Source organism: Enoplosus armatus, chromosome 16, assembly GCF_043641665.1.
Source record: "Enoplosus armatus isolate fEnoArm2 chromosome 16, fEnoArm2.hap1, whole genome shotgun sequence".
Taxonomy (NCBI): Eukaryota; Metazoa; Chordata; class Actinopteri; order Centrarchiformes; family Enoplosidae; genus Enoplosus; species Enoplosus armatus.
In genome coordinates, this window is record NC_092195.1 from 1939365 (window position 1) to 2000312 (window position 60948).

Below are 60948 nucleotides of genomic sequence, written 5' to 3' on the forward strand. Positions count from 1 at the left end.
TTGATTAAAATTCCTCTGAACGGAGCCTCCGGGGCTACTGGAAGTGCAGTCACCCCCTAAGCAGCTTTCAAAAGGTGATTCATCCTTTCATTCCCGTTGGGGTTTTAAGTGTGTGTGTGTGTGTGTGTGTGTGTGTGTGTGTCATGTGGAAGGGCGAATAAGTGATGCAGCTATTGTGGCAAACTGGATTCCTGCAGATGTCACATTGTGTGACTCATTCTTGTAGCATGTAAGAAAATGAAAACGGCCTCACAACCTTCGAACAAGAAATTGTATTTTGTGGTCGGTCTGATTTATATGTGTGTGTGTGTGTGTGTGTGTGTGTGTGTGTGTGTCCTGTGTACTGTGACTGTCTCTCCCACTCCAGCGAGACCCACGTGATTTAATTCCCCCACTGCTGCATTCATCCTACTGTTCTATAGATGTACTTGACATTCAGCTGCTAACAATAGCTGACTGAAGTTGACGGTGTGAAGTACGGATGACAATTGCATGTCGATTTGTTCAAACGCCTCTCACGCTGGAAGCAAACCCCCCCCCCCCCACACACACTCCCGGTGCTGATGGCCGAGCACAGCCACTTCACTTTGCACCACTTCACTCTTAACAAAAGTCACGGCTTGTGGGCGGATTTTTCGGGTGTTCGGAGAGCGTGGCGAGTTGTGAACCTGAATCTAAATCTGTGACTGTGCACTCGTTAGTCAGTGGAGGGATCGGTTGAAAAAGATTTTTTGCAGTATATGTAAATGTGTCCCTTCCACGTCCCTAGGACTAGTTTTTGCTGCCAGGGATCAGCAACCCCCGGAAGTGCACCGTTATGGCCCAGGCCTATACCACAGGGCAGTGGCTCCATATTATCTCTTCAGACTGACTGAACAGGTCTGGCCACCAGGTACTCGCTGGCGAGCTCCCCTCCCTGGCCTGGTTCCCTGCTCCAGACGAGAAATCTTCAAACCAATAAACCAGAACCGCAGAGGTTCTTGAATACGGTTACAGTAAGCTTAAAACAAACTTGGTTGACCTTGGAAATAGTGGTTGCCGAAAAAATGAAAAAAACCCATCTGAACCCAAGGTTTACTTACTAGTTTTTCCTGGAGCTTTCAACCACAAGTAATGGTCAGCAGATGATGACGCAAACTCCATCCATTGATGAAGACCATGACATACGATTAAAAGCTAATGGCACACACTTTTGGAAGGCATTCATGGTATTGCTTTCACACAAGTTAAAATCCTACCAAATGGTGCATTCTCACCTCCAGACACCGGGGCATGCTCAGTTCTGTAAATGGTAAATGGTAAATGATCTCACTTATATAGCGCCTTTCAACCTTCACGGTTCCCAAAGCGCTTTACAGCTAAGTCTCATTCACCCATTCACACACCATGGGATCGAACCCCCAACCCGCTCTAACCAGCTTTACCTCCCGTGCGACAGTGCTAACCACTGCGCCACCATGCCGCCCTCTGTAACATTACAAAAATTGTAATTGGGGTTCCAGACGCTGTTTGAAGTTTCGACAAGCACTTCATTTGAAGCATACCGAGGCCCTTAGCCTGGCCCCTCACCTGGGACCATTTTGCCTTGAGACTACTCTGAGGCCACGGGGACATGCAAACCACTTCTCCACAATTAAGTGTCAAATATAGAAGCGAAGAATTGCTGCAGCATTAGCAATAATGTGGGTGTTGTCCAAGGCTGTTGTGGTAAAGTGGGAGCCGAGCCTGAAGGCCAAGCTCAAAAAGCCCACCAAAATATTCTCCACCTGCACTGTGGAGAGTATATTATCAGGGAACATCACCCCCTGGCATGGCACACAGCAGGACCGCAAGGGTACCACTGGGGATGCTCTCCCGACCCTAGAAGACTTTCACACCAGGCGGTGCGGGACCAAGGCCGGTAGGATCTGTTGCGGTCAGGGAAGCAAGAACGGAGCCAGGGGGGAGGGCCAGAATGGAGAGGCTATAGAGGAGCTACTTCCCTCACGCCATCCAAATCCTGCATCCATCCGAGGACACCCTTTCTTGTTGTACATGATGCACAATGCAGAGATATGTTGAGCACGTGACAAATTAAATAAAAAAAACTTGAACTTGATTTACATTCCAGCCCTCGCCTGCAGTCATGAGCTCTGGGTACTGACTGATCGAATGAGAACGTGGATTCAAGTGGCAGAAATGAGTTTCCTTCACCTGTAGAGACAGGGTGAGGAGTTCAGACATTCAGAAGGAGCTCAAAGTAGAACTGCTCCTCCGTCACATTGCCTGATTAAGATGCCCCCCCCGACCACCCCCTGTCTGGATGAGGGATTATATATCCCATCTAGTCTGGGAACACCTCAGGATCCCTAGGAAGAGTGTGTCTCGACTACCTTACGTAGTCTGATGCCACCCACAAGTGGCGGAAAATGGATGGGACTTAGATGGGTTTACATTTATATGGAAATTTGTAAATGATGCTGTCGAATTGCAAGAAAGCTTCTCAACTCTCTCTGAACTGACGTTTGCTACACTCCCACAATCTACTACATGTGCAGAAGTGTGCAAAGACCCCCACGTAAGCATTTCCAGCAAGGCTGCATACTGTCCCGCAACAATTTCTACTGATTCTTTAGCTGACAAATGCTCACGGGCCACGGTTGGAATGAGGGCGTGCCACTCCTAGCAAGGTAGTCTTGTAATCTCATATCTTATCATACACTAGGAACGTGGTTATTTGTTTGTAATAGACAGTTAATGGAGGGAAGACAAAAAAAAAGGCTACCTGATACCTGTCCTGTGCAGCAAATTTAACATCCGTGTCTATGGTGAAGCTTGTTTCCTCCTTATCTCAGACGGTTATCAATATTCCTCTCACATCAGCCGCCCGCCCACAAGTGAGGATCCATTATCCAGATGGAGCCCAGGGGACCAACTCCATCGGAAGGTCACAGCATTGTTCACGCAACCAAACTCTCAGCATAGAAAGCAATTCAGCCACACAGCGAGCGAGTTCAAACTTGAGCCGAGCCTTTTTTTTTTTGTTGCTCAAAAGTACAACCAGAAACTTGCTGGAAATGTTCCAGCATTTTGGAACTGGTGCCACAGCATATGAAACACAATTAGTAGCATCATTATTGTTTAACAGAGTCTATTGTTATTGTTTGACTGTTGTCATGTAACATACACTGCAATTAGCACCTCTTGATGCAGATATTCTCTCAGCGAGAGAAAGTCCCTATCAGACAGATTTTGTGAGTAAATATTTAGAAAATGATGTATTGCAAAAGCACCTGAGATTATGACACCTAAACCCCAAAGTGTTCCTGGTGGTCAGGCTAGCACCTTCCATAGTAGCTCATTGCCATGAATGTGCAAGTGTGTGTGAACGCCCTTTGGCTAAAAGCGCTACATAAATGCAGTCCATTTATGATTTATTGTTGTTATATATAAAAACTTTTGTATACATATACATCTTATTGTGATATAAGAACAAACTAAGATGAAAAAACTATAGCCATGCTAGCTAAGGAGAGAACACCAACGCTGGTGCCATCTCCCTGGTGGGGTTTGTTGTCGACTGCATTTTGGATCGGGTCTAATTATCCTCTGGTCTTTCAGATCTGATCTCTTTTTGGTCTTTCGGGTCTCTTATGTACTTTGAGTTTGGGTCGATCAGATTGGGTCCAAGAGTTTTGACTTGTGAAGACCTCTTCTAGCTATCGCTAGCTTTTTCTTAAAATCAGTTTTACTTTTATTTTGTCTGCTTCTGCGATACTTCCACTCTGTGCTTTGTGGTTATTGCTAACATTAGCATATTGCTATGCCTCTATAGTCGTACTACATAGTGGTTAGCATGTTACTATGTTAAAATGCCCTCACACATTTGTTGGTACAGACTTTGTGGGGACCATGAACATAAGTTTCATGGCGGTCGGCCTACTATATTAGTAGTTACTAATGAACATGAAATAATCAGCTTTTGCAGCTTTTTTCGCATTTCATGGCAATCTGGCCAGATATCTGGACCAAAGTGTTGGAAAGACGGACCCGCAGATCGCCATCCTCTGGCTCCACCAGTAGCAGGGGCACAAATTTGATCAGTACAGCACAGTAAACCATTCACATTCTCACTGTGTGGGCCTAAACCAGGTCATATCTGGAAATTATCTGATTTTTGTGTTCCTTGGGATGTAATTCAATCAAACATCCAGGGAATTAAATAGTGGTGAGATTGAATTAGTCTTTTGCTGGGAGGCTTATTAATGGCCCCTGGTGACCCCTGGACCGCAGTGTGTGAACCACAGGAGTAAAACCAAGCCACTATTTGTTTTAATCAAAGTACTGAGTGGCCGCCAGCCGGAGAGACTGATTATACTGGGCAACACCAAAATACAAACACACATCGTTTTATGAATGTGAAATAAAGGAGAGGATGTTGGAACAGAGAATGTATGCTCAGCAAACCTATAAAAAAAAATATGTGACAGCGATGTTTTTGGGGCCTTCTGGAGCCAACGGGGGCTTTAAGCTAGTTTCCGTGAGCAATAAATCGAACTCAATTCAATAACACCGCCTTTCGAAGGATTGACCACAGCCGATATTTCAGAAGTGTTATTGGCCGCCGTGCTTGGATCTACTGTGCGGTGGTGTGGTGCTGAAATTGAAATGGATCGAATGGCAAAACGGCAAAAGTGCACCACCTTCATTGTGAGTGCAAGCGGTCAGCACGCTGACCTGCATGAATACACATGAGACTCTAATAAAGAGTGGGGCTACTTTATTCACACATAAACCATATTTCAGGCCCTTTAATTTCAGGATTTAATCAAAGTATCATTTTTCGGGTTTCCTGGAGTCTTTACAGGGCTCTTCAGAGAGGGTTGGATGGGGACAGACAAGATACATAATCTGAATATTCGTTGGGGGTTTGGGGCCACCGTGCTCCTCCAAAACTCACCTCGTTCTGTAGCAGTGATTTACAGGTATCGGCCCTGTCCTGGCTACGGTTAAATTACAGCAGAGATCAGTTTTCCCGTCAGTGAAACTCAAAAAGCAGCTGTGTAATGTCTCCTGTGGCACCGGGGTGGGCTTAGTCTGAGGAAAGCTTGGGCTGGAGGACTACAAGTGGTGCTTGAAAGAAGCGGGCATCTACCAGGAAGGGAGGGTCTCACGAAAGATGCTACCGAATTGTATCATTGTAGGATCCTGTGTTTTTTGGAGCTTAAACCATATATATATATATATATATCTCGGCTTCTGCTGCTTTTAATATCAACCTTTTTTTCGTCATTATTATTTTTTGGCATTTCTGCTTTATTATGACAAGGAAAGCTGGAGCGAGACAGGAAAGGCAGGGGCCAGGGAAAGGGGACGACATGCCGCAAAGGGCCCCTGGCTGGAATCAAACGTGGTAAGGACTCTTTAACGCCTTGATATGGTGCACGCTCTACCAGGTGAGCTACCGGGGCCGCCCCTTAAAGGGGACCTATTATGCTCATTTCCAGCTCTATATTTTCATTTTGTGATTCCACTAGAGCAGCTTAGGACGATTCACAGTTCAAAAAAGTCCTTATTTATCTTCTCCTGGCCCTTCATGCAGCCCCTCAGTTCACCCTCTGTCTGAAACAAGCTGTTTGAGTCTCTTTAACCCCGCCCCCGCCAAGAGCCCACTTTCTTCTGACTGGCCGGCCAAGTTCCGGAAGTCTTTGGAAGAATTTCCAAAGGCAAACTGTAAACCTAACGTTACTAAGCAACGTTGACGTAAACATAAACATCTGGTCTGTGCCTGGAGCAGAGACGCCATATAAGGACATCCGTGCCTCTCTGACATCAGATAGACCCGGCGGTCGAAAAAAACTGAAACGGAGCGTCGTGAGCTTTTTGGCTCGCAGGGATCACTTTCACATACGTTCACCTCATTATTTGGCAGCTTGGGAAACATTGAGCATGAATATCCGACATTGTGACATTCTATATATGACAGAAAATAAGGAAAAGCAGAATAGGTCCTCTTTAATCTGTCTCTTGAGGTGCAATACTAAGGAAGTGCCCCTTTAGTCCATCTGTCATTCAATGGTGTGGCCGTCAACCTCTGAGGTGCTACAAAACACAGCAAGTGGTCACATCTGGGTACGCGGTCTCAGATAAAAGCCACATTCAGGCGCTGGAAACCACCATTCCATTCTGTCACACAAGCCAAGGTAAAAGGCAAAAACGCCATGACAAAACAACCCGAGCGCCATGTCCCTGAGAGGGAGCGCTCTCGTTTCAGCCCATATCTGTCGCTTCCATCAGCCCCCCCCCGCTGGAAAATTAACTGCACGGAGCTCCTGCCGCCCGATGTCTGGTGAGCATCGTTCTACCCACGGAGAAAATTCACATTTGGCGGGCCCCCGTTTTAAAATTATCGCCACATCTTTAATTTGAGGAAGAGCAAAAAAACGCGAGGCACTTTGCGAGTTGGTTTGTGCCGCCAGGTCTCGTTGGGGTTGGTCGAGGTGCCGCATGTATGATTTAAAAGTCAATAAATGATTACCACATTAATTGCCAGACGGCGTGATTACAGTGAAATGAATTCACCTCCCTCCCTCATTTGACAACGTCTTCCATTACTTTACACACAAGGCAAAGTTACGCTGAAATACAGAAATGGGTTTGCATTCCCATGGAAGAGCAGAGGGAACCTTCTCGGCTGTTTTAATTGAATTAGAAATTGATGTTTGGCTGCAACTCAAGCCGCTCGTGTATTCACTATTGGCACCGCGTTGCTTTGACTCCGTCGCCTAAATGGCCTGCTTTGGATTCATCCCACGCTCAAAAGCAAGTTCTGCCCTGACGTTTTCATGCATCTCGGGGTCCCCGTTTTGCTGCTGGGGGGTGCCTCATCGAAGTCAAAAGGGAGTGTTCCGCAGTGACTGATGTAGTCTCTGTGGATTGATGCATGTCCTATTCGTCCACATCTCCCCCCACGCAATCTGCATATCTGTTTATCTCTGTGCACCGACTTTAATTTTTTTTTTTTTTTTTACCTCCTACCTCCTCTTACTCCTCAACCCCTCCTCCTCCTCCTCCTCCTCCTCCTCCGTGGTAACTCTCTCCCATGGTTCCAACAGCTCCATCACCTCTCTCTCTCTCTCTCTCTCTCCCCCCCTCCAGCTTTCTCTCCTCACCTCCCCCCTTCCGTCTGTTAATTGGATGAGCTGTCACAGTTGTGAGGATGATTAAATTCTCCAGTCCGGAGTGGAGACGGAGAGCCCCCTCTGGCCGAGATAAGTCATGAATATTGGTGTAAAATCTATCCGCAGTCAAGGAAGTTCAACGGCAACGCTTGGTCACTCCGTGTGACTTTTAGAAAAAGAGATATAATCATGATTAAGAACTCCATGCTCTTGGCCGTTAAGCTGCAGGACTAATAATAATAATAATAAGAAGAAAATATACAGGATATCAGGGTCAAACAGGGCCAGTCAATGCGAAAGCACTCGTGTAAATTGGCATTGCATCTTGGGTTAATTGAACGAATACATGAACAACGCTTGCCATAGAAGAGCGGACTGAGGTCCATTCCCACCACGGCGGGGGGGGGGGGGGGGGGCATTTGCATTTGCCAATAGCACATGGGTAAATAAAATTAACTGATTGTCAAAGGAATAAAAGACACTTGCACGAATCAAGCACTCCTTCAGGTGCGTGGACACTGAACTTGGTGCAGTCTCCCCCATCATTCATTTCCCAACGTCCTACTCCTGAAGAGAGAGAAAACACAGAGCTGCTTTTCTAATGGAAATCAGTGGCACCCTCGGGTCACACGCCCTTCTCCTTTCCATTCAGGCTTTGATACGAGAGGTTCTTATCAAACACAGTGTTGTCTTGGAGCTGGGGGGGGGGGGACAGGCTACATATGACAAAAGAAAATATAGTGCAGTTATAATGTATATTGACATATAGTACCAGAATATAGACGTGCAGACCTCGGTGCAGTTTAAGCCTAAAAGCTAGTGCGTCATCATGGACTGTTACGTCATTACGCGCGACTGGATACGGGCTGTCCGTCTGCTTTTAAGACGTCAGAGGAACTACGGAAAAGTAAGAAAAAGTGACTAAAAATCACTCCATGAATCCCCCCCCCCCCCTAAAAAAGATTAAAAAAAGATTGTTAGCAGTGGCGGGTTGTGTGTTTGTGGAGATTTAGCATACAGTGAGATCACGTTCAGACTCGGCGTAAGGTGGAGGGCGTCCTGTGACGCACATCATTTACAGGTCCACACGGTAACTGTAAGTAACGCAGTCGTGGCTGGGCGGAAGTAATCAGACTCCTTGGGGGGGGGGGGGGCGTTACTGAGCATCACTGCCCAGGCTGCTATATATATATGAGCGCGCGCAAGGACTCTCCGGACAAGGTGAGGACGCACGAGACCGAACAAGTTTGCTGCGGATGCTGAGCGCGGGAAGAGCGCCTATTTGACTCACGCACGCACGCACACACACACACACACGCGCGCTATGGACTACTGCTGAGCTCGAGGGGAAGAAGCACAGTGCGCGCTCAGTAACACAGCTGCTGCTCGTGCCTCAGAGCGGTCGAGTTTTGTTTTTGTTTTTGTTTTTGTTTTGTTTCTGTTGGTTTGGAAGTTAGCGGCGGCTCCTTCAACACGACAGTAGAGTACAGCCGAGTGTAACTGCGTCGAGAGAGGAAGAAGACGACACGTTCGGCGCCATGAAGTTGCTGCTTTTACCGGTTTTAATGGCATTCTTCGCCGCAGTCCCGGTTTTTGGCGAGGAAAACGACCCGAAGGAAGACGCCGACTACTGGACGAGCAGTAATCAAATTCAGGTAGTCTACAGCAGGGCTTCATTAATATATATATATATATATTATATATTAAAAAATATATATATATTTATGTCTATATATATGTATATCTCAATTTAATCATGCCTTACTGCTGATTTAAACCTGTACCTGCTACTGTAAGTTTGTTTAACCCAAATATGAAATGAAAGTCTGTGTGATGAAAGTAGATATATGTTTAGTTTTTAGTTTGTTTAACTCAAAAATCATCATACAACAGGCTATTTAAAACCCGCCTACACCTTTTCACTGCTGGGTATTTGTCTAAAAATAAAAAAAATAAAAAAAGGTACTGATGGATGATGGGATAATGTGGTATAAAGTATTAAAACGTCAGTCCGTCAGAGACACTGTGGTCCGGTGGAGTTTTGGCTCCTTCTTTAGCCGCAAATGTTGAATGGAACATGGATAGTGAGTGCGGACTAATTCAAGACTTAGACTACTAACACACGCACAGTGTCACACCGAGATGGATGGACGACCTGCAAGTGTCCTAAAAACTAGACCCTAGACCCAGCTCCGCCAGCGTGAGCTCCGTGAGTCGACTCCCCCCCCGAGCAGGTGCAGGGAGGCAGGGTTCAAGAAAATGCTCCTTCAGTGGGAGCTTCTCCCCCCCCGCAGGTTTGAGTGCGTGGAGACGGAGACTGTTGCAGTGCCTCAGAGCCTCCAGCCAATAGGAAATCGAATAAACCCCCTAAGTGCGCCGCGTAGCAGGAGCCGAAGCCAAGAGCACCCCCCCATTGGCATGAGGCGCACGTCCCGCGTTTTGACATTGCGAGTTGGACGCGTGCCAGGCGGCTGGGGGGGGGGGTAGATGAAACGAGCCTACAGTAAATCATTACAACTTAGTGTGCGAGACATTACACCCCCCCCCCCCCCCCCCCATCCCACCCCACCTCCACTTCTCAGTCAGACTAATGCGTACGGTGGAAAGACATCCTGAGATGGAAATAGAAACACTCAATGAAAGTTCAGAAATTCAAGCCCCGTGTGTGGCTTGTGCTTAGTGGGTGGAGAGGGGTGCAGTTGGGGGGGGGGGGGGGGGGGGGGGGGGGGGTGATAAGAAATGTCACAACAGTCCCCAAAGTATTGTGCCTTTATACAGAGACTTTTAGACACTGACAATACTTGTTGCCAGCCTTTGCCATTTTCTTTTACCCCCCCCCCCCCCCCTTCTCTCTCTCTCAGGACGGCTGGCTTTCCAACGACCCATTCAGAGAAATCCTCCTGAGGATGACGAGAAAGCCGCGGCCGCATCAGTTCATCGGCCTGATGGGGAAGCGCTCCATGGGTGAGAGCTCAGTCTCGACGCCATACCGCTTTTTGCCCCCGCCCCCCCCCCCCCCCATTTTTCTGTACCTGTTCTGTTGTTAACCTTTGTCTGTCTGTGTGTTTCCCTCTGACAGCAAACGCACAGATCACCCGCAAAAGTGAGTGCCACGTCATTCCTGTCCAGTTAAAGTATCCCCCCCCCCATACACCAATATATATTATAATATATTTTCATAAGAAGTCCTCCCTAGACTTTTTCATTTTGTTGTTGGCCTAACACCCTCTATGTGTGCGTTTCTAAATGTAGAATCTAACCCCCCCCCCCCCGCCAGCTGAAACACCACCCCCGCCCCGATTTTCTAGAAGAAGAAAAAAAAAAAAGTCGCCTTCGGCTCAAAACAAACCCCCTAAAAACCCACTGACAGCGACTGACGCTCAATCATGCTTTTGATCGACATTAATACTAGTTAAACCCCCCCCCCCCCCCCCCCCCCAGCAAAAACCAAAAACAGAACAGAACATTGCAGAAAAAAGCAAAACAAAAAAAAATCAAACAAACAAACAAAAAAAAAACCCGACAGAAGCAAGTCCTCTCACATGTCGCCCGCCTACTGAGTCGACTATGTGCGGTTCTTCTGGCCGGGGGGGGGGGGGTGTTTAATTAATCGGCAGCCGCAGCGGATTACCGCACCGTCTCCCGCGTTTGCCTTTTTTTTCCCTTTTCATTTTTCATTTTGTAATGTTTTCCGTTTGAACACTGGGCCACATTAATTTGTCTGGAAGGAAGGTGGTCCGGAGAGAAAGAGATAAAGGGGGGGGGGATTTTCCCTTTTTTCTTTTCCACTCTGTCTACATTAGTCACCCCGCTCTGTGATGCGACGCGCCGCACGTCTCATTTATCCCTCTTATGCGGGCGTGACTACAAGTCAGTCATCGTTAGGGAGAGAGAGGGGGCGGTGGGGCGGTGGGGGGGGGGCAAGGACATCCAGGAGTGAGTTCAATTGGGTTGTTAGCGCTCCTGACCGCAAGAAAGACAAAAAAAACAAAACACACGAAAGGATCGAGACGTTTCTCTCATCAGTCTAATGCAGATATTGACGTTTGTGATGTAAGAAATCCACTCAGGGCTCTCGGTAGTTTTATCACCCCCCCACACCCCCCCCCCCCCACACACTCCTCCTCCTCATGATCTTATTACAGTCCATTACCGTGATTGACAGAAGCCCTCCTCAGGCTGGTTTTGAGAGTTTACCTTCCAAATACTGCATGAAGATGGACAACATTTAGACCAACATGAAGTGGGGGGGGGGGGGGGTTACAGAAAATGTAATTGAGCAGTTAAATGAACAAATAAAAATAAAAGAATTTGACGAATAAAAGTTCGCAGACTTTCTCGCGGTAGCCCCCCACCCCCACCCCCCTAGAGGCAGAATTTGGCCTTTTGACCTCTAGCGTCTCTGAAGTTCCGTTTAGTCCCCCCTTGGCTGCGGCTCACTACATGACACTCGTGCAGAGAGCTCAGTCGCTTTCAGGCAAACTGGTGTAAGGGGGGGGGCTGTTTCAAACCAAACTATGCTCTCTTTGAAGGACACAAAGTCAACTCCTTCGTCGGGCTGATGGGGAGGAGGAGCCAGGAGGAGCCAGGTGAGTGGCAGCGGCTCAAAGTGACTTGCTCACTCTGTGGGAGAAGGACTGCGTGACTCTAACCAGCCCCCCCCCTCTCTCTCTCTGCAGAGTCGTTTGACTGGAGCACAATACAGACGTACGAGAGGCGCCGCTGAACGGTCCCCACCACCAACCCCCCCCACAACCAAGCTTCTCATCTGGCCATTCCTCATCCATGGGGAGGGGCGCCCCGACGCCGGTTTTGTTTCCTCCAAACTGTGTGTAGCTGTTAGTCGAATAAAGTCATTCTGTTTCCACATCGTAGTGACGTAGCCGTGCTGTACCTGTGCCAGTTTGTGTAGATCAGGGGCGAGAGGGAGGAGGGGGGAGGGGGGGGGCGTCATTATCAATGTTGCTGTTTTTTCCGTTTATTATTTCTTTTCCATCACCTGCCATGCTACCAAGACTCGATGTTGTTGTGGACCATCAAAGCAAGGCTACGCCCGAGGGTAAGCTGAAGATTGCACTGCCAAAGCCACTGTATAGTGCCTCATAACTGTTTCAACTGCAACTGATTGTTCTAGAAATACAACACACATGGGACAGGTTCTGGGGGGGGTGGTTTTTGTTTTTTTGGGGCTTTTAAGTGACTTTTAGAAGAGCTGTTATGCCCCCCCCCCCACACACCTGGACCATACATGGTGTGTGATATGACAGGGTGCCTGTGTGTTGTAGTGGTTTCACAAATATTAAAAATTATTTTCTTTACTGGTTCAACTTCAGCTTGCAAGTCGTGAGTTTCCTTGTGATACTGGGAAGAAAAAAAACAAAACATACCGTGTGTTCAGGGCATTAAAAAAAAAAAAAAAAAAAGTGGGGTAAGGGCGCATCCCGGTGGACGACCGGAGGTACTACACGATGAACACCATTTGAAGACAACTCAGTCTCAGTGCCAAGAGGTGCATTTATTTTAGCAGCGATTAGTATTGAACTAAGAGTAGAAAGCAAGTCAGACAGATAAAAAACATAATGCAGCAACAGCCTTGCAAGAAATTCTTTTCAGAACTACGAACAATGCTCCATTTTTCCTGAGTCTCAGAGTTCCATGCCGTACTTTAACGGTACTTTGCTGTAATTACAGTATATTGTCTGGCATTATTTAGTCCATTTCCTGGTGTGTCAACAGTCAAAACTAGAGGCGTGGTGTATGGATATTTAACTTGATGATACAGTAAATGCAATTTCATTTATTGACAAATCATGGTACTTTTCACATCGATGTAATAGTCTGACAAATGTCTTCCTGTATACATCACGTCGCCTCACCCTAACTTCAGCGTTATGTAACACACACACACTTGCTACAAATGTCTTGTTTGCATAGCCATTCCTAACCCAAGACATTATTCCCAGCGAGGAAAACAACAACAACAACTACAACAACCCCAGCAGCGATGGCATTAATCAGCGTGAAAAGCCATGTCAGCGTTCACATATGAGTCACTTCTCTACCCATGAGAAACTGTAAAGATGTTCCTTCACACACATTGCATAATACACTAGTCAACAAGCTGGAGCATTTCTTTTTTTTTGGGGGGGTGTGTGTTAGCAGCTCTAAATGATCTGTTCTGAGGTTAAACCCTAAGCCGTCGCAGAAACCTATCAGAAAATATTGGGATCCTTCCCCAAATAGGCGTCTAGAGCGGAGTGATAGTCTGAAGCTGTTAAAATGCGTTTATCACCATGTCTATGGTCATTTATGAGGCCGCGGGATCTAAGAAGATACGGGGGTAAAAAGCTGCTGAACCCGGTTCTCACAGTGGATACACTGCAGCTCTCCAAAGAAAGCGCCTCACGCAACAAGGTTAGTCCTTTCGTCACGAGACGAGGACAAGACTGATGTGGCATTTGAGGCCCATTATTTTTGGGATTCAAGATGTTGACATGGTAAGCTCGGTGCCCTTAAAAATAATTTTAAAAAATACATCATTCTTGACACATCTAGGCTGATCTGTCGGTTGAAGCGCGCTACGCAAGTGAAGACAATTGACCATTTGTAAACCTCTCAAGGCGGGACGCTGAAAGCTCCGACTCGTGCAACTCACGATGAGGTGACGGATTACCCAGCTCAAGCCTCGGGTTTCAAACCTCTGAGGGTCATTCTCATCTCTTAAGACGAAGGGAAACCAATGGCCGCCTGGGAGGTGTCAAACAGCATTAATGGCAAATTGTATGCGTTGGAAAATGGTTGACAATTTGTGGTAAATGGGCTAAAACATTAAAATAAAAGTAGCATGTACGGTCCTTGAAATACACATGAAACACGTCGGCCTAGCTCTGACTTTCAGAGGCCGTCAAGTTGGATCAGCATCCGTTCCTTTTTCTGTGTACTGCCTCTGTGTTGTCAGGGTGACGATGACGAGCGGTCAATGCCGGTAGGTGTTCCAGGAGCCTTCCTCATATTAAAATCAATATACCTATTCACACCAGCTCCGCACTAGCTCACAATCCACTTGGGCTGCCGCGACCAGAGGCGAGAGACGAACTCAGTATAACTAATCCCAAATAAGTTCAATCGAATCAGAGTTAACAAACTAAAGCTAAAGTATGACACGTGTAGTTGGTTCTGCGCAGGCCAACAGATATCGGACTGGCGGACACAGGCACTGTTCCACCGCTGTTCAGTGGTCTTTGTCGGGCTTGTAGAAGGACAGGGTCCGGGCTGATGGGTCGGAGGCGTTGGTCCAGCGTGGCATCCAGTAATGGGAGAGCCACTCGGCCCTGCCCGGGTAGCGCTTCTCGAACACCTGTCTGTAGTAGTAGGCCTCTTTGGTGCGTGGAGGGTTGTGAGGGAACGTCTTGTGAGCCTTCCCCATCTGGTCATCATTCACCTGAGGGGAAATACAGGGACGGTCAGACACCGTGGTGGACTATCGAGGGGTCTTTGTGCTTCTCCGGGTGTGTTGGAAAACACGCAAAGGATGAATATTAGGTGTTGGGACGGAGACATTTTTGGTCTAATATGCATCTGAATTACCCTTCGTAAACAAATACTATACTCGGCTAACATCTGACGGCCATTTAGCCTCTGGGAAGGGGGGGGGGGGGGGGGGGTCACTTTGTATCCCACAATTCACCCCAGGCTGCTGCACCACATCCGTCCAGTTGTTCGGGGGTTAAGGCGCATGTAAGCTGGTTTTATGACCGACAGCAAGCGAGAGACCGAGAAGAGTGATATCTTAACGTTGTAAAGACTCGCACATGCCGCAAGTGAGCGTACAGGGACAGACCAAATGTCCAGACCTTCATGCAGGCTTGGAGGCTTTATGAGTGTGTACCCTTTAAAAAAAAAAAAAAAAAAGGTGCCTAGAGCTGTCCAAATCCACCATGCGGTCAGGGTTGGTATTGCAAACTGCCAACGTTGAGAAAAATACTCTGCTCAACGGGTCGCTGGATCTGCGACACGGCAGATGTCAAATCCACGGCGAAAGGAATTAGATCTTGTGTCCTGTCTAATAGTGCCTTTTGCCCCCCCTCGTAACCTGGCAGGTATCCTCGTAGACTTGATGCGATCACTACTAAAACCACCGCAGTAGGTACAAGACGGGCGAGTAGGAGGAAATGTCCGCAGGGCAAGAGACGAGAGGCCGACCTGATTAAGGTCTAAGGACCGAAACGTTGTAAAAAGTAAAAAGGAGTTCTAGTTAGTCAGTTAAACTACAGGACAAAACATCAGTCGCTGGTCTTACCAGGTCTTGGTTTCCGACAGTAACACATACCATAGACTCCAGGTGCTCCTGCAGGGAGGTGCACCAGGACTTCTTCATCGACATCACACCGTCACTGAAGGCCTCTTTGGGCCTCCACAGGATCTCGTCCGGGATCAAGTTGAGGCCTTTGAAGGCGTCCCTCAGGAGGTGCTTCTCCACTCCATGCTGCTCACACGAGACACACAACGGCCATTACTGCAAAAGCTATGCTAGAACCCTCCGAAAGACCACTTCGTGCTTTCGGACAGTGAAATAAACGCCGGCTCGGGCGTTCGGGCTGCGGCAGATCAGCTGACCTTGGTGATGCGCATCTCCGCGGGCAGAGACAGGTAGTACGCTGTGAATCTGTGGTCCAGGAAAGGCACTCTGAGCTCCAGACTGAAAGAGAAAAGGGAATGAATGATTCATTTTGCTGTTGATGCTTTTCAGTCACGTCGCTGCTGACCACTTCACCCTTTCCCTTTCATGGGGGATTTGCGGCTAAATTAAAGGCGAGACCTTGAAACCCTTCAGGCGTTTTTGTCGAGGCTACCGAAAAGTAACGTGTCCAAAAGCTGTCTATTAATTCAATCATCCGGCTTGCTAAATAAACGTAAAAAGAAAAAAACAGAAAGAGCATTCAAAGACAGAAGGCATCCTGCAATTTAATAGCGCTGGTCAACAGAAAATTACAGTCGAGGTGAAATGAAGAATTCCCCTTTTACCCGTGTGCAGCAGTTGTGCGATCAGCCCGGAGAACGTCAAACAGGTAGAGTTCCTTCAGCAGTCGGACGCTGTCCTCTGCGGCCGCCGGGGCGGATGGAGCCTGGGGGGGGGGGGGGGGGGGGGGGGACACGACTCTGTCAGCGCCTCCGCTTTATTACAAAGGCCCTTTCCGACAACATTTTACGTTCATTTCTAGTATTAGCAGTCTGAACTGAATGGCAGCAGATTAGTGCAAAAGACGCGCAATAAAAACACGTCCTGTTCCGTCTTCTGAGATCCCTGCAACAAATGCATTGTCTCAATCTGCATCTCTTATGCACGACAGTGTATAAGGGCCATTGTAGGTAAAAAAAAAATAATAATAATTACGGAGCCGGGGAGGGGGGTAATATCCTGAGAAAAAACTCCAAATTTTTGGGGGAATATTTACTGAGATTAAAGTCACAAATGTGCGAGAAAAAAACACACATCCAAGTGACGGAAAATGTTATTTATTTAAGTTTTTCATCCTTTTTTTTTTGTTGTAAATTTACCTACAATGGCCCTAATACACAAAGAAAAGATAATAAAGACTAGTTTCCCCTTGCAGTGCGACCAGAGCAAAGGAGGCTGAAAACCTCCCTCACGCTGCCACGTAATATATGATAATATGTGATAATCAGACCAGCCGTCTCTCCCAGCATGTTGAATCTGCGTGGATGAATGGATGAACGTCCAGCCATTTAGGATCATCGGTGTAAAAGACTTGGGTGTTCGTCACCCTGCTCCTCAGTGTAAAACCTCAGCCACCGGAGGTCAGCAAAGACAAGGTTTTCAGCCACTGTTGGGTGACTCTGCTGTTATGAACTCCTTATGTGCACCCCGCCTCCCCCCCCCCCCCCTTCAGGGTGTGTAGTCGGTCTAGTTTGTCCGGTGGCTACTCCTCCACTGAATAAGACCAGCGGTTCCCAAACTTTTTATGGCACCGTTTCCCTGTGGAAGCACATTACGACGTGGCTTACGTGCCACAGACCGTCCTGTGTCTGAACGTGACTTGGTTTCCGGAGGACTTGCCTTGTGGAAGTAAATGTATCCCTGGGTCAGCTCGTCGGACCCCTCTCCGGAGAAGATCACCACGCTGTCCGATTTCTCCCTGATGTACTTTGAAACCAAGTACATACCTACAGCGGAGGAAGCAGAAAGGCGGGTCGATGATTGAATACTGAAGGTGCCCTGATGCAAAGTCCCTCAAATTATAATAACGGGTGCATATGGGAGCCTTGTAGAGACGGCTGACAATTATAAAAAGGGTGATTTAAAGCAGCCCTGAAGCATGCAATCCTGGGCTCACACTGCTACTACTAACAGATGGTCTTTTTTTTTGTTTTTTGGTACGGAGGACTTTCTGGGCCAAAATTAAAATGGCATGGCATGGAGCGATGCCAAACTTCAAATCTTAGAAATAACAAATGACCACATTAAGAAACATGCGGTGCCGTCTTTCAATAAGATAATGACAGCAAAATATTCATTACAATGAGAATGTGAATTACGGAATTTACAAAATGTATTCACATTTAACACAGTATACGTAAAAATACAGTGCTTCATCTCTATTTCCTTATGGAGGTGTTGTGATTTCATAATTTGGACATTCATTTTGATGGTTGCAGGAGTAGTTCTAGTCGGGTCATTTGTTATTTGCTGTTTCACTATATACGCTGGTTGACCAGTGGCTGTTTTCACTTTTTGTTGAACTGGGATCAGACTTAGATTGAGTTGCGCTGTAGTCACTTGTCATTTGAAGATTTTCTGTTTGTGGATTCTACGTTTTTAAATCGCCAACATGGCGACGTAAGTGCTGGGCTGTGGCACTGGCCAATGTTGCCCCCACTGACCCCTTGGACCGTTGAACTAATCTCTACTGGATTTCACTGGGATTCAAAACAAGCCAAACAGAAGGAAAAGGAATGCGGCGATGCAGCATGCTCAGACACATTTTTTGTCACGTCAGTGAGCACATCAGTCGGCAGAAACGTGAGGCGTTCAGACTTTCATAGACTTTATTATGTCAAAGCGTTGGGGATACTGTATTCTGGCTACTGAAATGTGTCTTCGTGCCATCGTGGATTTAGGTCCAGTGTGAATAATGTATCTTAAAACATATGTGACAAAAAAAAAAAGCTATCATGATATTAATGATAGGGAAGATATGCAAATATTTCCTGAAAGAATGTAAATATCAATTCATTACCACATTATTATTGGAAACTAGGTTATGCCAGCAAAATAATTGGAATTAATTAACAGCAAGGGTGATGAAAACTGTCTCTATTTCCCTTCTAGTTATTGCCAAATTACTTGGTTCTTTCCAGGAAACTGTTGGAAGATGATTCCGATATTACAAACCTTTCTAACACAAAGAAAAATTTGATCATTTGAAAATATTTGTAATTTTTTTTTTTTTTTTTTTTTTAAACCAGTTTTCCTGGCATGCTTTGACCCCACACTCACCAACAGAGGCTCGTATGGTGGTGATGTCATAGGTCTCCAGGTGAAAGATGACTTTCTTCATGACTTGGATGCCTTCTTCGACAGTGAAGTTCACCTCGTGGTGCTCACTGCCAATGTGTGCTGCAACCTGACACACACAAACCAACCACAAAACACTTCATGCACGAAGACTGTAGCCAGGAAACTTGTTGGCTGAAAAGAACTGCCCTAATGGCCAACGACGTGAACCTTTTAACACTGCTGGGAAACATTATCTTCTAATCTGAAGAGCTGACCTTGCGAGCAGCGATGACGTCCGGACTGTCCTCTGACCCGATTGAAAACGTCTGGATGGGATACTGCAGCTTCTCCTCCTTGGCCAGATTCACCAGTGTGGCAGCAACCAGGCTCGAGTCCAGACCACCTGTGAGTGAGGACCGTCGACACAAACCACGTTAAATAACCAAAGTCAGGCTGAGATGACGACAGCATCACAAATAATTCTTATCAAACCTTTCACATAGAGTTCAATGTATCTGAACGTTGACATGCAAATTTAGTTCTAGCATGTTACCCAGCAGCTAGCATGTTGGTGGTTAGCTCGTCAGCTACAGTAGTTAGCTAGCTTGCTACGTGTAACTGCCATTTAGAAAGCCAGCAACTGGTGGGCTACGGTGGCTGGATAGTTCTAGCATGTTACCCCCTAGCTAGCATGTTGATGGTTAGATTGCCAGCTACAGTAGTTCGCTAACTTGCTACGTGCAACTGCCATTTAGAAAGACAGCAACTGGTGGGCTACTGCGAAGGATAGTGCTAGCATGTTACCCGCTAGCTAATGTGTTGTATGTTGGTGGTTAGATCGTCAGCTACAGTAGTTAGCTAGCTTGCTACGTGTAACTGTCATTTAGAAAGCCAGCAACTGGTGGGCTACTGTGGCTGGATAGTTCTAGCATGTTACCTGCTAGCTAGCATGTTGTCGCTCAGCTTGCCAGCAACAGTAGCGCTGGATAGTGCTAGCATGTTACCGGCTAGCTAGCATGTTGGTGGTTAGCTCGCCAGCTACAGTAGTTAGCTAGCTTGCTACATGTAACTGCCATTTAGAAAGCAATTAACTGGTGGACTATTGTGGCCTGATAGTGCTGGCATGTTACCGGCTATCTAGTATGCTGTTAGCTAGCTTGCTACATCTAACTGCAATTTAGAAAGTCAGCAACTGGTGGGCTACTGTGGCTGGATAGTTCTAGCATGTTACCCGCTAGCTAGCATGTTGGTGGTTAGCCCGCCAGCTACAGTAGTAAGCTAACTTGCCATGTGTGACTGCCATTTAGAAAACCGGCAACTGGTGGGCTACTGATAGTGCTAGCATGTTACCAGCTATCTAGCAAGTTGTCGCTTAGCTTGCCAGCTAAAGTGGTGCAAATATTCACATATTTGAATCCAGTAGCAAATCCAAATTCTTTCTAATTCCTCATATGATCTAATTAGGTCTAACGGCCGGTGTAATTAATATCAACCTGAAAAAGAGACGAGCAGTAGAATTTATGAACTGTAGACTGAATGTGCCCGACGCATTAAAATTAAGCTGTATCCTACTTTAAAAACTTTTTTTTTTTTTTTACTGACGTACTTGATCCAAATATTGGGAGGTCCTAATTCAGAACTATTAAGTTCACTGAAAATATTAATATGATACACATCAGGTATTGAGGAACCTCTATACATGCATACATACACCCAAGGCAACACTGTGTTGTTGTTCTTGTTGTTTTGCCATGTTCTATGTAACGAACACACCACAGCAGCTGTTTCAGTACAAAGTTAGGCAGGATGGGAAATCACCTGACAGCAGACAGCCGATTCTCCTGTGAGCCATGAGACGCTTCCTCACAGCATTCCGGAACAGGGTCCTGATGTTGCTCTTCACCGTTTCCTCGTCAAAACCTGCGGAGACGTCGGTTTTACAGATATGCGATGCAGAAAAATGCTTACCGAATGACCGGATAAACACCAGCGAACCACGAACAGCGTCATACTTGTGGGGAGTCTCTCCACGGTGTCGTAGATGGCGTGCGCCGGCTCTTTCGTGCAGCAGTGAAACGGCTCCATTTGAACGGACTGGACTTTGCCGTTCTGCTTCAGGTCGAAGACTTCAAAGTGCCCGGGGAGGAAGGGGGTGATGTTGGCAGGGGTGGCCATGGCGTGGGTAATGTCTGTGAGACCTGCGATCAGAACGGCGACAAGTTAAGCGACGCAAAAAAAAAAGCTGTGGGGCGTCTAATCGCAAGAGCATAAAAGACCTTTTTATAAGCCATAACCTTTGGCTTCCGAGCAGACTGCGAGGAATCCGTCGTCCGTGAGGAGCTTGAACAGAGGCCGGACGCCGTACGTGTCTCTTCCCAGGAGGACTTTCCTGTTGGATGTGTCCAGCAGAACGAAAGCAAACACGCCGTCCAGGAGAGAGGCCATCTTCTGGATCCCGAAGCGGTCGTACAGGTGGAGCAAAACCTCGCCATCCACTTTGGTCTGGTAATCAAACTCAAACTGCTTCCTCAGCTGAAAGAGAATTGGACAAATAGCACAGACAGGGTTTTGTTTTTTTTTGTTTTTAGGTGTCCTGGTTTCCTCTCTATCGCTAACGAAACACTGGATTGCACGGAATTGGCGTGATTTTTGGCGCGGGCAGAATTTGATTCTCTCCATACAAGAAAAATGAATCAATTACAGCTGAATAAAGAAAGAAACGTAAGGAATTAAAAAAAAAAAAAAAAAAAAAGACTATCAGGATGCTTACATGCTCACAGTGTGAACGCGCTGACGCTTAGCGGGTGGAATGTTTGCCGTGCTCACCATCTGAAGTTTAGCGCCTTAGCGTGCTAACATTTGCTACATTTTGCGAACGTCACTTCACTTTGCGGGTATTCAGCGAAACTTGGTTTGGTTTGGTTCTCTCCATACAAAAAAAAAAAATCAATTACAGCTGAATAAAGAAACGTAAGGATTTTTTAAAAGTGTTAATACTAACAAAACCAAGAGTTTACAGCCACCCGAGCGGTTCCTCGAGGCTGTACTTAGGCACGGTGGTGCTAATGCTACTGTCAGGATGCTAACATGCTCGTCCCCACCATCTGAAGTTTAGCGCCTTAGCGTGCTAACATTGGCTAAGCGGCACCAGGCGCGAGGTGCAGCTGAGGCGGATGGGAAGCGTCATTCCGCTTCGTGGGTATTCGGCCCATAAACCAAAGTATCGGACACATTGAAATGTTGACCTGCGGATCAACTCATTCTAAGGGGTGCGTGAATGTTAGGACCAATCTCGAGGCAATATGGCACCACGATGGTTCCAGAAGAAGTGCCCTCACCGTGTGGTGGTTGTATATCTCCCCATTGTAGCAGAGCCACAAGAAAGGAAACTTCTTGATGCGCAAGGGCTGCATGCCGTACAGCTGGTCCACTATGGCCAACCGGTGGAAGCCGAAACAGCAGTTGGTGAAGTCGTTGACATTCTCGAAGCGGAAGGCGTCGGGGCCCCTGTGGGCGATCTTCATGGCGCTGGTGCACTGAACCGACAGGCACTCATCGCTGCCGAACAAAGCCCAGATACCGCACATTTTACAGCTGAGGAAGATGGGACAGAAAACAACAAACAGAGCGTTGATCAATACGCATTTAATAAACTATACAGTGAGAGATGACTGCTGAGTCCAGTACCGAGAAATACTCTCTTTCCTAAATCGGTCTGAAAGTTTTAGATTTCCCAAAACTGCTGTGAACCGAATTCGAATCTTAAGACGCGTACACTCTGGAGGCCCAGACACCGAAGAGCTATTGTGAGTGAGCACCCTCACAAGTGCTCAACGGTGTGGTTGTTTCACTTGTTCCACGCCTAGTTGAATTACAGAGGCTCAATTACACACGGTGCACATCAAGAGCCAGTCCTGTCCCTCCTGGTGTTCGGTGGAAGATCCATTACCCCGGCACCACAATGGGCCTTAACAAGCACAGAGGCTATGTCCAGCCTGGCTGGCGCCCAAGGAGGAGAAAAGGACTGGGAGTGATGCCTAAGACTATTAAATAAGACACCCTGTGAGAGGCTCCTAAATAACACAGAAACACTATGGAGTACAGGCGGGGGAAAAAAAATTCCAACTTTCCCTGAACGCAGCACGGCTAACACATTAAAAATGATAGGGGCCCGACGTCAAGATCGACTTCCTATAAATAGTAACTGGGCTACATTTTTTGAATTGTTGGCCATTTGCTAGCATGTAAAATAACAACTTTATATATAACATATATATATGTTATATATAAAGTTGACGCACGCCGACGTCTGGTCCGGTTTTCAGCTACGTCCGGTTTTCAAAATAAGGTGTTGTTAACGGTCGCATACACGATCCACGTGAACTGTGTCCCTTTATACAATTAAAACAAATACTAAATTGTGAGGGAAATTGCTTCAAATCTTTTAATTCTTTGGGTTTACTGTATCAATTTAGAGAAGTTCCAAAGTAACAGTCCCACATTAGCACCTTAAAGTGGCTTCAAGTCTGAAACTTGGGGTGCCGCGGAAACGCACGTCGCGCTTGAACGTTGTTAAACATTGCGAAGCGCAAGTTCGCTGCGGAACGTGAGCCGTGACTCTGCCGAGTTTTCGTTAAGCTAACGTCACGGCGTGGTCAGCTCTCTTGCACCCGACGCCAGGCTCCATTCAAAATCCCGCCGATTAAACATCTGCTCAGCTGTGGGCAAAAAGTGTGAGGGCTAATAACACGGTCACGGAGCTCTCATACATTGTTGCGAGGTATTGTTGAACTCGGCACGGACCAGGCGGCACTTATTTATCTATTAACCACCGGCTCTATCATTTGTTCCCACCATCTTCTTCCAGCTTCTGCTGGTTAGCTATGTGAGTGAAATATTACATATCACATGCATCCCCCACTTACCTTGCTCTACAAATGATTCCCGTGGAGACGACAACTGAGACGGTCACCACACTTGGCGGTACTGATGCCACTGCACTAATTGTCGCCGGGCAAGGCAATTCACACAAAACCGGAAGTGTCTTCAAAATAAGAGCGTACTATGCTAGACAGTAGCCCTGTACTTGAGGGGAAAGCAACAAGAATGAAGCTAAAACAAATACAAATACTTGCTAGACTCACAGTAGTAGTAGCAGTTTGTATGGACATCATTTTAAGCCTCAGCTTTATTTTCATTATACAATAAAGTGCAGTTGTAGCCCCCCCCCCCCATGCTACACACACACACACACACACAATGTCCAAACAGATGTTCAAATATTTAAATCAGAAGAGAATAAAAACACGAAAATAAGCAATAAAATAGAACAAACTATGTAAAAGCAGCACTAAAAGCAGAAATAAAAAGGAAAACTATTTACAAGGAAGACGTACGCCCATGTATATTTGATTTCTGCTAACGCTACATGCTAGCAGTGGTAAAAACAAATGATGTGAAGACCTGTCACAGTCCTCTGACATATATACTATACTATATATTCACTTTTACATCAAATGTCATTTTTGCTCACAAACCTTTTATGTCTATTGCAAAAGACAGAGGGAAATGATTCGGTTAAAAGCGTCTTATTTTGAAGGCTACACCCACAGATTGTTTTTTCAATTTTGGCAACTTGACAGCGTAGCCTCACCTCAGCCTGCAACAGTGAGTGCTGTTGCATCACCTACAGCAGTGACACCTCTTTCTACATGTCCATGTGTCTGGAGAGTTCCATATCACCCAATATGCATGTATGTGTATATGTATATATGTATATATATATGTGTATATGTATATATGTGTATATATATATGTATAGATATCTCAGCAGGTGCTTTAAAATGACCGGCAGGCCAGAACTTGTCTTTTTCTACAAATTCCACATGAAACTACTTCTTTTTACACGCTTACTCCATCGAATCTGGTAGAAAGGGTAATGCTTTTTTTCCCCCCCTTCCAAACTTGAGACTGCAGCCTCCACATGGAAGGTTTCATCGCCTGAGAAAATGGCTCAGATGACAGTGGCCTGACATGCTCCGCAATCGCTGGTGTCAGGGTGTGGTTGCCCCCACTAGTCTTTGCATGAGAGCGCTGCCATGGATTGATAACTGATGTTCCAAGGTGGTGCCAATGCATCCCATTGAACCAGTTCAACCACACCCACATTTGTGCGTGTGAAAGTGTATTCGTTGGCTGCGGGGCACACCAACCGGTTCCTCAGATAAACCTGACCAGAGGCAGATCTGGTTTCAATCAGAAATACGTCTCGACTTTAAGAAAAATATCTGGCTCTTTAGCTGCTAAATTCTCCACTATGTTCACAAGCTAGTTGCTAACAAAAAAAATCTGTGTGCTTTTATTGTGAAATCTTTCAATCTTGCTCGGTCAGTTGAGGGTCCCACTCACTCAAAAGGGACACATCCTGGACGTTGATCTCTCCTGTGGCTTTACTCTTGAGACCAACTCTGGTTATTGCCATGTGCAGTGGTGAGGGCCTTTATGAAAGCTGTAAGCACATACTTCAGATTTACTAAACTAACTTCAGCAATACAAAGTAAAGTTGCACTTGATTCCATTGCACCTGCAATAACAACGCTTGGGAGAAGTAAAGAGGAAATGCAGAAAAGCAGAACGGCGACAGAAAAAGGACAGTCTGGAGGTGTCATATGAAAGTCTTCATTCCATTTTATTTTTGCATGATCTGAATTGTCCGATTGTATAGGCCTAATTGCAGTCCTGAAATGTTTTCATTCTGGCTCAACCATGTAAAGCACTTACTAACAACTTTTGAGCAGGTCTACCGCCCCTGAAACACTGCTCTTACGTGGTTGGGTTAATGGAAAACACACTTTGACACAACACCAGTACTTGTGTGTGTGTGTGGCAGAGTTAACAGAAACCACTACTTCCATTTTCTAGTATATGACATTAAAATCTCATAGATTTTCAAAACCGCTGTAGATTCAATTTAATGTTACATTTCGATAAAATGACAAAAAAAAAAGAGGACTTAAGTAACCCGGTCCATTTTGGTCAAAGCAGGCATTTATTGAAGTCTCACTGATCCACAAATACCTGACAACACTGAGGAAGTGAAGTCTGTTGAAACCACTATTTCCTGCTCGCTCATAATCTTTGTGAAATTAAATGTATGTGGAGGGCGCACTGTGCCGGGTTTTTTTATGCTTGAAAAATCTGTGAAATTACAGTTACACACACAAACACAACACCTGCGAGGGGGTCACTGTTACGTCCGTTGCATACTCTGCACGAGCAACACAAGGGCTGCGACTTACAAAAAGAAAACATGCTGCAACACCAAGTATTTCAGACATTACTACAACTGCAAATAAAAGAACTGGTCTCCTTTAAAAAAACAGGATATTTTCAAAGCTCTGTGTCTGCAGCAGTTATAAATGGACACTAAAAAAATACGCAACTTCTGGTGGCCATTGCTTACATACACCAAAAGAGCCAATATGATGCTAGAACAAAATGGCTTCCTTCCTTCATGGAGTAAAGGCTGGCTGGTATATAAACTTACTCACAAGTAGTAAACTGCAGTACAGAAAGCCAGAGATGTGTTCAAGGTCATTTACAAAACAGTGTAAATGTTCTGATTTGTACATTTGTACTCTGTAATATCCTTAACTACATGTCGGCCAGCATTATTTATTAAATATAAATGCATAAAGCATTTTTTTAGATCTGATTTTCTCGTTCGCAAATATCAATATTGGCCTGAAACGACGGTTGTTTGAGCTCAGGCGTAGAATACGTAACGGACTCCACCCCCACAGTTATCCGAAAACATCAACTCCCACACAGAAACGACGACATAAAACATTGAACAAACGTTACATGTCAGATGAAAGCCGGGGTATAACCAGGAGAAAAAAACTAAACAAAACATGTGAAAGTCCTGCCGCAAGTTATAAAAGCTAAAATATATACACACACATATATATATGTATAAAGTTAAAACCAAAAAAAGTATTGTTCTGTGCCGTCATGCAGAATAAAACGTGATAAAACTGGTGCTTAGTGTTCATCTGCAATTCCAACGCCAACTTATAAATTGATTTCAGCTTTGACACCAAATAATTTAAAAAGCCATGCATCGCAAATATTTGCATCAACATAATAATGTAAGGCAACTCAACAATACCCAGAAGAAAACCAGGCTGGACATGTAGAAAATATAGCGCCGCGCCCCGACTCCTGCGCAAAATACTGTACTGAAATGTTTCAAAATGTATGGCTTTATTTACTTTCCTCCCATCTATAACTTATGTGTTGGATCGCTTCTCCGCTAGAAAAAATATTTAGCAATTCTCGCTCTGTATTGCACTTAGTGATTGCGCGTGTCACGGACATTAACAGCCCCCCCCCCCCCCCCCAAATAAAAGAAAAAAAGATAGAAGGGCTGGTTGCGACAGAGTGCAGGGATTATTACAGCGGCCCATGGCAGGCGTCTGGCTGCCACATGCGCAGGTCCACCAGGATCTGGTTCAGTTTCCTCATCCACAGGTTCCTCTCGTCCTTAGTGTCAGCGCTGAGCCAGTTTCTGCGCACAAAAAGAGAAATGATCCGTGTTCAGCAATTTATTCGTAAACAAAATCTATCCATCCATCCATCCATCCATCCCCACCCGTCTGTGTATACGCATGAACTGCGCAGCACTTACTTGGTGACACACATGGTGTTCTTGCACTGACTGACGAGCGTCTCTTTGTCGTCCTCTCTCTGCGGCCTGACCGTGACGAGCTCGAACGTGTTGGGCCTGGCGCAGAACTCTCGGTTGGCCGGCTCCACCTTCTTGCTGGTGCAGTTGGCCAGGTTGATGCGACCAATGGGATTCTGGCAGAAGGAGGAAAATGTCATATCTTGGTCACCATTGGGATTCTCATCAAAAATGTTCATGTCGTAGGGTATGTTCCGTGTGCCTTGACTGTTACTTTTGGTTGGACTCCGAGAAGAGCGTTAAAATGATTCATGCAAAAACAAAACAACAACAACAAAAAAAAAAGACTTAGGAAAGCTATAGGAGATTTCGCAGCTCGCCCCGATGTGTTGTTTTGAACGAGTCCTTGTCCACGACCCATAAAGTCACAACAACCATATTTATGGCAAATGCGCCGACAAAACTATTGTGTGCGCTAAAAGAAGCAGAAACTAAATTCAATAAGGAAGCTCTCTGAGAGGGGCTCAGTTACCTTGCGCTTCTCGTCGTCTGGGTAGGTCCAGTAGGAGATGCAGTATCCTGATAAGACGCACCATCTCCTGTGCCAGGCTCCGAATCCACTGACGTCTTCAAACATCGTCTAAAAAAAAAGGCACAGCATCAACAAACCAATGCCCGCCTCCGCGTCACTTAAACCTGTGGTGAGGTTTCGGTCTTGCTTGCGCTCACCAGGAAGCCCTTCTCCTCCACCTTTGAGCCAACGTCGCACTGCATCTTGAGGTAGATGTGGCCCTCCAGGGGGCACAAGAACGGCACCTTGAATCCAACGCACAAGGCACTTTGTGAGGAGCAGTTCACAATCCGAAAAGATGCTCAAGTTACTTTTAAAAATGGTTAAAAACAGACATGGACAGAGAGGAAAAGCCATTTACATTCCCTAGTGAGAGCAGATTTGGGATCAGATTAAGTGAAATTCCTTGTTATAGTGTGCCCCCCCCCCTTTCCCACACAAACAGAACAACAGAAACGTACAATAGGGCAAGTAGTAACCTTGGTATGAAACATGCCACTGAGTAGTTCTCTTTCACTTCCTTCATATTTGATCTAAAAGAGAGATATCAAAAATGTACACAAATACATCACTATGTGTCGGCGTCATTCATACATACAGCATGGATTATAAAAAAAAGGCCTGCCACATGTGGAATGCAGGATGAAGAAGTGAGTGAGGGTGCGGGGGTGGGGACAAAAAAACAAAACATGGAGGAGAATCTGAAAAAAGGCCGACGCTGACGACTTCTATACCTTCTCCAACGGAAATCTGTTTTTCCCGATGGAGGACAGGGTGAGCTTGTGCGACCCGACCAGGACGAAGTTGCTGGTGCGAACGGCGCTGGGGCCTCCTGGACTGGCCAAAACTACACACAGAAAGAAAATGACATCATTAATACCTCATATGAAGCTTAAAAAAAATATATATATATATATAAAAAGGGGGGGGGGGGGGCGGGTGTTAAAGACTTGAGACTACAAATGTATATAACAGAAAGCCAGCGTTACAAAAGTAGGGCTGTGAAGTTGCAATGAACTTGGGTAAGGCCTAACCAAGGCGTGTATTCCAGTTGCATTATGGGAAGTGTAGGATTGAAATAAAAATGGAAGAATCTTCTGCCTCTGCTCAGGTTTCAACAATTCTCATCTTAAAATCTGCAAATCTCCCAACTCTATTGAAGTGCAACACTAAAATCACAAGCGTGCCCCTTTAAATGCGATTCAAAAGGCTTCAGTTACATTTGACTCAATACAAAACAAATTGTTTCTGTAGATTGACTTCACATATTTGGACGTACCTGGCGTATGGCTACTTTTCTGCAAGACAAAAGACGAAGGCAACAAATTAAAAAAAAAACACTGCACGTTTCAGGCAGATGAGAACCAAGAGTTACATTCTGATATCGAATTCTTGATGGGCGGCAGAAAATAAAGTTGAAATGCTTACAGTGATGGCGAGGAATCTCTTTGGAGTGATAGCCTAGAAGGATAAAAAGCAAGCAAATCATATATTTTTTACTTAAAAAAATTTAAAAAAAAAGAGGAAAAGATGGGAGTGATGGTACACAATGTGTCCGAGGGACATGTGTGTGTTGCAGAAATGACCACCCACACGGTGCACACCCACCAACATGTGAGGGATCTGATACAGAAGACTGCTCATACCGACAAACACAAATCATGGGCCTCATGAACCTGTCTCCATATTATCTGGACACACACACACACACACTTTTAAGTATTAAAGCATGTTCCATCGCTGACTGTTGTCGGTAAACACATCGTCAAAGCGGGGATTTACCTTTGACTTGCTGGGTTTCTTCTTCTTATCGCTGCAGACCTCGCGCTTCTGCACCTGCATCAGTTAATGCACGAGATCGTCAGTAACTCCAGAAGGCAGCTCAGTACGCAAAAACACCGGTTATACAAAATATCTCACATGGCAAAGATATCAAAATATACAGACATCAAAAGAAGATTAAATGGAATTTAATGTGCTCGAGGATCTATCTCTTTTCCTCAGTTGTGAGGTTCAAACTCTTACAACGTAGCATTTGGAAAAACAGCACAGCTTTTATTTTGACAGCCGCCATATGGAACCCAAAAGCATGTCTTATGCTGTTCACTATGCATTTATCCACTTATGGGATTTGAAGTATTAGACAATTTAAGGGTCATGTTTTCATTGTCATCTGAAGCAAAGTGCATGAAGACCTTGAAACACATGAGTAGATATTACAAAGGGGAAAAAAAATGAGTGTCTGAATGGTGGAAATGAAACCGCAGTACTGAGCTCGCCGATTTCTACTGGCTGATGATACTGAAATTTGTTCCAAGACACTTTTTTTCTAATATCTTTAGGGTCACATGTGAATTCAAAAAGCGTGAAATGAACAAAACTGCAAAGAAATGACTCCATGAACTTAAAAATGTTATTTGCACCCTATAAAAAGCAGATTTAGTGCATATATGTGGTCAGAGCGCCGTTATTTTGGGATTTCTGCAAACCATGTAGGAGGACACTCACCAGGCAATAGACCTCAATATTAATCTCAAAGTCACTGGAGACGTCAGATCTGAAGGCGGAGAGGAGGTATTTGTCAATATTCAACAGTCAGGATCAACAGATGTATGTTTGACCTATTCCCCGTTCAACGTCGACTGACACAAACACAGACTTAACACATTCAGTTCAACCAAAAGGGTAAAACAGCAGTGTCTGAATCGCAATTACATGGTGAACTTTGTAGGGAAGGCGAGGGTGTCCCCGCTGAGGCTGCGGTGGGTGCTGGACAACGGCGTGGCCACGGTGTTCTCCGCTCCGGCGCGAATCATGACGAAGAAGGAATGTTTGGTCGACTCTGAAATAAAGTCGGCAGACAGAAGAACGATATTCAAGCACCACTCGGACAGTGCTTTCATTTCAACCTCAGGACCGAATCCATGAATCGCCTCCAAAGCTAACACCAGTGAGGCTACGACCAAGACTCAAATAAGAGGAAAGGCTGTAGTTTTGAAGGCAGAAACGGTGCCGGCGGTAGCGTGTTAGTCAACTGTGGCAAATGTGCGTTTTTGAGTCTACCTGGCTTGTTGGCAGTGGAGCAAACGAAGTCTGCCTTGAGAGGTAGGCGTAACTCCTGCAGCATGATGGAGCCCCTGGAGGCAGACACGGCGGCGGGTTCTGGGGCTGCGGGGGCCCTTTTCTGGCCCGTTGGGTCTCCTTTCAGGCGGTCCAGCTCGGCCTTCAAGGCTTCCCTCTTCTCCGCTAAAAAATAAGAAAAAAAGTGGCAAACATCAAGCTCTGATACTAGAGTCCTACATTTCGAGCTATATGTATATATTGCTTTAAAATATAGATTTATATATATGTTCAAGTACATAACTCCAATGTTTCTACACCCTGAAGAGGTTATTTTAGGTCACAGGTACTGTATCTCGTGCAGCTGGTTTGATTTTGGCATTTTAATCTGTCTGCAATATTAAATCCCCGGGGCCTCTTTGATGAAGTACCTTTCAGAAAGCATTTCATCCTTCTGTATTGACATCGTTTGGGTTGGATTTGTGTTAAATCCTGGCTGCACACTGTTGTGTTTGTACATGCTACACATATGACTTGTGTTTGCTGACTGCTGCTCCCCCCCCCCCCCCCCCCCTCCAGCCAATCCCATACTGGCTCTATAAACTCCACGGGCTGAACATCAACTACAACTGTGAGATCTGTGGGAACTACACGTACAGGGGACCCAAAGCCTTCCAGAGGCACTTTGCGGTATGTCGTTGTTTTATCAAGGACTCGCTGTTGGATTCAGTGACCATCCTCGGGTCATCTCATCAAAATCAGCCAGTGACATCAACATAGTACATTGCTTATGACATCAAGTGTGTTCTTCTTTTTTTTTTTGGCCTTGTGGTTTGTGGTATTTAAGGAATAAAATAACAAATTAAACATTTCAAATGGTCTTTTCAAATTACAGTTGACACCAACAATATTTCATTTTATTTTATTCTATTCTATTTTAGATTTTATTACAACTATTTTTGGGGTTTTGGCACACATTACCTATTACCCATTACATTATTTTCTTCACCACTTCCTGAAGCTTGTATGTTAATGAGATGGCGGCGTACGTGTACGTCCAGAGCACTGATAGGTCCAGCGCTTGTGAGTGCTCTCAGTGGTGCAGTGGAGAGGGCTGGCTGAGTGGCGGCTGGCTAGCTTACCTGAAAACTCTGGCGACTAAATACGTCAAGCAGCAGCCCCTTGTGGGCCTTTCTGCCAGCTCTAGAGCTGAAGCCGACTCTGTTCGTAAAACTACACCTGGAAGCGCAGGTAATGTTTGCTCAAGCATTTTGCCCGGCACGCTAACGCTAACAAGCTAGCTGGCAGCTAACACCTGGATACGGCAGCAGCGGGCCCAGCACCAACTATGGAAGTAGCCTGGAGGCCTCAGAACAAACACCACTCAACCACAGAGAATAACAGGCAAAACGACAGTCTTTATTACATTAACGTCATTCAAAAACAGGGTCCAAGACCCCCCCTCCCCGGGGTCTATGCTTGGGTCACCGTCCGACTCCCTGGGGGACCGCGGCTTCGTCAGACGGCACAGCAGAAACAGACAGGGACGCAGAGAGTGGTGGCGCCCGGCGGCTTGCCCTCCTCCCCGTCGTATCTGTCTTCATGCCCCTAACCAGGTGCGAATGACCCCCCCCCCCCCCCCCCAAGAAGTGAACGCAGCCACACGGCACAACAGCACGCTCCCTAGGTTACCCAACCTCCCCCCGCAGCCGCGCAACCAGTGACAGCTGATGTCCATTAGCTCATCGCCTGTCGGTCCAATGGTAAGTTCAACACACCACAATAGCAAGAGAATATATCTAGTGTTCCAAGTAGGACACAGCAGATGAATACCTTCCTCTACTCCCCTCCAAACAGATTGTTTACGCCTGCACGTCTGCCCCTAATAGTTCTCCAAATTGCTCCAACGTCACCTTGGTTACAAAAAATATATATATATATACATTTCATGCATCTTCTGAAAAATGGCCCAGTCGCCATCTTTTCTTCCCGAACTTAGGTCTGAATTCCATTCCACACTCTTAACCTCATCGGGTGACCTCAGAGTACCCCCGACACCCCCAGTCGCTGGCGTAAACGATAGACTACGGCTGCTTTGGTGAGGTCCGCACATTCACATAAGCACTAACAAAACTGAATTGAACAGACTTGGAAAAACGTAGGGCGTGTGTTTGAACACCCCTGTCAACAGTGTGTAGCTCTGAGATCATCTCCGGGCCCGATGCCGTGGTTGCATTGCAGTGATGGTTACATAAGAGGTGTTATCAGCATCACTGTAAACAGGCTTTTTAAAAAGGTGTTTTCTTACAGGCATGTATTTATTCACTCCAAGCCACTACAGGACACAAGGTATTAGTTTGACAGCTCTCTGTACTCTGTTAGTCCATCTTAAATCAATTTTTATTGTCAATATAGAGGAGTTAATGTATTTAAAATACATAAAGTATCTGAATAGAAATACTCAAGTAAAGTACAAGTACGTGAGGAACTGTACTTGCCGTCCACCGCTGGGTATGCAGACTGTGTTAACGTGTTCATTTCCTACAATTCTGCTTCTTTACCACATGAGGATCACCACATCAGGACATCAGGAGGGTATAGTTAACCCCCCCCCGTCCCCTGCCATTCAATTTACATTAATGAAACATCATCCATTAATGATGTGTTTCTTGGTGGTGCTTGTAACCTCCACCAGATGGGGCTCTTGTATCCAAGAGCGTTAGGCTCAGCAGGCCCAAATTCTAAAATAAAGTACCAGTTCAGTAATGAAAGCTTTTCTCTTGTCGCTGTTGAGTTTGCATGCATTGAAAACAAAACACACTCATGTTCTGTACAGCGTCTTACAATCTCATCATATCATCAGGAGGAAAGCAAATATTGTAAGGCTCTGTTTGAAATGCTTATTGAATAACTTATCGTCATTTTAATGAAGAACTGCCAAAGGGAACGAATGGAAAAAAGTTAAGGGAGTCAAACTCTACTGTTCCCGGTCCGAAGCCGGGCGGAGACACCCCTCTACAGTGGAGTTCTGCGCTGCACTGAATTGTCTTTACTGTGGTTTTATGAGTACAGGATTTATTATAGCATAGACTCATGACGTCCTTGGTGGGCCAATAAAAGACACGTCTGTTCTGATATCCGTACCGACAAAACATTAAAAACATGAATTCTTCTTTAAATGTTCAGGCTAAACGAAATGAGAAAACAATGTACAAGCATTTTTGACATCTGATATTAATATCAAGGGCTGTGTGCAACCACACACACACACACCCTGGAATAGCTATGTTTCCACAGGGATATTGTGGAGAGAATTCCTGATTAATGAGCTGTCTTAGAGTTCCCTGCACTGCCCCCGTAGAAACCTTTAGTCTAGCCATGACTTGACGCTGAGAAAGCTCCTCTTTGCCCAGAATAAGAGTTTGACTTCTGACACTTTCACTTAGTTCGGATGCCGTGTTTCCCACTGGCCGTGCATTTCAATCAAAAAACACGCTAGGATCACGATCAGGTTTATATCTCAAATAATCCAAATGTAAACATTTATTTTAATACAGAAATTCTCAGCGAAAACGGATTCATCTTGAAAATGATTGGGCGTTGAACTGAACAAAGGAAGACATAATAAAACTCAGAGGAGATGGAGGTGATGACTGAGGAGACTGTGGTCGGTGTCGGACTGCATCCAAGATGAAGTACATATCTGGCTGGCTGAATAGCGAGATGAAGGGGGACCGACTACTCCCCTCCTGCTGCAGATTGGCGATCTTCTTCGATTTCGAAGAGGAAAAGATGAAAATTTAATTGAGCCATCCAAAGTCTTCCAGGAAAACAACCATTTAGATGGAGGCCAAGCTAACAGAGTCACTGAAAGTAGACTGGGCAGAGAGCAGTCTCAGCAAGACTCTGAAGCAGCAAGTAGAACACTATGACTGAAGCACACCCAGAACATGCGTTGGCAAGAGGAAACAAGCTACAATGCTGGAATCTTCCAGAAGAAAACACGTGGCGACCGTTATAGATGCACGATTTCTCCAATCTGATGCTCATTTATCTGGTCAAGCAGACCGTAGTGTGGGAATCCTCCTCCAGCCTTACACCTCAACTTCTGTCATCAGTCCAGAGTAGTAGCTCACCTTTCCTTTTTTTGGTAAGGTGGATGAGTGGGTTGACTAGCCAGTCAGTCTTCCTTAGTAGTGGGGGCATATGTATGTAAACTTGGGATTCATGTTAAATCACACTGTCACTACATTATTTTTCTGCAGACTTATACTTTAGGGCAGGCTACATTTCAATATATCGATGCTGAGAAATAAGATGTAGGACGTTTCAATTCCATATGTACAAACTTCACTCATATTGTTCACACTGAAAATGGGCTTACCTTTGAGCACACAGCATTGAATGCGCATGAAGTGTTTTAGTATGTTAACTAATAATGTCAGCTACCTCCGTGCAAAGTCTTTCCCAGCCCTTTGTGGCGCTGCTGTCCAGGATTCTGACCTGTACTCCACCGTTTGTGGTGCAGACGCTGTCCAAGCTCGCTATTTTTGGTGTTTTTGGTGTATCCTGGTAAACACCATTCAGAACATCCCTCATTTTGGATAAAATTATAAGCTCTACGAAATTATATGTTGTTTTTGTTTAATATTTTTTCCCTATTTTTGATTTAGAAACTCAGTAAATCATTATTTTTTATTTGTTTATGTATCTATAGTCATTATTAATTTATTTAATCTATGTACAGTTGTTATTTAATTAACAGTAACCACGTACTTTTGTTCTATGTTTGTTATAATTCCTGTATTTTGCATGTGTGTATTTTTGAATTGTTTCAATAAAGGCAAAGACAAAAAAAAACAACCTTGCCAGTCCTGCCATGCCTAGATACGGTTGCTATGCTATGATTGGACAGTCGTTGTTTGGGGGCGGGGCTTCAAATGTTTTCTTTTAAGTTCCTTTTATTTTTACTGTGAAGTCCTTTTGGAATGTCATGATGTCATTGATGATGTCAGAGATCAAAGGCAAAGGAGCATTTCTATACTTACAAGTAGGCTAATATCTGGCCTATGAGCTTGTATAGAAGACCTAAATCAAGTGTTAGTTTAGTTCAGATTTACCAGAACACATTCACATCCTTCAAAGAGACGAACACAGTGACTACAAACTGATACAAGCCGGGGCTATGAATACCACACGCACACAAGAGGAGATGGATCAGGCCCTTCCGCTGGCCACAACAGACGCTCTTCGCCCACTCTTTCAACAATTCCTGGAGAAGCTGATGGCGGTACAGTGGGCCGAGCTGAAATCTGGGTCTATTGACAATGCCACAGAAAGCATCATAATGAACATGTGTGTGGATATAATTAACATTATAACCAGACACATTTGTGATGCATTGAAAAGCCCACCTGACCGGAGTGACTCGACGCAAAGTCCTCCCAAACCACTCATGTACACTTCTGGATCTGATGGGTCACAGAAAAACATCAGTATACATGCAGACGAAGTCTACATTTGTCTGGGTGACACTATTTCACTCACTTTTGCGGAGGTGATGGGTGTTACGCATGACATCGGTTACCCGAGCACAAAATGGGTGACAGAGCTCGTGGTAGACGAAATAACGGAGAGGGTAAACTCCGAGCTCTCCAAAGGTTCTGGGGGAAGTGAAAACAGTGCAGGCAACGGTGAGGAAAGCAAACTCAAAGCTGTCTCCAAGTCCTCCACCCGCAGACTAAGGGCAATAGTAAGGCACATGGTGAAAATACTTAAAAAATGCTCATGCATTTTCAGCTCCAGCATTGACACGAAAGGTCAGCCGGTAAGTTTAGAAGCGGAAGCTGATACCACTGAAACCAAGTCAATGTTGGAGACATCGACAAAACAGTCAAGGCAGACCCCCATAACTCCTCTGGAAGAGGACGGACCAGAGCAAGTTTCTTCTGGGGAAAGCTTCATGGTTACAACCACCAAAGCCGTGAAGAAGATCCTGGAGGAGCAGGCGAGTGATGTCAGTGTCTTCGAGTTCAATGACGACCAGGAAATCAGCATGCTTGTGTCCAGCGCCTCCCAGGATACAGACAAAGCAGCATCGGAGATTGTTCAAGTCTTAATGGAAGAACTTGAATTTGAGACAGATGGCACACCTAAGAAGAAGTCTGAATCAGAGGTTAAATCTACTTCCTGCTGGAAAAGGGTGGGAAATAAAATCAAGGCATTTTTTGTCCAAAAATTTGCCAAGGCGTCAATCCTCAGCTTTGTGGCAAAACTGAGGAGCAACCTTAGCTGCCTCCCATCAACTACAGGAAAAGCATCACTAAAGCTGCTGATTGAGGGGGTGGATCGCCTGGTGGCGGACATGATCCCACTAAAGGAAGATCAGGAAGTTAGGAAGGGCACAGATGAGGAGTGCCTCTACCAAAGGCTTGCCAGTGACATTTCCAATGGTCAGCACGGAATGATGGCCGAGCAGCTGTGTGATGTAGTATCTCACCATCTAAAACTTGGCAAAAGATACAGGCTGGAGTTTAAGATCGAGATCAAGACTGAAGTGGACAAGTTTATGAAGCTGATGTGGAACTGGCTCAACCAGCAGGCGCAACAGCATGAGCGAAAGAAGGACCGTGTGAGTGTTGCTCTGAGGCAGATTAAGAGAGAAGTGGGTTGTCTTGCACTCGAAGAGCACCCCTTGGTCCCGGAAGGTCCCACATTTGTGTCGGAAGCAGCAGCAGCACCAGTAGATGTAAACATCAGTAAATCCCCAGACCAAGATTCCAGCGCAGGAAACAGTGAGGAAGGCAAACTCAAAGCTGTCTCCAAGTCTTTCACCTGCAGACGAAAGGGAAGGTTTAGCTGCATCGTGAAAGCACTTAAAGAATTTGCATGCGCTCCCTGCTCTGGTAGTGAGACGAAATGTCAGCAGCCAAGTTTGGAAACAAAAGCTGATACCACTGAAACCAAGTCAATGTTGGAGACATCGACAAAAGAGGACAAGTCTAGACAGACCCCCGTAACTCCTCTGGAAGAGGACAGACCAGAACAAGTTTCTTCTGGGGAAAGCTTCATGGTTACAACCACCAAAGCCGTGAAGAAGATCCTGGAGGAGCAGGTGAGTGATGTCAGTGTCTTCGAGTTCAATGATGACCAGGAAATCAGCATGCTTGTGTCCAGCGCCTCCCAGGATACAGACAAAGCAGCATCGGAGATTGTTCGAGTCTTAATGGAAGAACTTGAATTTGAGACAGATGGCACACCTAAGAAGAAGTCTGAATCAGAGGTTAAATCTACGTCCTGCTGGAAAAGGGTGGGAGGTAAAATCAAGGCATTTTTTGTCCAAAAATTTGCCAAGGCGTCAATCCTCAGCTTTGTGGCAAAACTGAGGAGCAACCTTAGCTGCTTCCCATCAACTACAGAAAAAGCATCACTAAAGCTGCTGATTGAGGGGGTGGATCGCCTGGTGGCGGACATGATCCCACTAAAGGAAGATCAGGAAGTTAGGAAGGGCACAGATGAGGAGTGCCTCTACCAAAGGCTTGCCAGTGACATTTCCAATGGTCAGCACAAAATGACGGCCGAGCAGCTGTGTGATGTAGTATCCCACCATCTAAAGGTTGGCAAAAGATACAGGCTAGAGTTTAAGGTCGAGATCAAGACTGAAGTGGACAAGTTTATGAAGCTGATGTGGAACTGGCTCAACCAGCAGGCGCAACAGCATGAGCGAAAGAAGGACCGTGTGAGTGTTGCTCTGAGGCAGATTAAGAGAGAAGTGGGTTGTCTTGCACTCGAAGAGCACTCCTTGGTCCCGGAAGGTCCCGCACTTGTGTCTGAAGCAGCAGCAGCACCAGCTTCTATCGCTGATGACCCAGCTATCAATGATGAAGCTGCTTGTGAGACCACAGCACCCCCAGTCCAAGAGTATGACGAACACTCATACGTGATGCTGGTGTCAGGGCTGGTGAACCAGATTCTGAAAAATTCGACCATTAGTCTGTCCGATGATTTCATGCAAGTCACCTCCGTGACACTGTTCGATATGCTGAGGGCAGAGATCGCAGGCTCTGACATTGCTGTCAAGCTAAGTGGCCCCCATATTAAACGGACAGTCAAGGCAGTGCACAAGGATCTGTGCAAGATAATGGGCAGTGCAGGTATACTGCGGATGTGCATGGTGTCACAGAATGCATCAATTTACAAAATTATAATTGAGACTCTAAAAAAGCACCTGGTGACACCAAAAAAGAGAAGCAGGCTTTGCACCATGTTCAAATCGATTTGCACGACCATGGTCAAGCCTTTATCTGCCTGCTTCAAATGCTGCCGCAAAGAGTAATCGCTGGCTGTCCTAGGGTGGGTGGGTGGGTGGGTGGTACGGACCTTTTTCACAGCCGACATGTTGACTTGTCACAGCAGGAAAAGCACCTTTTTTGTGAGCTAGTTCCAGGATCCTAGTAATGTGCTTGCTGGCTCTTGCTTTGACAAGTCAAAACCTCTGTTGTGAAAAAAGGTCCATTGGGGCCTGAAATCCCATCTCATGTCCAGCTTATCGTCTGTGCTAGTAGGCTCAGTATGTCTAGAGTTCAACCTGGATACGATGCAGGACTTCAGGTCTCTCAGGGCTGCACAGGTGCCTCAGTGTTCAACACTGGGGCCTCGCAGCATTAAGGTGAGGGTTCATTTTCGGGCCTCGACCCCCTTGCTGTGAGGAGTACATGCGTGCTCACTGTGTTGCTGAGGGTTTACTCCGAGTGCTTCGGTTTCTCCCACAATTTACTTAAAAAGTAAATTTAAAAAACCCCCCCAAAAAATGAAATCAGCATGCTTGCTGCACATGGTGACACCAAAAAAGAGAAGCAGGCTTTGCACCATGTTCAAATCGATTTGCACGACCATGGTCAAGCCTTTATCTGCCTGCTTCAAATGTTGCCGCAAAGAGTAATCGCTGGCTGTCCTAGGGTGGGTGGGTGGGTGGTACGGACCTTTTTCACAGCCGACATGTTGACTTGACACAGCAGGAAAAGCACCTTTTTTGTGAGCTAGTTCCAGGATCCTAGTAATGTGCTTGCTGGCTCTTGCTTTGACAAGTCAAAACCTCTGTTGTGAAAAAAGGTCCATTGGGGCCTGAAATCCCATCTCATGTCCAGCTTATCGTCTGTGCTAGTAGGCTCAGTATGGCTAGAGTTCAACCTGGATACGATGCAGGACTTCAGGTCTCTCAGGGCTGCACAGGTGCCTCAGTGTTCAACACTGGGGCCTCGCAGCATTAAGGTGAGGGTTCATTTTCGGGCCTCAACCCCCTTGCTGTGAGGAGTACATGCGTGCTCACTGTGTTGCTGAGGGTTTACTCCGAGTGCTTCGGTTTCTCCCACAATTTACTTAAAAAGTAAATTTAAAAAACCCCCCCAAAAAACAAAATAGAGCAGATTTCTATTGTGGAGCCAATCAGAAGACAGGACAATGCCCGTGCACATTCTTTTGTCCGTACTTGTTTAAATACACTGGATCAGGGAAATGTAGTTTGTCAGACTGTGGACTGATCAACACTGTTGTTGGTTAGGGAGAGGCACATCTGATCCAGAATTCTGTAATTGCTCATTGCTTGCTGAAAAGATTCACTAAAGAGTTTGAACTAAATTCTTCGGTGTGGACAATCACTAATTTCTTGGTCTTTTAAGTATTCTGAATACTGTACTCACCCCGTGGGGTGATAGTTTTTCTGCCAACAGCACCAACAGCAAAAACTCCTTCAATTTGGTGACCCCGACGTGATTCTTAACTGACCAGCAGCGACTGGACAACGAGCGCGGGAGGCAGGTGAACACTGCGGAGGAGAAAAGGGGATCCCAACTCACAAGGTAAGCACCACCTTTTTAACAAAAGTGTGCATGTTGGACAGTACTAAATTATCCTCCAGCACGTAGTTCATTCTTCCTCCTGCTAGTATTGAAAAAGGTGTAATCAAAGGAGCAAGCAGTGAGCAAAAAGGTACATAACGTAGACAATTCAGAGGAGGTTTCGGACCTATAATTCCTGAAAAGTCTAGTGTTATTGTTGCATGCACACGGGTTCTACGAAGTAGGGGGCTTCGGGCCTTAAAAGCCTACACGTAGGTGAGTCTCGTAGGGGGCTTTGGGCCTTAAAAGCCTACGCGATTGGTATTTTGTCTCTTAAAAGTTTTTAAGAGGGTTAGGGTTAGGGTTAACCACCCCAATACTTTACCAGTACTGGGGTGGTTTGGATGGACAACTCCTTCATGAATTAAAAGATCGGGATACTGTGTGAATCTTAACACCCAGTGGGAGACCGCAGTTTCTCTCTAGGAGGATCTGTAGAAGATTGTCTCTCAGCAGCCCCGATTGACCTACAGGAGTAATTAATGAGATATTTCCATGTGTAAAGTACATTAATCAATTTGCAAATACAAAACTAAAGGATTAATCCATAAACATGGATGCATGATCGTGAGAAAGCAGAGTTTGATATTCCCACATTGAAGAAAGACTCAGGAGTGCCTGGGACTTGGGGAAAGAAGTGGGAAGTAGTAAAACATAATGTGCTAGTGTGTCAGCCAGAGAAGAAAGGAGGGAAAATCTTAAAACAGTCAGAGGACTGGTACGGAACAAAACAAAAAAAAACAAAAAAAGATTCACTAAAGAGTTTGAACTAAATTCTTCGGTGTGGACAATCACTAATTTCTTGGTCTTTTAAGTATTCTGAATACTGTACTCACCCCGTGGGGTGATAGTTTTTCTGCCAACAGCACCAACAGCAAAAACTCCTTCAATTTGGTGACCCCGACGTGATTCTTAACTGACCAGCAGCGACTGGACAACGAGCGCGGGAGGCAGGTGAACACTGCGGAGGAGAAAAGGGGATCCCAACTCACAAGGTAAGCACCACCTTTTTAACAAAAGTGTGCATGTTGGACAGTACTAAATTATCCTCCAGCACGTAGTTCATTCTTCCTCCTGCTAGTATTGAAAAAGGTGTAATCAAAGGAGCAAGCAGTGAGCAAAAAGGTACATAACGTAGACAATTCAGAGGAGGTTTCGGACCTATAATTCCTGAAAAGTCTAGTGTTATTGTTGCATGCACACGGGTTCTACGAAGTAGGGGGCTTCGGGCCTTAAAAGCCTACACGTAGGTGAGTCTCGTAGGGGGCTTTGGGCCTTAAAAGCCTACGAGATTGGCATTGTGTTATTGTTTCTACGAAGTAGGGGGCTTCGGGTCTTAAAAGCCTACGAGTAGGTGGTTCTCGTAGGGGGCTTAGGGCCTTAAAAGCCTACGCGATTGGTATTTTGTCTCTTAAAAGTTTTTAAGAGGGTTAGGGTTAACCACCCCAGTACTGGTAAAGTATTGGGGTGGTTTGGATGGACAACTCCTTCATGAATTAAAAGATCGGGATACTGTGTGAATCTTAACACCCAGTGGGAGACCGCAGTTTCTCTCTAGGAGGATCTGTAGAAGATTGTCTCTCAGCAGCCCCGATTGACCTACAGGAGTAATTAATGAGATATTTCCATGTGTAAAGTACATTAATCAATTTGCAAATACAAAACTAAAGGATTAATCCATAAACATGGAAGGTGAATTTGATCGTGAGAAAGCAGAGTTTGATATTCCCACATTGAAGAAAGACTCAGGAGTGCCTGGGACTTGGGGAAAGAAGTGGGAAGTAGTAAAACATAATGTGCTAGTGTGTCAGCCAGAGAAGAAAGGAGGGAAAATCTTAAAACAGTTAGAGGACTGGTACGGAACACAACGACAGCTTGGCTGGTTTCCGCATGATGACCGCAAAGGAGACATAAAAAAGACCCTCCAGACACGACTGACACAGCTAAAGAAACAGCTAAAAGAGGCAGAGCGAGACCGTGACGCAGCAGGAATGTTCAATAGACAAAAAAGTAAGAAGCGAGTGGAGGAAGTGCAGCAGGATATGATGTATGTAAATCTGATCTCGGTTTCACATCCCGTCACCACACTCAAGTCACTCTAACCCCCCTCCGCACCACCCTGTGGAGGTGAAGGGTATCAGATGGTCATGCAACATCCTGGCGCCCCTCCTCCCTATAACCCACCTCTTAACCCAACCCCAGGCCCCATCTCTCCACCCCCACTCCAGGCACCAATGATAAAGTTCGAGGGAAGGGTGAAGTAGAGGAGCTCAAAGGCCAGCTTGTGGGATGTTTTATTTGTGGAGCAACTGATCATTGGGTCAAAGATTGCCCTTATATTAGCTATGGTCAGCAACAGGGAGGAAGCGGTGGTCCCCCAGGGGGGCCAGCTTTCAACCCACCCCAGCAGGCACCCAATCCACATATGGCTCCAGGAGGATGGTCAGCACATCCTGGTGGGTGGGGGCAGTTCCCACAGCAGCCATAGGGATGCCCAACAGAAGGGGAATTACAGGGCTTGGCAGCTCCCTGTTTTTCTCTGAAGGTGAATGGGAAAACAAAATGGGTCATGGTGGACACAGGAGCTCGCTACTCAACCTTGAGTGATCCACCTTGCAGACTCTCACCCACCTATGTTTCTGTTTTGGGATTTTCTGGCACCGAACAAAAACTGCCTTTCACGGAGGAAACTGTTGTGACGTAGGTGAGTCTCGTAGGGGGCTTCGGCCCTTAAAAGCCTACTAGATTGGTATTGTGTTATTGTTTCTACGAAGTAGGGGGCTTCGGGTCTTAAAAGCCTACGAGTAGGTGGTTCTCGTAGGGGGCTTTGGGCCTTAAAAGCCTACGCGATTGGTATTTTGTCTCTTAAAAGTTTTTAAGAGGGTTAGGGTTAGGGTTAACCACCCCAGTACTGGTAAAGTATTGGGGTGGTTTGGATGGACAACTCCTTCATGAATTAAAAGATCGGGATACTGTGTGAATCTTAACACCCAGTGGGAGACCGCAGTTTCTCTCTAGGAGGATCTGTAGAAGATTGTCTCTCAGCAGCCCCGATTGACCTACAGGAGTAATTAATGAGATATTTCTATGTGTAAAGTACATTAATCAATTTGCAAATACAAAACTAAAGGATTAATCCATAAACATGGAAGGTGAATTTGATCGTGAGAAAGCAGAGTTTGATATTCCCACATTGAAGAAAGACTCAGGAGTGCCTGGGACTTGGGGAAAGAAGTGGGAAGTAGTAAAACATAATGTGCTAGTGTGTCAGCCAGAGAAGAAAGGAGGGAAAATCTTAAAACAGTTAGAGGACTGGTACGGAACACAACGACAGCTTGGCTGGTTTCCGCATGATGACTGCAAAGGAGACATAAAAAAGACCCTCCAGACACGACTGACACAGCTAAAGAAACAGCTAAAAGAGGCAGAGCGAGACCGTGACGCAGCAGGAATGTTCAATAGACAAAAAAGTAAGAAGCGAGTGGAGGAAGTGCAGCAGGATATGATGTATGTAAATCTGATCTCGGTTTCACATCCCGTCACCACACTCAAGTCACTCTAACCCCCCTCCGCACCACCCTGTGGAGGTGAAGGGTATCAGATGGTCATGCAACATCCTGGCGCCCCTCCTCCCTATAACCCACCTCTTAACCCAACCCCAGGCCCCATCTCTCCACCCCCACTCCAGGCACCAATGATAAAGTTCGAGGGAAGGGTGAAGTAGAGGAGCTCAAAGGCCAGCTTGTGGGATGTTTTATTTGTGGAGCAACTGATCATTGGGTCAAAGATTGCCCTTATATTAGCTATGGTCAGCAACAGGGAGGAAGCGGTGGTCCCCCAGGGGGGCCAGCTTTCAACCCACCCCAGCAGGCACCCAATCCACATATGGCTCCAGGAGGATGGTCAGCACATCCTGGTGGGTGGGGGCAGTTCCCACAGCAGCCATAGGGATGCCCAACAGAAGGGGAATTACAGGGCTTGGCAGCTCCCTGTTTTTCTCTGAAGGTGAATGGGAAAACAAAATGGGTCATGGTGGACACAGGAGCTCGCTACTCAACCTTGAGTGATCCACCTTGCAGACTCTCACCCACCTATGTTTCTGTTTTGGGATTTTCTGGCACCGAACAAAAACTGCCTTTCACGGAGGAAACTGTTGTGACGTAGGTGAGTCTCGTAGGGGGCTTCGGCCCTTAAAAGCCTACTAGATTGGTATTGTGTTATTGTTTCTACGAAGTAGGGGGCTTCGGGTCTTAAAAGCCTACGAGTAGGTGGTTCTCGTAGGGGGCTTTGGGCCTTAAAAGCCTACGCGATTGGTATTTTGTCTCTTAAAAGTTTTTAAGAGGGTTAGGGTTAGGGTTAACCACCCCAGTACTGGTAAAGTATTGGGGTGGTTTGGATGGACAACTCCTTCATGAATTAAAAGATCGGGATACTGTGTGAATCTTAACACCCAGTGGGAGACCGCAGTTTCTCTCTAGGAGGATCTGTAGAAGATTGTCTCTCAGCAGCCCCGATTGACCTACAGGAGTAATTAATGAGATATTTCCATGTGTAAAGTACATTAATCAATTTGCAAATACAAAACTAAAGGATTAATCCATAAACATGGAAGGTGAATTTGATCGTGAGAACGCAGAGTTTGATATTCCCACATTGAAGAAAGACTCAGGAGTGCCTGGGACTTGGGGAAAGAAGTGGGAAGTAGTAAAACATAATGTGCTGGTGTGTCAGCCAGAGAAGAAAGGAGGGAAAATCTTAAAACAGTTAGAGGACTGGTACGGAACACAACGACAGCTTGGCTGGTTTCCGCATGATGACCGCAAAGGAGACATAAAAAAGACCCTCCAGACACGACTGACACAGCTAAAGAAACAGCTAAAAGAGGCAGAGCGAGACCGTGACGCAGCAGGAATGTTCAATAGACAAAAAAGTAAGAAGCGAGTGGAGGAAGTGCAGCAGGATATGATGTATGTAAATCTGATCTCGGTTTCACATCCCGTCACCACACTCAAGTCACTCTCACCCCCCTCCGCACCACCCTGTGGAGGTGAAGGGTATCAGATGGTCATGCAACATCCTGGCGCCCCTCCTCCCTATAACCCACCTCTTAACCCAACCCCAGGCCCCATCTCTCCACCCCCACTCCAGGCACCAATGATAAAGTTCGAGGGAAGGGTGAAGTAGAGGAGCTCAAAGGCCAGCTTGTGGGATGTTTTATTTGTGGAGCAACTGATCATTGGGTCAAAGATTGCCCTTATATTAGCTATGGTCAGCAACAGGGAGGAAGCGGTGGTCCCCCAGGGGGGCCAGCTTTCAACCCACCCCAGCAGGCACCCAATCCACATATGGCTCCAGGAGGATGGTCAGCACATCCTGGTGGGTGGGGGCAGTTCCCACAGCAGCCATAGGGATGCCCAACAGAAGGGGAATTACAGGGCTTGGCAGCTCCCTGTTTTTCTCTGAAGGTGAATGGGAAAACAAAATGGGTCATGGTGGACACAGGAGCTCGCTACTCAACCTTGAGTGATCCACCTTGCAGACTCTCACCCACCTATGTTTCTGTTTTGGGATTTTCTGGCACCGAACAAAAACTGCCTTTCACGGAGGAAACTGTTGTGACGTAGGTGAGTCTCGTAGGGGGCTTCGGCCCTTAAAAGCCTACTAGATTGGTATTGTGTTATTGTTTCTACGAAGTAGGGGGCTTCGGGTCTTAAAAGCCTACGAGTAGGTGGTTCTCGTAGGGGGCTTTGGGCCTTAAAAGCCTACGCGATTGGTATTTTGTCTCTTAAAAGTTTTTAAGAGGGTTAGGGTTAGGGTTAACCACCCCAGTACTGGTAAAGTATTGGGGTGGTTTGGATGGACAACTCCTTCATGAATTAAAAGATCGGGATACTGTGTGAATCTTAACACCCAGTGGGAGACCGCAGTTTCTCTCTAGGAGGATCTGTAGAAGATTGTCTCTCAGCAGCCCCGATTGACCTACAGGAGTAATTAATGAGATATTTCCATGTGTAAAGTACATTAATCAATTTGCAAATACAAAACTAAAGGATTAATCCATAAACATGGAAGGTGAATTTGATCGTGAGAAAGCAGAGTTTGATATTCCCACATTGAAGAAAGACTCAGGAGTGCCTGGGACTTGGGGAAAGAAGTGGGAAGTAGTAAAACATAATGTGCTAGTGTGTCAGCCAGAGAAGAAAGGAGGGAAAATCTTAAAACAGTTAGAGGACTGGTACGGAACACAACGACAGCTTGGCTGGTTTCCGCATGATGACTGCAAAGGAGACATAAAAAAGACCCTCCAGACACGACTGACACAGCTAAAGAAACAGCTAAAAGAGGCAGAGCGAGACCGTGACGCAGCAGGAATGTTCAATAGACAAAAAAGTAAGAAGCGAGTGGAGGAAGTGCAGCAGGATATGATGTGTGTAAATCTGATCTCGGTTTCACATCCCGTCACCACACTCAAGTCACTCTCACCCCCCTCCGCACCACCCTGTGGAGGTGAAGGGTATCAGATGGTCATGCAACATCCTGGCGCCCCTCCTCCCTATAACCCACCTCTTAACCCAACCCCAGGCCCCATCTCTCCACCCCCACTCCAGGCACCAATGATAAAGTTCGAGGGAAGGGTGAAGTAGAGGAGCTCAAAGGCCAGCTTGTGGGATGTTTTATTTGTGGAGCAACTGATCATTGGGTCAAAGATTGCCCTTATATTAGCTATGGTCAGCAACAGGGAGGAAGCGGTGGTCCCCCAGGGGGGCCAGCTTTCAACCCACCCCAGCAGGCACCCAATCCACATATGGCTCCAGGAGGATGGTCAGCACATCCTGGTGGGTGGGGGCAGTTCCCACAGCAGCCATAGGGATGCCCAACAGAAGGGGAATTACAGGGCTTGGCAGCTCCCTGTTTTTCTCTGAAGGTGAATGGGAAAACAAAATGGGTCATGGTGGACACAGGAGCTCGCTACTCAACCTTGAGTGATCCACCTTGCAGACTCTCACCCACCTATGTTTCTGTTTTGGGATTTTCTGGCACCGAACAAAAACTGCCTTTCACGGAGGAAACTGTTGTGACTGTGGGAAATCAAATGCTGAGACACTCTTTTGTCTACGCCCCTGACTGTCCTGTGAACTTGATGGGAAGAGACTTGTTGGTTCGCCTGGGGGTTGCAGTGAAATGTGCACCACAGGGAACATCCCTACATTTTCCTGACGGAACTGTGATCACCTGTGACTCTTCTTGTGACATATCGGGTAAACAAATGCCCTTGGGGGCCTCAGCTCCATATACTGCTGCTGAACCACCAGCTGACATATATTGGGTACTGTTAAATACGGAAAATAATCCCCTGATAGACCAATTTGATTTATGGGCTCCATGGATTCACTCTCTCACCTCCTACCACCCTGTTCCCGACCCTCCCCATTGTACTCTGTATCATGACAGGAATGAAGATTGGATATATAAAGCTCAATTTGAGGAGAAGGTGGAGGGTGATATCTGGACCCTCCATGTAGAGGGCATATATGTGGGCCAGGAAGGAGTGGCAGCAATAGTTATACTTCCCGAGGACAGGAAATCTTGGTATGAAATGTCAAACACTGCCACCCCACACATATCTTTGGCCTTGCATGCTGGGCATCAGGCCAAAGAGTTGGGTCCCATGGTTAAGAAAGCACTCACACTCACAGATTGGCAGCCCACACAAATACCTAGGGTGTTTATCTCCCCATCCACTCACATGTACCGTATCCAATATCAAACAGACCTTAATGGCATATGTCAGCATGAAACTCTCACCAGGCATCATGGTAGAGAACGCACTGACGGGGATGGGACGCAGGAAATGCTCCAGACCCTACCTGACTCACTGTGGTCATCTGGACCCTTTGATGTTGGCTTTTGCAAAAATGGGAATCCTGTCACTTTCTCTGTCCAACCTACAGCTGCTCCTATTTGGCAACCACAGTATAAACATAAACAGGAGGCCACGGATGGTATTAAGCCCACCATAGAAGGCCTGTTACAGGCCGGTGTGTTGAGACCGGCACAGTCACAGTGGAACACCCCCATCTTACCTGTTAAAAAACCGTCTGGCACATATAGAATGGCTCATGATCTAAGAGCTATTAACGGTATTATTACCTCCCCCGTCACCCCTGTCCCCAACCCCCATGCTGCTCTTGCTATGCTGGATACTTCACACCAGTTCTTTTCTTGTATTGATCTGGCAAATGCTTTTTTCTGTCTTCCCCTGGCTCCACACCTGCAGGACATGTTCTCTTTCACATATGGGGGGCGGAGACTGACGTATACGCGCATGCCACAAGGATTCTTACTTTCCCCTTCCATTTTTAACGACACTTTGCGTGCTCAGCTTGCTGACCTTGATATACCAGACGGCTGTCTGGTGGTCCAATACGCTGATGATATTTTGGTAGCGTGTCCATCCCCTCATACATGTCTACAGCTCACCCGCTCCATCCTAATGCGTCTGCATACATGTGGCTATAAAGTATCTAAAACTAAGTTACAGTGCTGTAGAGCTTCTGTTACTTTCCTGGGGAGAGAGGTCTCCGGCACGGGTGCTGATATCTCTGCATTACACAAAGACTCGATTTTAAATCACCCACGGCCAGAAACAGTTAAGGATATGCTCTCCTTTTTGGGTCTCACGGGATACTCCAGACATTTTGTGCCGGATTATGCAGGTAGGACTGAGTCTCTGCGTGCACTGGTTAAAACTCAGGGGTGCCGCAATCTCAGTGCCAAGTTGGATTGGACGGTGGAAGCCGATTCAGATTTTATTTGTCTCAAACAGGATCTGTCACAGGCCACATCTTTGGCGCCCCCTGATTACACTCAACCGTTTTTTCTTGATGTTTCTGAGAGACAGGCGTCTGCATATGGTGTTCTCTATCAGAAACAAAGGGGGAATAGGAGAGTGTTGATATATTGTAGTGTACTGTTTGATGTGCAGGAAAAAAGAGCCGCCCCCTGTGTCAGATATGCAGCAGCAGTTGCTAAATTGACAGAAAAAAAATCGCACACGTAGTCATGCATCACCTACTGATCAAAGTCAAAAGGGGGACAGCAAAACAGCCAAGGAATATGGCATTTAAATAGTCAAGTGATAATGCCCCCTCAGTGGCTACACAGCATGTTGACACAGACTCTTGGACCTGACCACAGGAGCATTGGACAAATGACACATGACTTACGACACTGGTGGACTGATGGCAAAAATGCTATAATAAAAAACTTTGGTAAAGACTGCTCAGTGTGTCAAACCTGTAATGTAAGACCAGCCCTTAGAGTAGAGGCTGGCAAGTATCCAGAACCAGCTGCACCAGGCCAGGAAATCACTATTGATTTCACAGACATGTTAAACCGTGAGGGTGGGAAACGCTATATGTTGGTGATTGTGGACTCCTTCTCAAGGTGGGTTGAGGCCTATCCCACTGCGAGGGAGGATGCCACATCAGTGATAAAATGTGTGATAAACCATTACATTCCCACTCACGGTTTTCCCAGACTAATTCGCTCTGATAATGGAACACACTTCAAAAACAAAGACCTGGAGAAAATTGAAAAAGCATTGGGATTGAAACACAAATATGGGACCGTATATCACCCTCAGTCTCAAGGTAAAGAGGAAAGGATGAATCAGACATTAAAAAACAAGTTACTGAAAATTGTAATGTCATACAAACAAAGTGGCCAGAGGCCCTGCCTTTGGCCCTCCTGGGAGTGAGCGCTGCAGCAAATAGGGAGACTAGTTTAACTCTTTTTGAGCTACATCATGGCAGAGAAATACCTGGTCCAACTCACTCCCTGAAAGAAATCTCTAATGTGGGTTATAAGCCATATTGTGTGAAAATAAACGCTCTGGTGTCAGAATTCTCCATCCCCAACAGGAGAGGGCCTCTCCACGCGGGGACAGGAGCCAGAGCCAGGACCGGAAGGACCTCCAGAGTTCCTGTATCTGAAGGCCATAAAAAGAAAGTGGAGTGAACCACGGTGGACAGGACCGTTCAAAGTGACAGCCAGAACGCAGGCTGCAGTAAAACTGGCTGGGAAGGGTAACAACTGGTATCACCTCTCTCAGTGCGCCAAGAGCGCCACTGGACAGGAGAAGGAAGCAGAGAGGAACTAAAAAAAACTTCTTTTGATTTGTGTGTGTGCGTTTAAAACAGAAATCGGGGCCACTCTTCTGAGGAGGACAGAAGTCCCACAGGGGAAGGTTCTCACGTCAGGTATGGGGGGAGGTTCCGCCCCATCGCAAGAATGACCTGTTGAGGACGCATCATAGGTACACTTCAACTATGAGAGACAGAATGGGGGGAAAGAATCCAGGAAATCACATTGTAGGATTTTTAATGAATTAATTGGTAAATTCCTCGGTAAAATAAGTATTTGGTCACCTACAAACAAGCAAGATTTCTGGCTCTCACAGACCTGTAACTTCTTCTTTAAGAGGCTCCTCTGTCCTCCACTTGTTACCTGTATTAATGGCACCTGTTTGAACTCTTTATCAGTATAAAAGACACCTGTCCACAACCTCAAACAGTCAGACTCCAAACTCCACTATGGCCAAGACCAAAGAGCTGTCAAAGGACACCAGAAACAAAATTGTAGACCTGCACCAGGCTGGGAAGACTGAATCTGCAATAGGTAAGCAGCTTGGTGTGAAGAAATCAACTATGGGAGCAATTATTAGAAAATGGAAGACATACAAGACCACTGATAATCTCCCTCGATCTGGGGCTCCACGCAAGATCTCACCTCGTGGGGTCAAAATGATCACGAGAACGGTGAGCAAAAATCCCAGAACCACACGGGGGGACCTAGTGAATGACCTGCAGAGAGCTGGGACCAAAGTAACAAAGGCTACCATCAGTAACACACTACGCCGCCAGGGACTCAAATCCTGCAGTGCCAGACGTGTCCCCCTGCTTAAGCCAGTACATGTCCAGGCCCGTCTGAAGTTTGCTAGAGAGCATTGGATGATCCAGAAGAGGATTGGGAGAATGTCATATGGTCAGATGAAACCAAAATAGAACTTTTTGGTAAAAACTCAACTTGTCGTGTTTGGAGGAGAAAGAATGCTGAGTTGCATCCAAAGAACACCATACCTACTGTGAAGCATGGGGGTGGAAACATCATGCTTTGGGGCTGTTTTTCTGCAAAGGGCCCAGGACGACTGATCCGTGTAAAGGAAAGAATGAATGGGGCCGTGTATCGTGAGATTTTGAGTGAAAACCTCCTTCCATCAGCAAGGGCATTGAAGATGAAACGTGGCTGGGTCTTTCAGCATGACAATGATCCCAAACACACCGCCCGGGCAACAAAGGAGTGGCTTCGTAAGAAGCATTTCAAGGTCCTGGAGTGGCCTAGCCAGTCTCCAGATCTCAACCCCATAGAAAATCTTTGGAGGGAGTTGAAAGTCCGTGTTGCCCAGCGACAGCCCCAAAACGTCACTGCTCTAGAGGGGATCTGCGTGGAGGAATGGGCCAAAATACCAGCAACAGTGTGTGAAAACCTTGTGAAGACTTACAGAAAACGTTTGACCTCTGTCATTGCCAACAAAGGGTATATAACAAAGTATTGAGATGAACTTTTGTTATTGACCAAATACTTATTTTCCACCATAATTTGCAAATAAATTCTATAAAAATCAGACAATGTGATTTTCTGGATTTTTTTTTCTCATTTTGTCTCTCATAGTTGAGGTATACCTATGATGAAAATTGGAGACCTCATCTTTTTAAGTGGGAGAACTTGCACAACTGGTGGCTGACTAAATACCTTTTTGCCCCACTGTATTTGCTGTGGTGCCCCTTCACCCTAGCAAGGGAACACTTCTCTACGTGTTCTCAGTGGTGCATTTTTCAGCTGTCTATAATTATCATTTATTGTGGCCTTGATCCTTACAAGGTGATGACTGTCAAAGAGAGTGACGTATGTCTTACTAGTGTTAACATTCTTTGCTGTACATGCTGTATAAAAGCAGACCACTCTGAGATGCAGTACGGTCAGCCGGGCAGGAGCGATTGAGTTGCTGTCGGAACCGTCCGTCTGCAGACGTGAATAAAACCACAAGAACTGCTCCCTTGTTGCCGGTCTTCGGTTTTTCCTGAAATTCCCACGACAACTGGACAGCTACATGTCTTATAAAATACAGCTAAATACCCTCTAAAACCCCTATGCAAGTGGACCTAGCGTGGTATTCTAGTACTCGTCTATGGTCTGGGTGAACTCACTTGCCACCAGCAGCAGCCTCTCCGCCTCAGCCTCCACCTGGGATCCTTTGCCGTGCTCTTCGTCAGTGCAGCAGTTTAGCGCCTGACTGGCCTGATGGATAACCGTCTGCTGCAGGTTCAGCTCATTGGTCAGAATCTGCGGAGACACATTCACCCGAGTGGTCAACTAAGCGCTTTGAAACTTGGTTCTGACACATTCTGCCATCTCCCGATCTCGATTCAGGGACAATACATTTTAATACAGAACAATTCACTGCAATCCGATACAGTTCTTCTCTTCATTTGTTTAATGTAGGCATTTATTTTCCATCATAAATTAATAATTCTATAAAAGCAGCATTGCTTGCCTTCAAATACATACTGTGTATTTTATAAAAGTTAAATCCGTATCGGTGAACCGTTACACCCCGATTTTCTTGGTCTTACATTATAATAAATGGAATACTTCAGGGTTTTGGCCACTGGCCGGACAAACCAAGAGATTTGATGAGGTCACATACTGCGACGGGCATTTTTCCACTGGTTTCAAACAACCGAGTCGTTGAGAAAATACACAAGCAGATTAATCAATAATGTTAGATGCAGAACCAACGTACGTAAACAAAGTCCTAAATGCGTAAGAGGTTTCACACGAACACTTTACACTGTAATTTGGCGGGAATGAAAGTGAAAAGGTATGTATTCCAGACCTTCATCTTCTGTTTGATGCTGAAGAGACTGGATCCTCTGGGCTCCTCCGCTCTGTGAGAAACGTCCTCTTTTCTCACAATCACCTGTTTCACGTTGGGCCTCTCTGTCTCTTTCACCCTGGTGGACCTATATGCGTCAATGCTAAACACACACACAAAGAACCAAACATATAAAAAAGCTACATATTTACTGCAACAGCGACGACGGCCAACTTTAATACATGCGAGTGCTGCGCGGGAGCACTTACCTGTAGGGCAGCTTGTGGTCCTCGTCTGAGGCATCAATGCTGTCTGAGGAGGCGGTTCGGATCATGTTAGCTCTCTGGAACTTGCCAGGTTTGGAGTCTGGAGTGTTGCTCTTTACGATGAATGAGCTGGCTGGAGTTGATGTCTGCACAAAAAGGCATGAAGAAGACGTTATTGTTCAGCTGTTGTTCAAAAGGTCCAACGTGAAGTACAGGGAAGTATAGAGAGAGAGAGAGAGAGAGTGAGAGCGACCGACCATCATTCTTCTCTCTGGACTCTTCACCACAGCAGCCACAGTCTCCGCGAGTGGAGTGAGGAGGGACATGGAGGAGATATTCAAAGCATCTTCCTCCTCCGCCTCCTCATCATCTCTCTGATCTTCACTCTGCTCCAGGATTCCATCAAACAACTCGTTGATGACTGCAGAGTTGATGGACTGGTCCACATTCATCTCTATCTCCTTGACCTCCTCCTCCTCTTCCTCCTCTGGGGTTTCAGCCGTTGTTTTCTCTACAGCGTGGGCGACCGGCCTCAGAGGACTGGATGTCGAGACGGGAGGCGAGACCACCAACCCAAGACCTGCTATTTAACATAATGCATCTTAAAAGAATGTCATATTTTCACACTTTATCAAGAAGTACATCACAACCTTACGGAAGTCCTGACGGCTCGTTTAAAAGCAGTTTCTGAATAGGGGCTGTGTTTCATTTCTCCGTGGACTGAGTGTTTTGATACTTTCACAGTATTTACACAGCACCCAGAGCTGCTTTCTAATCAAACAAGACGTGGAAGTCTCACTCTCTACAATAAGGGACCTTTAAACAAACAATTACCCCTACAGCTCCGACGAAGTCCCCCCCCCCCCCAATAAATGAATCACCAATCTGAAATAGTATTGAATACCTGGCGGAGTGCACTTTGTGGGTGTATCTGCACTTTCAGCAGAGGTCGCTGTGGGTTCTTCCTGTGGCTCACATGGAGCAGCTTCAGCCTCCATAGTCTTGTAAAGCTGTTCCTAAGAAGAATGACTTATTAAATATCATCTTGCATATGCGGTGAACATAACTTTGTCATTGGTGTGTCTGATGCTTGTTGGCCAACCTTGGTGTCTGGGATTTTATTGGTTTCTGCTTCATCTTTGTTTTTCCACATATTGCTCCCCTTCTGAAAGCGACTGCGGATCTGAGCCAGCTCGGACTCTCGCTCCTGAAAATCAGGAGGCGGGGGGGTTAAAGGTTATTTTGCCGTTGCGATATATCTGTCTGTCTATATCTCACATTAACCTACCAGCTTCTGTTTTTGAGTGAGATCAGCAGTGCTTGTGTTTGCAGCCTGGGCAGCCCTGAGCCTCTCCTGCACCAGCCTGGTGTTTGGCGTGACTGACGATGGAGTTACAGTGGGAGTCCTGGCGCCCCCCGCTGGGGAGCTCTGGTTGGTACGCTCCTGGCATCTCTCTCCAAAGCGCTCCAGGAAAGATTTAACACCTGTTGGGAATGAAGGAAAGCAATATCCCATATTATTTCATACTATCCACAACATTAAAACACTAAATAATTATTATCATATTTGGCCACAAAGCCAACAAGGACATAAAGTTTGTAATTCTCTCAATGAACAACCCAGATAATATGAAAACAAAGCAAAGGACGCGTTCAGGAAGGTGCTCCTGCTGCATTGTTGAATATGGTTAAAACCTTTATAGACTACAAGATTAAAAACAAGCTGTGGCCTTTATTTAAATCATGGAAAAGCCTTTTTAATTCCTTGAATTTTTGTGTGAATCCAACTTACCAGGAGCTCCGGCAGTGGCCTTTTCCTGGGGTACAGTGGGGCCGGCAATGATGGGCTTGGCACAGAGTTCTGGCTTCTGGGGGCTGGCAGTGCGGTGGAGACCCCTGGAGAGGGCCTGATTCTTCAGGGGACTTTGAGGCACTGATGTTGAGGAGGAGGAGGAGGAGGAAGGGCCGGCCTTCTGGGGACTGGACGGGAAGGATGTTCCCTGGACAGAGCTCCTCTGAGGACTTAAGGGGAAGGTCATCCCCTGGTTGGAACTCTTCTGAGGACTGGTCACTGACTGAAGCGCCGGCCTGGCTGCAGGAGCGTCGGCCTTCTGAGGGCTTGGGAGAACCGCTCGGCTGGACTTCACCGGAGAATATGCAGCCGGCTGAAAAGACACACAACAGTCCCTTTATTCATAAACCATGTTCATTGTTTGGTCTGTAAAATGTCACAAAAGTAGTGAAAGTTCCCCATTGTGTTTTCCCACAGTCCAAGGTGACATCTTCAAATGTCTTGTTTTATCAGACCAACAGTCCAAAAGCCAAAGATATTTAATATACTATCATATATCGCCAACATCACCAGTAAATACCCACATTTAAGAAGTTGGAACAAGCAAAAGTTCGACTGACCGATTATCAAAATAATTTACATGTAATCACTACAAAGTAATTCAGCAGGAAGAATGAGACACGAGCAAACAAATGTATAAAAGTAATGAATAAAAATATTAATTATTATAAAATGTTTCTCAGAATGTATAACTATCATATTCATGCAATGCAGTCATAAGCAATGTGTGCAAAGTAATGAAGTGGACTTCAGAGCAGCTCTGGCAGTCACAGTGAGACAATTCCAGGTAAACCTACCTGATTAGAGCTGGTTGCAGACTTGCTGCTTGCAGTTGAAGCGGCCCCCACGTGGCCTGCAGCACTTGGTTTAGTGCCGGCGGCCACTGGCTTCTCTTTTGCATTCCCACTGGGGATGTTAGCGTGGCTTAGGTCGTCTTCCCAGGACCCAATGGTGGCGGCAAGGTTGGCCAGCCTGCCTCTCCTTCCCAGCGGATTTCCTGAGGACACGGTGGGGGTGGCGGGCGGTGGGACCTCGGCTTGTCTCTTCAACAGGGACAGGGGGGTGCAGTCTGGAACTGCATCGGGGGTGCCTGAAAAAAAGGTAGCAGTGTGTTTGATTCGGGCAAGTACAAAGCAAATGACTATCAGACTCTTTGTAGCTAGCATAACTGTGAGGGCCAAGGTGCTCTAAAGACATGCACTTCTATACAGAGGCGGACGTGTGGAAAGAAAATACTTAAAAATCATCTCAAGCAGGACACAAAGCATTCTTACCAGTGCCATCCCAACACTTCCTCTGCTCTGCCAGCCTCTGCAGACGAGACTTCATGCCGGCAGCAGGTGGAGCTGGACCTTCCACCAGGTCCTCCTTGTTCCTCTGCAGGGCTGAAGTGGCAGGCACCGCGTCTGCTTCTCTGCCGCTCGGCAGGTCAAGAGCAGGGGCGACCGCCATCTTCTCTGGCTCCGGCTGAGCGGTTTTCAGCTGCTCTGGCTGCGACTGGACAGCAGGCCGGGTAGCAGCCCTCTCCAGGGAGGACGTATGCCGAACGCTGGCAGGCCCCACAGGCGGTTTCTTGTCCGTCTGGGGGTCCGAGAGCATAGGAGCCACGGCTCGCGTCGCCGCTGGCTCCTGGTTCTCCTCGCCGGCTGCGGGCTGCACGTTTTCCTCCGAGCATCTGCGCTTGGAGGGAGAAGGCTTGGCGGACACCTGCGGAACTGGGAGGAAGCCATGTAGAAATATGAGCAGAGGAGTCGAGCTGCAACTCAGTGGTCACACTAACAGGACAAGTCTCGGCAGGCAGCAGTCTGACATATGCGTTCATACCTTTGTCAGTGACTGGCTCGCTGATTACACTATTGGTGTCGGCCAGTGGCTCTCTGGGCCTTTTGACCATCTGTCTGTTTGCTGCATTTGGTCTCTCTGCCATTTTCTTCTGAAGGTTTTCTCTGCGCGCCCGGGTCCGCTCCAACAGTTTCTGGTTTGACAAAAATAAATAAATAAATAGTTACTCCAATGGCTGCTTTATACTAGGGATGTGCTGATCCCATACTCAGTATTGTCCCGCTACTGGTCAAAAATCACTGGATTGGATATCGGAGGGAAAAAAAAAAAAGTATAATCAGCCTAAGCTATCATGTGAATTTAAAGAGGGATGTGTCAGGAGTAACACAGGTGAGCGGGATGTGTCATGTGAACAGTGGTCATTTTAACATTTTAGCAATGTGAGTGTTTCAAGGGCTGGCAACAGCATTGGACACTTGCACTTTTACATACAGTTCAACCCTAGAGGGTTTCATGTGAAAGAAACATTTAGAGCTTGCACTGTTTCAACCCTTAGATATGTATTTTATTTCAATGCGGCTGACTTGATATCAGATAAAATGGCCTGGAGTTCCAGCTGTGAGTGCCTTAAGATGTCATGTGCACCGAACTGTCCATAACTGAGTCATGTTGTGGGCTCTGTATTTCTTCCTTTAGGGGAGTACAGTTGTTAGTTTTTAGATATGTTAGTTGTTTAAGAGAGGGGGGAAGTGACAGCATCAGATTAGTATCAGCAGACACTCAAGATTGCAGTATCAGTCATGAAAAAGTGGTATTGAACCATCCTGACTTTATACATACAGAGGACGGACAGAATTAAAATGATCACCAGTTGAAGCAATGTTTTGTTTTTTCCCATATACACTGCTTCCAAAAATGCTTGGTCTCCCAACCTCTCAGATCTCAATAACAGAGCCATCACTCACATGGTGCTCCCAATAACACATGAGCCTGGACACCACCTCAAACCCCCTCATCTGGACCGCAAATACAGGACACTGTTCCAGCCGGAGTTTTGCCCCGACTACCACCGAGTCTTGTGGACTCCCACAGCAGCTACATTAAGATCAAGAGCATCTCACAATTTCTGTAACTTTTGGAAGCAATGATCTGACGTTCACACCGCGATTGATGCATCCTTGCAAACTATTTCTGTCACTTTTCACGTGAAAAGTGGAGTGCAGCACTACGAATGCCTTCCAGGAGAGACCGCCATCGCCCAAATTGTTTATTGTTGATTTGACAGCAAACCACACATCGCATTTTTAAATAATGATATTGTCGTAATATTGATGATGTCAGAAATTCATTCAAGTCAGAGCTCAGTCAGTTCACCATGAATTAGTTCTTATGGCCTGAAACCTGAAGTCAACAACATTTTCAGTTGGGAAGCTTGTCTCAAACCATTTTCCAAACCAGACATGAATACAAGGTGAATTGAAATCGATCTTCAACAGAGCCAAGGAGTCGATGTTTGTGATCCAACAAACTGTTTCTGTCTGCTAAACTCTTTATTTACCGGAACTACTTCCCTTCTCGTGGGAGCATGGAGGGAGAGGGGGGAGGGGGGCTTTCTGGTGTTAAGGAGGAAATAACAATTACCCTCAGTGAGTTGGAAACATTTTACAACCTCTAACTGTTCGCACACTGCAACATAGCTTGAGAATTCCCCAAGTAAATTTGTCGATGCCGAACTTGAGACTCAGACCTCTGTATATTTCACTCTCGTCAGTGTCAGACTTGGAATTTTTTTTGTTGCCTTTTCAAAATAGGTAAAAATATTTCTGATTCTCCATCTTCCCAGGTAACTGCTGGATATCCGCGAACACAAATGTGGGGAGCAAGGCACAGCAACATTGCCTGCATCTATATAGAGTACTTCAACAAGCAGCATAACAGCCTAAGACACACAAAACAGTCCTTGTCCACAAAAGCCTCTGTTTGCTCGCCCTCTTTCCTTCCTCTTCTGGTTTTATGACACTCCCTTGCCTTGGCCTCACACGGCAGCCTGTCAAGACAATCTGATCCACTGTGCTGTACGTTAACTGTGCAAGCCCCAACACATTCCTGCAGCAGCTTCTCCAGGCAGAGTGGAAAACACTGAAGTCACATTTAGCAGCATTCCTCAGGAATGAGCCACTCCTGCTTGCAGTTCCCGGATTTGAATTTTCAAAAAGCTCCACTGGCCAGGATACTGGAGTAAGACGAAATGTTATCAGATACAATTCATGTCTAGTTTCAGCTTGCAAAGGAAAAAAAAAACCCAGCATGAGCGCATTAAGGAAAAGAGAAAATGAAGCAAAAGAGGGCCAAGCGTTGGACAGTTTCCAGTGCTGACACATACCTTTGCCATAAATGGAGTCAAAGTCGTTCCATTTGAAAAACGTTCACTTACTAATTTGTCAAACATCGAGAGAACTACACGCACTGCCTTTAGAAGCTTAATGTACTGGTTAGTTATTCATTTTAATTCAGATTCGTGGTCGCTGACAACTGACAAGACAAAGAAACAACACGTGACATGTTTTCACTGGCCGTATTTCAACGTATTAGCAACGATACATTTCTGTGTGGCTACGTTAGCTTATGTCAAAAGTACCGTGGAAGCAAACAACTTAAGTCTCCTGTCGTAACTAACATGTGTCTAATAACGCTAGAAAAGTAGTAAATGTTATATCAGGTATGTTAGCATTAGCAGGTAACGTTAACGCAGATATTTTGATTCAGCATTAGCGTTACGTTAGCTAACTTAGATCTACCGTTAGCTTAACGTTAGTTAGTAGAGTTAGCTCGCCGACTCACCTCAGTAAACGGGTCCATTTTCGACAGTTTGTCCCCACACGAGCAATATTTCAACAACGGGGTGTTGTAAAAAATCGTGTACACCACTATGTGTACACAAACAGGGCGTAGTGAGGCGAGGCGAGCTGAGCGGCTCTCAGCTTCTCTTCTCTTCTCTCTTCTCGACTCCTCTTTGCACAAAACAACTGTTCAAATTTGAATTTCAGCGCTGCTCCTACTGCGCAAACTCCAATGGCTAAGGCAAGCGCCCGCGCACCAATCAGAAACAAGCAGGCCAGGCGTTACACGTGCTCAGCCAATCACAGCGTGGGTGTATGGAAATTGGCTGTCACGGACCGCAGACCACAACACTCCATCGTCCACATTTCTTTACGGACCC

General features: G+C 46.0%; 3 protein-coding genes across 3 annotated transcripts; 1 reads left to right on the plus strand and 2 right to left on the minus strand.

Annotated features, from left to right (window-relative positions):
* Positions 1-8698: 8698 nt before the first annotated feature.
* tac1 (tachykinin precursor 1) lies at positions 8699-11895 on the plus strand. Its single transcript, XM_070922008.1, has 5 exons — positions 8699-8815; positions 10022-10124; positions 10240-10263; positions 11693-11749; positions 11840-11895. The coding sequence occupies exons 1-5, from the start codon at positions 8699-8701 to the stop codon at positions 11884-11886; spliced, it is 348 nt and encodes a 115-aa protein (XP_070778109.1). The 3' UTR covers positions 11887-11895.
* A 2496-nt stretch (positions 11896-14391) lies between these two features.
* Positions 14392-22265, minus strand: asns (asparagine synthetase). Its single transcript, XM_070922111.1, has 11 exons — positions 22017-22265; positions 20973-21210; positions 20691-20876; positions 20497-20598; positions 18954-19081; positions 18679-18805; positions 17239-17345; positions 16185-16285; positions 15777-15858; positions 15490-15645; positions 14392-14601 (listed from the first exon to the last, which is right to left on the minus strand). The coding sequence occupies exons 1-11, from the start codon at positions 22263-22265 to the stop codon at positions 14392-14394; spliced, it is 1686 nt and encodes a 561-aa protein (XP_070778212.1).
* A 4851-nt stretch (positions 22266-27116) lies between these two features.
* anln (anillin, actin binding protein) lies at positions 27117-60696 on the minus strand. Its single transcript, XM_070921830.1, has 25 exons — positions 60570-60696; positions 57771-57921; positions 57221-57661; positions 56744-57036; positions 55887-56259; positions 55383-55579; positions 55197-55301; positions 54999-55110; positions 54352-54677; positions 54098-54240; positions 53850-53991; positions 53161-53296; positions 30999-31181; positions 30651-30777; positions 30444-30492; positions 29718-29771; positions 29582-29626; positions 29364-29396; positions 29215-29233; positions 28670-28782; positions 28415-28468; positions 28094-28180; positions 27897-28004; positions 27368-27540; positions 27117-27247 (listed from the first exon to the last, which is right to left on the minus strand). Exons 1-25 carry the CDS (start codon positions 60585-60587, stop codon positions 27133-27135), a joined length of 3597 nt encoding a protein of 1198 aa, XP_070777931.1. The 5' UTR covers positions 60588-60696; the 3' UTR covers positions 27117-27132.
* Between the last annotated feature and the right edge of the window lie 252 nt (positions 60697-60948).

Bases quoted from the DNA above. Each gene is read 5' to 3' on its own strand.
- asns (XM_070922111.1), bottom strand. From the start codon at position 22,265: ATGTGCGGTATCTGGGCTTTGTTCGGCAGCGATGAGTGCCTGTCGGTT. The intron at 20,877-20,972 runs GTTATGGCTTAT...TTCTGATCGCAG, and splicing joins AGTCTGCTCGGAAGCCAAAG to GTCTCACAGACATTACCCAC. The intron at 20,599-20,690 runs GTATGACGCTGT...ACGTCTCCGCAG, and splicing joins CGTGGAGAGACTCCCCACAA to GTTTTGACGAGGAAACGGTG.
- tac1 (XM_070922008.1), top strand. From the start codon at position 8,699: ATGAAGTTGCTGCTTTTACCGGTTTTAATGGCATTCTTCGCCGCAGTC. The intron at 8,816-10,021 runs GTAGTCTACAGC...TCTCTCTCTCAG, and splicing joins CGAGCAGTAATCAAATTCAG to GACGGCTGGCTTTCCAACGA. The intron at 10,125-10,239 runs GTGAGAGCTCAG...TCCCTCTGACAG, and splicing joins GATGGGGAAGCGCTCCATGG to CAAACGCACAGATCACCCGC.
- anln (XM_070921830.1), bottom strand. The intron at 55,580-55,886 runs GTAAGTTGGATT...CATTCCCAACAG, and splicing joins GGCCACTGCCGGAGCTCCTG to GTGTTAAATCTTTCCTGGAG. The intron at 27,541-27,896 runs GTAACTGAGCCC...TCCTTCTGCCAG, and splicing joins CAGACGACGAGAAGCGCAAG to AATCCCATTGGTCGCATCAA.